General features: G+C 38.4%; 8 protein-coding genes across 11 annotated transcripts; 3 read left to right on the top strand and 5 right to left on the bottom strand.

Moving 5' to 3' along the window:
* Positions 1-178: 178 nt before the first annotated feature.
* Positions 179-3,780, bottom strand: LOC126800004 (FT-interacting protein 3). The gene is made up of 3 exons (XM_050527272.1): positions 3,625-3,780; positions 3,251-3,303; positions 179-2,956 (listed from the first exon to the last, which is right to left on the bottom strand). The coding sequence occupies exon 3, from the start codon at positions 2,867-2,869 to the stop codon at positions 545-547; it is 2,325 nt and encodes a 774-aa protein (XP_050383229.1). The 5' UTR covers positions 2,870-2,956; positions 3,251-3,303; positions 3,625-3,780; the 3' UTR covers positions 179-544.
* A 17,405-nt stretch (positions 3,781-21,185) lies between these two features.
* On the top strand, positions 21,186-27,846 carry LOC126800011 (uncharacterized). 2 transcript variants are annotated; one of them, XM_050527283.1, is made up of 9 exons: positions 21,186-21,853; positions 22,551-22,691; positions 23,404-23,784; positions 24,499-24,603; positions 25,630-25,770; positions 25,979-26,182; positions 26,492-26,584; positions 26,703-26,811; positions 27,323-27,846. In XM_050527283.1, exons 1-9 carry the CDS (start codon positions 21,344-21,346, stop codon positions 27,364-27,366), a joined length of 1,728 nt encoding a protein of 575 aa, XP_050383240.1. In that variant the 5' UTR covers positions 21,186-21,343; the 3' UTR covers positions 27,367-27,846. The 2 variants fall into 2 exon arrangements, with proteins under 2 accessions (XP_050383240.1, XP_050383239.1); XM_050527282.1 differs by having other exon boundaries at positions 21,187-21,853; positions 26,700-26,811.
* Positions 27,847-29,835: 1,989 nt separating this feature from the next.
* Positions 29,836-31,675, bottom strand: LOC126800031 (rhodanese-like domain-containing protein 9, chloroplastic). Of its 2 annotated transcripts, XM_050527318.1 has the most exons (7): positions 31,549-31,620; positions 31,155-31,168; positions 30,915-31,124; positions 30,660-30,810; positions 30,374-30,459; positions 30,182-30,286; positions 29,836-30,098 (listed from the first exon to the last, which is right to left on the bottom strand). In XM_050527318.1, exons 1-7 carry the CDS (start codon positions 31,596-31,598, stop codon positions 30,028-30,030), a joined length of 687 nt encoding a protein of 228 aa, XP_050383275.1. In that variant the 5' UTR covers positions 31,599-31,620; the 3' UTR covers positions 29,836-30,027. The 2 variants fall into 2 exon arrangements, with proteins under 2 accessions (XP_050383275.1, XP_050383274.1); XM_050527317.1 differs by having other exon boundaries at positions 30,915-31,168; positions 31,549-31,675.
* A 281-nt stretch (positions 31,676-31,956) lies between these two features.
* On the bottom strand, positions 31,957-34,289 carry LOC126800038 (outer envelope pore protein 16-3, chloroplastic/mitochondrial). The gene is made up of 3 exons (XM_050527325.1): positions 34,243-34,289; positions 33,671-34,016; positions 31,957-32,380 (listed from the first exon to the last, which is right to left on the bottom strand). The coding sequence occupies exons 2-3, from the start codon at positions 34,008-34,010 to the stop codon at positions 32,232-32,234; spliced, it is 489 nt and encodes a 162-aa protein (XP_050383282.1). The 5' UTR covers positions 34,011-34,016; positions 34,243-34,289; the 3' UTR covers positions 31,957-32,231.
* A 141-nt stretch (positions 34,290-34,430) lies between these two features.
* LOC126800012 (CDK5RAP3-like protein) lies at positions 34,431-37,871 on the top strand. Its single transcript, XM_050527284.1, has 10 exons — positions 34,431-34,556; positions 34,655-34,789; positions 34,915-35,009; positions 35,105-35,199; positions 35,292-35,427; positions 35,522-35,671; positions 35,777-36,292; positions 36,400-36,608; positions 37,006-37,138; positions 37,472-37,871. The coding sequence occupies exons 1-10, from the start codon at positions 34,496-34,498 to the stop codon at positions 37,601-37,603; spliced, it is 1,662 nt and encodes a 553-aa protein (XP_050383241.1). The 5' UTR covers positions 34,431-34,495; the 3' UTR covers positions 37,604-37,871.
* A 329-nt stretch (positions 37,872-38,200) lies between these two features.
* Positions 38,201-42,696, bottom strand: LOC126800005 (protein STRUBBELIG-RECEPTOR FAMILY 2). 2 transcript variants are annotated; one of them, XM_050527275.1, is made up of 16 exons: positions 42,621-42,696; positions 42,324-42,456; positions 42,155-42,226; positions 41,999-42,064; positions 41,847-41,918; positions 41,643-41,714; positions 41,369-41,440; positions 41,216-41,281; positions 41,065-41,130; positions 40,639-40,982; positions 39,941-40,209; positions 39,568-39,833; positions 39,326-39,473; positions 39,040-39,179; positions 38,793-38,949; positions 38,201-38,666 (listed from the first exon to the last, which is right to left on the bottom strand). In XM_050527275.1, exons 1-16 carry the CDS (start codon positions 42,625-42,627, stop codon positions 38,481-38,483), a joined length of 2,136 nt encoding a protein of 711 aa, XP_050383232.1. In that variant the 5' UTR covers positions 42,628-42,696; the 3' UTR covers positions 38,201-38,480. The 2 variants fall into 2 exon arrangements, with proteins under 2 accessions (XP_050383232.1, XP_050383231.1); XM_050527274.1 differs by lacking the exon at positions 42,621-42,696 and having other exon boundaries at positions 42,324-42,574.
* Positions 42,697-43,940: 1,244 nt separating this feature from the next.
* Positions 43,941-46,245, top strand: LOC126800030 (uncharacterized). Its single transcript, XM_050527315.1, has 4 exons — positions 43,941-44,037; positions 44,200-44,727; positions 45,226-45,291; positions 45,437-46,245. The coding sequence occupies exons 1-4, from the start codon at positions 43,951-43,953 to the stop codon at positions 45,494-45,496; spliced, it is 741 nt and encodes a 246-aa protein (XP_050383272.1). The 5' UTR covers positions 43,941-43,950; the 3' UTR covers positions 45,497-46,245.
* A 67-nt stretch (positions 46,246-46,312) lies between these two features.
* LOC126800017 (squamosa promoter-binding-like protein 9) lies at positions 46,313-51,225 on the bottom strand. The gene is made up of 3 exons (XM_050527294.1): positions 50,452-51,225; positions 47,192-47,331; positions 46,313-47,084 (listed from the first exon to the last, which is right to left on the bottom strand). Exons 1-3 carry the CDS (start codon positions 50,922-50,924, stop codon positions 46,468-46,470), a joined length of 1,230 nt encoding a protein of 409 aa, XP_050383251.1. The 5' UTR covers positions 50,925-51,225; the 3' UTR covers positions 46,313-46,467.
* Positions 51,226-69,692: the final 18,467 nt, after the last annotated feature.

Here is a 69,692-nt window from a genome sequence, read left to right as displayed (position 1 = left end):
CATAACATGTCAGTAATTGGAAAAAAAAAAGACATAACATATCACAGTCTGACAACAAGCATGTAACAATTATTCAAGCAGCAAACTTAAGACTATGAAAACAAGCATCTACCTAACTATTTGATAATGGCTAAGAAAAGGAGATGCAATTCAACCGATGAACTTCACAAACAGTAAATAGAGAAAGAGCTTAATATACTAAAAATATGAAGGATGTACTTAGCCATATAATGGTTCCGCATTCCAATCACAGCCTACAGGATTATAAATGACAACTAGCAACCTTCAAAAGAAGGTTCTTTAAACACAAGTCCTAGATCAAACATAATTAACAAACGAAATTTTTTTAAAGACTGCCTTCAAGACAAGGCCATAAATACATCGTACCAGATCCCTGCTGCAGAACACTGCAAGAAGAGAAGACCCTCACCTTCATGTTCATGGCTGCAAGGCTTTCAAAACAAATAGCTAGCTCTACTCTGCATTCCATCATCGATTTTCATTAACTTAACACAAAGGCAATTGGCAATACAACAGTAGTTCCTCACAGCATGCAGTCAGTCCTAGCTGGCAACCTCCTGAAAAAGTTCAGTGGCACTGATGGAAGCTTATGGCGAAATCTTGGGTGCCTCAACACATAGAATCCAGCAAGAAGAGCAACAATCTGGAATGGGGTAACATACAGAACGATAGCAGCTATCAGACAGAAAAGCACAAACAGAGCTGTAGCTCTAGGGTCTCGCCAGCTCAACAATGATTGCAGCCTCTCCCCTTGAGTAGCCAAGTCACCCACCACTGTCTGGATTCTCCCAGCAATACTCCTCAGTCTGTCGTATCTCATCCTCACTATGTCAGAAGGACGTGAAGTGGGGAAAGTATCAAATTCTTCATCAAGTTCATCAGGATGTGCAGAATCTGCATGTGAGAGACGAGTGTCCATATGAGGAGGATGCCTCGGCCTCCATCTGTAGTACCAGACTCCAATCAGAAAGAGGTAGAGAAAAATAGTAGGTAAGATCAGCTCTGGGTACATGACCAGAATTATGAACAGGATATGAATAAGAACAGTAGTGATGGGGTTTTTCCAATTACAGATCTGATCAAACCATTTTCCAACAGCAATTAATCCACCCAGAACATTCATAATTCTGAAGAAATTAGCTTTGCTTCTTCTCATACTCCACATGTGCGATCCCACATCCAGCATGTACTCGACCACCTCCTTTCTCAAGGGGGGTTCAGCACGACTCAGCCTTACTGATACAATATGAGTGGCCTGGTGCCTCAAGCTGTCAAGCTGGCTTACAGTTAATGGATGAAGATAATGCATTTTGGGTAACAGCGGTTGCGAGTACATATGCATCATGTTCAGCAAAGAAGAGCAGGTGAACCTCACAGCCATATGTATTTCACCCATCTTCTTAACACCATTTGCATGCAGAACCAAAAGAGGGTAAGAGTGTGTGTACACCCGATCAGTCTCAAGGGTAGACAGACGAATCCTGACCTTCCCAATTCGTGAATCCTTTGCCCCCGCAGCCTTATCTCCTCCATGCAAATGACAATTATCAAACACACCAATTGTAATGACAGTGCAAGGATCAAAAACCTCCCAAGTGTATTGCTCATTCCACCGAGGAGCCAAGCTATCAATAATGGTTCTTGTCCTAACCCACTTCTGCCCATATTTTGCAACGCAGTAAGCATCAGTTGTTCCTCTCCCATCTTTTGTCTTCATTGGCATCAATCCCTGAGCATTCAAAATTCCCACTTCCAGAACCCCAATGCTGGACTTCCATAACGGTTTGGCTGTTGGTCTAAGATCACTACTATAGTGTGTTGACTCATCAAGCACATGGTAACCACCCTCTAGACAGACCCTCATATGAATCCTACTTGCAAACTTAATATCCTTCTTCTTTTCCCCTTCTACCATAATATGCTTCTCAAGATTGTGCCAGCTAGTATTCACTGGTTTATGATCATACCTTCGGGCCACATACTGCAACGGGATTGCACACCTCCCCAAAACTTCATCCTTGTTTGGTGCAACTCTATCTTCCACACTTAAAATCAGTGGCTCCTCAAATGGCTCTGACACTACAAACATTAGATCTTCATTCCACATGGGATTTATACTCCTGCTTTGTGAAATGCGGGTTCTCAAAGCCTGATTTCCGAGGATAGCCTTCACATAAACTTCCGGGTACCTGCCTTTATCACTCGGCATCAAATCCTGAGCCTCAATCACATTAACCCTCAGATACCAAAGCTTGGGAGAGAGATACACTTTTGAGCGAATATTTGACAGACTGTCAGCTCCACTGACTGTGGCAGCATCCGAATGCCATGCTTCAGGAAATGCTTCATCAGCTTGAGTCCCCATCCACACTGCCAACATCAGCTCACCCCTAGCCTTGTCCCCCTTCCTATCCTCCAATCTATACCATTGAGGTGCCAGGGGACTATCGGGAGGAACCCTCTTTGGAACCTCATTCAGGTCAAAAATAACATGGCCAATGAAATCATCTTTCATGAGATCCTTGTCCTTCACAATCACTTCAAGAGCTGAAGCCTGGATCCGGTCTTTCGAGAAAGCAAACACCTGGTTCCACTCGGGATTGGACTTCTTCTCAAAATGCCGAGTTGCACCCTTGTAGTTTCCCAGCTTAACTTCCACATAAGGGTCACAGCTTCCAGTAACATCCTTGGAAGGCAAGTCCTTGGCCTTTACAACCCGGACATAGAGATACTGCATCTGCTCAACGAGGTCATAGGTGCTGGTGTGCTTGTCGCCAGAGATCCTCCCCCCACCGAGATGGGGTTTGGTCTCCTTCAAAGCATAGTCTTCAGGTGGAGGCCTCTGCATCTTTTGGGTCAAAAACTAGAGACCCAGACGGCCTAAATTGAAGCCAACAGTTTCACTGACTTGAATTAATTCAAAGATTCCTGACACCTAAAAAATCGGATAAACACAGTCAAGTAGCGTTAACAAAAAGAGAAGATTGAAAGCCAAAGGTACCAAAATACCCGGATATTCATAAATCTAAACTGATTAACATGAACCAGGCTGTTATTACTGTATCGTCTACCATATCATACTAAGAAATGCAGATTCATAAGACATCCGGAACTTGATGTAAACAAATCAAATAAAATAATCCTAAAACAGGAATAACATAGATCCTGGAATATTTCTTATTTGATACATTAACACAAAAGATATAAAGGTTCAAACTTTAGAGAGTACCTATCTTCGTAACTGCGGAGAAACCCAAGCTTCAGATCTGAATGTTTGTAAACCTAAAAACACAGAAACAACAATTCCAAACGTTAAAAACACAAGACTCGAGATGTTTCATCAACTGCGCTTGACTAACCGATAATAAGAAGGGAAACTACAACAGCTTGTTCCTCTATAATCTCCATAACTAAATCCAAAGCACTGTTTTCTTATTCCGAACTCAAAATTTCCAAATAAATAAACTTCCATTTTTATGAGTTTGGGAAAAAATAATGGAAAACAGAGGAAGAACATGAGAAAAGAGAGAAACAGACAAAAAGGGTGGCCGACTAAGGGGAACCCTAACAATGTCGGTGCGGCAGAGGAGAGAGAAAGATTACCTGTTAATGGAAGAAGAAGAAGATTCAAAAGCAGAGTTTGAATGGAAGCCAGAGAAGTCTCATTGTAGAATAATAAAAGAGGGAAATGAAACAGAGGAAAACGCTCCTCAGAGAGAAGCGGTGGAAGAGGGTTTCATTGGGGTTGGTGATAGTGAGAGTGAGAGTGAGAGTGAGGTGATGAGGATGAAGGAGAAGGAAACAAACCCTCTAGGCCATTCTAGAGAGAGAAAATGAGAGAGGAATAGAAGAGAGAGAGAGAGCTTTTGCTTTTGGGGGGTGTGGGGGATCAGATGAATATGTGAGGAGATATACAGAGGTTTTTGTTTGTTTTGTAATTCCTTTTGGTTTGAATAAAGTGGAATGTGGGTCCTGTGCTCTGTTGGTGTGGAGCGTGGTGGGGTTTGGGAATATGAACGGGATAGTCAAGCATGTGTGGAGGACTGTTGTCGGACCTCGCACGTGTGTATCTGGCCATTTGGAATGACAAAAGGGTGTGTTCGGTGCGCACACTTCATTGACATCAATATTCACTATATTATCATAGAAACTTATTTTATTTTATTAAGCATTTAGTGTAGTGTGTGTTTCGGGTGCATGTGTAAATACACGACAGATGATTAAAATTTAGTATACATATATACGTCGTGCATACAAAAAGTTGTACATTTCTTGAACTACAGCGAAATTTTGAGGTTATGAGGTTGGTTGTGGAACCATTAAGTTGTATGATAAGGGCACATCTCTAGGTGCAAACAATATGAATCATTAGTTTTCAACTTTTCTTTAAATAAAAAAACAAGCACAATATATAAAAATAAGAAGTGGTTTATATCTATGATCCGCATAATTTGTTCGTCTACATGGAAAGCTAGATGCATCTATTGTAAATTAAATTACATGATATGAGTACAAAACTAAAGATTATATGCATAACAACTAATTATTAATTTAGTGAATGAGATTAACTTACCATCTTCATGAATGACGACACCGTGATTCATTGTGCCTTAATCCGAAGTCATAAGGTGCTAGGCAAGGTCTTCTGTTAGTCACTACTCTCTGCTTTCTCAATAGACATAAACTTACACAAATAACTCGTAGTGATAATAGGGACGTTTACCATCTATATATAGAGAATCTTTAACCCTTAAGAGTCATTCCATTAAAGACATCTTGTAAGTTAAGTCATCTTATTTAGATTCCTGATTCAATACTGATTTGTAGTCTTGCTTCTAGACTTAAATTAGGATTCCTTACCATAATGATATAATACATGAAATTATTAGGAACTAGATTTGATACTATCTTTGTTTCCATGTAGAAATAGATTATGACATTAAACATGATAATCATATAATATGTGATATGTCCAAAATTGATCTAACAATCTCCCATTTGGACAATCACTTCCGGTTTATGAAAATCAAGTTCTTGTAATGTCAGAAACTATACTACCTACTGTAGTGCGCGCCAGAAACAATTGAATCAAAAATCTCATCACAACATAGTCACCTTGCAGTTACTTATGCAGAACAAGAAACGAGTTACACTTTAACAAAAATGCAGAGTTTTTTTGCTACAACATAAGCTCCTGCAAAATACATATGTCCAAAACCTCAGTATTGAGATATATATATATATAATGTGTATTAAAAAGTATAGAATATATATATATATATATATACATCAAGTCCTACCGTATGTTATAAATCCAGAACTTCAAGCAATAACCTGGACACCAATGACTTTATAACTTGCTTGAACCATATCATCATGCTAGACATGATTAAAGTCATCTGATATGCAAGTATATATACAACTGTAACTTATTTATGTAAGTTTTTCAGAAACTAATGTAAAACTGCAGCATGCCATAACAATTCTGAAATACCTCAAGACTTTTATTTAAAACAAAGAAAACTGTTATTACAAAGATAATTAAAACAAGAACTCAAAACTTGTACATTTTAGTTTGCTCCTACTGGACTTAGCTCCCACTGACCTCAAGCATCTAAGTTAGGCAAAATATTTATGCTCTCTATGTGTTTCTTGAACACTTTAACTGGTAATACTTTTGTGAAAGGATCAGCTAGTTGTGAGTTTGTATCTATGCTTAGAACCACTAACTCACCCCTTTTAACCCTCTCCCTAACACTGTAATACTTTAAATATATATGTTTGGAATTGATAGATCTCTTATTGTTCTTGCAGAAGTACACAACTGCCTCATTGTCACAAAAAACTTCCAATTCGTCTTCTACAATGTGACTGAGTACTTGAGTCTGCTGTAGAAAATTCCTTATCCATACCCCTTCACACACTGCTTCATATACTGTTATGTACTCAGCTTGCATGGTTGTGGTTGTGATCAATGCCTGCTTCATGGTTTTCCAAGTAATAGCTCCTCCTGCTAGCATGTACACGTATCCACAAGTGGATTTCTTTGAATCAGGGTAATTCCCTGCAAAATCAGAATCTGAAATCCAATAACCTTCAAATCCTTGACTTGTCTGTAAACTAGCATGTGATTCTTTGTCTTTTGTAGATACCTCAACACCTTTTTTCCTACAACCCAGTGTTCATAACCTGGATTAGATTGAAACCTTGATAACATCCCAACTGCAAAAGCTAAGTCAGGTCTTGTGAAAACTTGAGCATACATAAGGCTTCCAACTAATCTTGCATAAGGCTTTGACTTCATGTTCTCCTTCTCAGTTTCTGTTTGTGGCTGTTGATCTTTTATGAGCTTGTCACCTTTAGACATTGGAACTTCTCCTCCAGAGCACTGTTCCATACTAAATCTCTTCAGAACTTTAGAAATGTAATTTTCTTGGGACAATCCCAACAGTTTCTGTGCTCTATCTCTTTTAATCTCAATCCCTAGTACATACGATGCTTCACCTAGATCTTTCATGTCAAAATTCTTTGACAGAAATCTTTCGGTATCTTTTAGCAGTTTTAGATTGCTGCTAGCCAAAAGTATATCATCAACATATAGTACTAATAAAATAAATTAATCTCCAATTGTTTTTAAATAAACACACTCATCAACTAGATTTTCAGTGAATCCAAAAGAGGAAATCACTGAGTCAAATTTCATGTACCACTGCCTGGAAGCTTGCTTGAGTCCATAAATTGATTTCTTCAGCTTGCAGACCAAATTCTCATTCCCTGCTTCAATAAATCCTTCTGGTTGTTTCATGTAGATCACTTCATCAAGCTCTCCATTTAAGAAGGTTGTCTTGACATCCATTTGATGTAGCTCCATATCATAGTGTGCAACTAACGCCATAATAATCCTAAAAGAATCTTTACAAGAAACTGGAGAAAAAGTCTCAGTGTAGTCTATGCCTTCTTTCTGCGTAAATCCTTTTGCAACTAACCTTGCCTTGTGTCTTTCAGTGTTTCCTGTTACATCTTTCTTGGTTTTGTAAACCCACTTGCAGCCAATTTTTTTTTGTCTTGGATCAGCTTCAACTAATTCCCAAACTCCATTGACTTAATTTCAGATTGCATAGCTTCTTGCCACTTCTCTGACTCAACACATTCTGTAGCTTGAACAAAATTTGTTGGATCATTGTCTTCTGCACAATCTTCTACTACGTCTATCTCAGTTAGATAACTGACAATATAAGAACAATTCCCCCCCCCCAAATTTTGCTTTTCTAGCTCTTTCGGATCTTTTAAGCATAGGATTTTGAGGAAGAGCTGGAATTGGATTATTTTGAGGTTGTGGAGGTTGTGTAATTAGATTAGGTTCTGCTACAGATGCCACCGCCGCAATGGGAGGATTCTGAACAACTACATTGTTTTCTGGATTGTCAATTTGCATTCTTTGATCAATTTCATGATCATCTGCATCTTGATTTTCTCTAATGATGTCATCTGCTAATTCATTATCATTATTTAAAGGTAATGTATTTGCTAAATCCTCATCCATCACAAGTTCTTCAAAGTCTAAGGATAAATCCTCATAAATTGTATTGTGAATTTTCTCATTTATGAATTTTACTTGATGAGTTTCAAAATTTTTGGGTGAGTGTTTAGCATAATATAGCTTGTAACCTTTAGATTTATCTGGATAACCTATGAAATAGCAGCTAACAGACTTTTCATCAAGCTTGCTTATTTTTGGATTATAAATCTGAGCTTCTGCTTGACAACCCCATACATGACAATGAAAAAGACTTGGTTTTCTACCACACCATAATTCAAAAGAAGTTTTCTCTATGGTTTTACTTGGTGTTTTGTTGCAAATATAATTTGCAGTTTTTAAAGCCTATCCCCATAAGAATTTTGGCAACCCAGTAGTACACATCATACATCTAACCATATTTAGAAGGGTTCTATTCTTTCTCTCTGCAACACCATTTTGTTGGGGATTATAGGGTGTTGTATATTGAGCTTTAATTCCATGCTCTTGCAGATACAAGGCAAAAGGACCCTTTTGTTGACCTTTTTCTGTATATTTTCTATAAAATTCCCCACCTCTATCTGATCTTACTGTTTTGATCTTTCTCTCTAGTTGATTCTCTACCTCAGCCTTATAGATTTGAAAGGCTTTAAGTGCTTGTGATTTTTCTAAGAGTAGAGAAACATAACCGTATCTAGAGAAATCATCAATGAATGTAATGAAATACACGTTTCCACAGATAGTTTGGTGTTTAAATGGACCACAGATATCAGTGTGTATGAGTTCCAACAACTCTTTACTTCTTACTGCAGTCTTTTTCCGTTTGTTTGTCATCTTACCCTTAAAACATTCAATACAATCATGAAGATCTGAAAAGTCTAACTCGTTTAAAATGTTGTTCCTTACTAATAGTTTCAGTCTCTCTTTGGATACATGGCCTAATCTTCTATGCCATAAATATGCAGATTTTTCATTGTTCCTGGTTCTCTTAACACCAGTTAAGGTGCTAGTACTTTTAGTGTTATTTATTTCAACAAAAGAAATATCTTGTTGAGATATTGAACAATTTAACTTTATATGATCATCCAATATCACACCAGAACCAATTTGCTCTTTATTTCGAAAAATAAGAATTCATTTATTTTCAATCAAGAAACTACATCCAGCTTTAACCAATTGAAAAACTGAAACTAAATTCTTTCTCATGGAAGGTACATAATAAACGTTATTCAAAACTAGAAATTTTCCAGATCCTAAATCAAGCCTAAGACATCCTGCAGCTTTTACTGCCACCTTCATCCCGTTTCCAACACGCAAGCTAACATCCTTACTTCTTGGAGTCCTGGTCTTTTGAAACCCCTATAAGGAATTAGTTATGTGAATAGGTAATCCGGAATCAATCCACCAAGATTGTGGATTGACATTAACAAGATTAACTTCTAAAGAAAAAACTGTATTAGAAATAATCTTACCATTTTTAGCTGGCCAAGCCTTATAGCTAGTACAATCCTTTTTCATGTGACCTACTTTCTTACAAAAGTAGCACTTGAATATGAATAGTTTGTTATCATTTGGCCATGTGGTTGTTGATGTCTTAGAGATGATCTTGTTAGGCTTAAGCTGGTTCTATGGATGTGACTTCCTTTTCTTAGGCTTTTCAAGCAGGTAAATAGTTGGGGTTTGCTTCTTAATCCTCTCCTCCTCATCAGAACATATGGCTATTAGTTCATCCAGAGTCTAATTTTCCTTTTGAGCATTATAGCTAGTCCTGAGATGGTCAAAACTGCTTGGGAGTGTGTCCAGTGAATGATGCACCAACAAGGTGTCTTGTACTCCCACCATCATCTCAGCCTATTGTTGATATTAATCAACTTTAATAAATGCTCCCTGACTCCTCCAGTTCCTGAGTATTGCAGGCTATGATATTCCTTGTTTAGCCTAACTATCTCAGCTTTCTCACTCTCCTTGAACTTAGCTGACACGGCTTCCAGAAAATCAGTAGCAAATTCCGGCTCAGCCACGCATCCTCTAATGCTTTTAGACATAGACTGCTTAATAACATTCTTAGCCATCATGTTTGAATGCATCCACTTCTTATAGTTAGCTTTGACTGTGGTTTTATCATCTTCTGTTGTGGTTTCAAGTCTATCCTCGTGAAAACAATAGCCTATCTTGTCATTCATGGTGATATAGGTTTCTACATAATCCTTTCAAGCTCTAAAGTTTGACCCAGTAAGCATTAAAACACTGTTGAATGTGAGGTAGGTGCTACCTAAAGAGCAAAAGAAAATTTTGTGAGTTCTTAGCTTTCAGTGTTTTCTGTTTTGTCATACAATACCAATCAAGACAAGCATAAAACAAAAACAAAAATACCATAAAACAACACAGTCATATACTTACATGTAATTCAATCCATAACTTTAATCAACATTAAGCAATACTTTTGAGCAATTACTTAACATCCTGTAATTCTTTTCAATAAGCCACACAAGATAAAAATATGTTATCCAAAGAATCAAATCAACATCTTTAGACAGAAGATCTAATTCCAAGTATCCGAATTTATTTTCATCAAATATGCTTATTGTTGTCTGTATGATAAAATCATATTTTAACCACTTCTTTGGAAGAATAAAATATGAATTTAAAAACACAGAACACAACTTTTCAGTTTGTTATCTTGAAAATTCCCTGCAGATATCAAAGAAGAATGCTTTGTGCAATATGTTCAATTATACCAACAAGAAACCACAAACCAATTTTGAGATTATAACTTTGTTTTCTACCCAGATAATCTTTATAAGAAAACTAAGCTATGTGCCATGTAAACCTTTTACAATGTATAAAATTGGGAGATTTTAAACTTCTGCATACATTGTCCATCAATTACAGCACACACATAGAATGCAATCATTCAATTCATTCAATTCAACCATAGAATATATATTTGCATAGAAAATTAAATTTCACAGCCATACAGGAACCACACATCAACCACAATTCAAGTCTCTAAGCTACTCTTATATGCACGCTGGGTGTGCTCTAGGGTTCTTATGTATATATATATATATATATATATATATATATATATATATACTTCATATAATCTGCTTAAATTGAAAACGGAAAACATTTAAGGAAAACTTGTTTTGCTTTTTCCCCAAATTTGCTGCAGTTTTTGAGCGGAATCTTAGAATTTTTTTTTTTGAATCAGCAGCAATTCCCTTTGGGTTATGAATTCAGTAAGAGACGTAAAGGTCTCAATCGCTTCCGATCCAGTCTCCTTCCCAAGACCAGAAACTCAACGTTGTGAAAAACACAACGGCTAAAAAATTTCTGGGTTGTTGTTCTTGAGTTCGGATTTGGTTGAGACCGGATCCGCGTGTTTGCAACCGGTTCGACCCGTAAAGCAAAAATTCGTCAGTAATAACGCTCGCGACTAGCAGTAACGCTTGCGACCCTTTGTGACACTCGCGATCCTTAGTGACGCTCGCAATCCTCAGTGACGCTCGCGACCATCAAGTACATCCTTTTTTTTGTTTTGTTAAAATCTAAAACCGATTTTTAGTTATGAAAAACTGAAAATTTTTGTGCTCATAAGTACTCTGATAACATATGTAAATTAAATTACATGATATGAGTACAAAATCAAAGATCATATGCATAACAACTAATCGTTAACTTAGTGAATGAGATTAACTTACCATCTTCATGAACGACGACACCGTGATCCATTGTGCCTTAATTCGAAGTCACAAGGTGCTAGGCAAGGTATTCTGTTAGTCACTACTCTCTGCTTTCTCAATGGACAGAAACTTACGCAAATAACTCGTAGTGATAACATGGACGTTTACCATCTATATATAGAGAATGTTTAACCCTTAAGAGTCCTTCGATTAAAGACATCTTGTAAGTTAAGTCATCTTATTTAGATTCATGATTCAATACTGATTTGTAGTCTTGCTTCTAGACTTAAATTAGGATTCCTTACCATAATGATATAATACACGAAATCATTAGGAACTAGATTTGATACTATCTTTGTTTCCATGTAGAAATAGATTATGACATTAAACATGATAATCATATAATATGTGATATGTCCAAAATTGATCTAACATCTATGTTTACCAACATAAATCACAACCTAGTCTTCACACTATCAACTCTGCAATCTGCCTAGCCAATGATTTTGTTGTTGCTGCTACTGTTATTGGGAAGAGAAGTCATCTGATGCGATCCGATCCATGATCTGAAGCTACTACTGTGAATGTTGATGCAGCCTGGAGGCATCCACATTTTTCCGGTGCCGGAATTGTCATTCGCGTGATGTATCTGGTGCTTATGTTCCAATGCATCAGCAGCTGTTGCTGGCATTGATCTTGCAGCTTCCCTTCATCTTCCAGAGATCATCGTGGAAATCAAAAATAACAACATGAGTGTCCACTGGTGAACTCAACTCTTAATTCACAGCCAATGTCCTTCGAAACGGCTGTCTTCCTTGCTCTCATGCAAATGAGTTATGAGATCGACCTCTTCTGCTTGAGTGATTTTCCGGTGAAGCGGCATTTGCGCTCAGGAATGATTTTCTGATGAATGAAATGTTGTTTGCGGAAGAATACTCTATCACTCGGAATCACATTCTAATTCTATTTCAAAATGAGTAAAACTTATTAAACACTTATATATATAGTATTAATTTCTTGAATGGTTCGTGTATGCGCATGTATTAATGTAATTTTAGTGCATTTCTTGTTAGCGTGCTAAGCTGCTTTTAATTAATGTGGGTCCAACTTCATTTATTTTGTACGGATTTCAAGTCATTCTATTTCACCGTGACAAAATTATTTGCCCTAACTATTGTTAACATGTTATTACTAACTAATTAATTACATTCTACAAGATAGAATTAGCTTTATAGGTTGTATTCTCTAACATAACGACTCCTAATATAAACCTTATCTCATATATGTAAATGATCAGATCAATCTAAACAATGAGGATAAAGTAGATGACAATCGAAATTGGTAGTCACAGTCAATAATGATCAAGAGAGAGCAAAGCAGTATAATCAAGTATAAAGCATATACGTACGTTGGAAGAGAATGACTAAGAAACCATGAAAGGACGACCATAATTTCTCACTCTTAATTTTCCTTCCTCAAGTTGATTTGACAAACCTATTAAAATATGTAATTTAATAGGTTCTTAATCACGTAGCTTACACAATCTAATGCATTAACATCTATAAAAGTTTGTTATTCTAAGCCACAAATACATGCAACTCATAATTAATCTAACTATGCAACTCGGAAAATCTGCTAGCAGATAAGCTCTGCATTTTTGATAACGAACGTCAAGCAAGTAGTCATGACATGGATTTAATCATATATAAATCCTAAATGTTTCAGACCATCTAGGATGTACATATGAAAGATGCTAACTTGTTGATACACAAGTTAGGATGCAACACGAAATTAACAACCCAAAATCTAACTACATAATAAGATCGATTTAGAAAGCAAACTCTTGCTCATGATTTATGATTATGAAACTCAACCAACATGAAGAATTAGAAAAATAACCATTAGAACACAAAGATGATATGATTCCCATGCATATTAAGACGTATGGTAGAGTCAAAAAATCTAAATCAAAAAAAAAAAAACCAAAAGACATAGATGAGGGGTGGAATAATTATAATATTGAAAGATTGTCAAATGTTCAACAATGATGAAGGAATTTTCGATGGATGTGTGGAAGGGTGAGTATCATGTTCGTGAACTTCAAGAAGAAGAGGGAGATGATGTAGTGGTGTTATGATCTAGGTTGATCAATACTTTGAGAAGTCACGACTCCGCTCTATATATAAAGTACGGCTAGGGAAGATTATGGTAGTCTTTGGATTACCAAAAATACCCTAAACCAATGAGAAATACTCCCTTGGTGTGGAGAACTAGCTAGTTGCGGAAAAACCCTGTATGCACATGCAGTCTTCTTTATTCCTTCACGCGTTTCCTCTTATTATAATATTCGATCTAGTTATTATCACTTTATTTTCCTTCCTTTTAATATATATTTCAAAGATACGAACTCAAGAATATCTCAACGATCTTATATTGTACACAAAGTGCTTCTCCTTTCGTTTCTCTAAAATCAGCAGAATTGACATATATATGTGCATTTTTATGTCATATTTCCCTCTATTAACATAAATATTTACGTAATTCTAATTGATTTTGAAATTATAGTCACATAACTTTCTATCTATATATAGGGCTCTTGTTATGGTCCCCATAGAACAATGAAAAGATTTTGTAGGTTGGGAAAAAAGAAATCGGTATATGATATGACTTTGGTCCTTGCTAGTGTTATTGGTGCTTCCAGTGCAGTTTCGTCATAAGGGGGGGGGGGGGGGGGGGGCGTGATCCATGTTGCGTGAGGTGCTTCTGATGTTTATGCCATTAATTAAATTTAGTTTTGTAACTAATAGTTTATGGTTCTAGCTTGTTCATCTTATGGATTTCAGCATAGAAGAAACTGTGTTTTAGTTCATTTTGCATGCTATTTTGTCAAATTCTGTGAGGGCGTTCCATGTTAATGTTGTTCACCTACATTTGCGATCAATATAAGCTTGCCACATTTTCATTAAAAATTTAGCGTTTATGTAATTTATGTAGTTATCACCAATTTTAGAGGTTTTTTTGGATTACAATTGATAGACACTTACAATCGAGTCTTGGTTTTCTCTCAACTCTAAGATAATAACGTATGAGTATGTTGAAATAAAAATTGGTCCAAGTAAAATAGTAATCTTATCTTCCACCGATATAAAAACTTTTGCTTCTGCTAGCAAACCAACCAACCCAAGTTTCTTCTTCCTCATTTCCTCTCACCAATTGATCTCGATCTTTGATCGAGATCCTTACCTGGGGGAGGGGGGTGTTTTCCTTCCATTTTTATTTCTATTTGCCTTTTGTTTTTTTTTCTCGGTGTGTTGTTTATGTGTTAGGTTTTCAAGCATCTCCATGTAGCGGTTGCTAGTGTGCCCTCTCAGAGCCCGTCTATGCCCCTATCTGGTTAGGGCTTAGTGGCGCTCAATCTCCTTCCTTTCGAAGTTACCCCCCCCCCCCCCCCCCCCCCCTCTTTGGCTTAGTAACGTGGTGTTGATTGCTTGCTTCTCCCTTGGTTCAGATTTGTCCCGATCAACTTATCGTTGGCCTTTTCAAGGCGTGGTGGCGTCGTTATTGACATCGTGGTCGTTGGTGGTGGTGTGAGAGTTTCTTGGATTCCATGATGCTTGGTTCGGTGTTCTGTGGTTTGTCTACTGCTTGCTTTACCAGTGACACCAATGTTGTCATGTTGTGTCTTCTGCTGAGTGGCATGGGATCTCTTATTTGGCTCCATCTCTACCTTTAGGGCTTGGTTTGTGCACCCTGGAGATGTTGTGCATTTATTTATTATGGGTAGTGAAACCCGTCATCAGGATGGTCAGGCAAGTATTGAATTTGTATCTTGATTATCTGCCCTCAAATGGCGAGTCCTTGGACACATCTTATGGTTGCAGCCTCCTCGGGGTAGATTAAAACTCCATGCCACAAGCTTGTTCCTTGGTAGCATCTTCGGAAGGCCACGTTATACTTAATTGTACAACATAGTTGTTGCATTGTGTCATATTGTAATCTTTCCAAGACGTCACCCTCTTTGTAAAGCAAATGAAATCGCATAGTTGCACTATTTTTGCTAAATTGTCCGCGTTAGAATGCAGAAGTTTTGCAGATTGTCCATAAATTATTTTCGTAAAGTTTTTTTAAACAAGGATGAAATTATATTAATTAATTAAAGAGTACATAGCATGATGCAAAAGCATCGTAAAACAATAAAACATAACCAGATGCACAATCGCGTCCAAGGTAATTGAGAGAGCAACAACTCATAACTAGATGCACAAACGCATCAAGAAGGAAAATTATACGCGTAACCGTGTGACTTGATGCACTAACACATCGCTGCAATGCACATGTCACAAAAGTAGTGTAAAAAATAGAGTAATTGTAACTGTAACCGTAACGAAGGAGATTGAGAAAACCAAAAGTGACAACTCAAGAACCAGAATCAATTCCGGAACAATATGAGTGTTGTTTCGGACACAAGATCTGATGACAAATGCGTCCCGGGTCCTAAGTACAGATCCAAATCTGACCTAAAAATAAGTGAAGCACAATACGGGCCTAAGCCCAAGCAGCCCCGAACCACAAACTCAAGAAATTTGGCCTCCCAAAGGAAAAGGCCTAGGAACATGTCCTTATCATACCCACCTAGTTGGGCACCTAAACACCGCCGCCTCCTGGAGCATGTTTCACCACTGCACGGTGCCTCTCTACACCCCTCCAGTCACCACCATACAGCAGAGAAATCCGCATGACCGAATATGAAAACCACCACCGGTATCTCAATACCCCCAGCCCCACTAGATTTGTGAGATGCCGCCAATCAACACCAATGGCAGTGCAATGTCGACGACCTAGATCCCAATACGGGTCAAAGCCCGCCGAAACTAGAGTACTTATGATCCAGGAGTTTGACGCCGCCGCCCAACGCTTGCCGTGCTCCGCCGATTGCCCAGCCACAAGTTGTGCCCTCACCCATTGTGACTCTATATATTTGAGCAGTGAGGCTAACCCGGACCGCTCCTAACACATATTGATGCGCAACTAACCTAGATCAGAACATTTATACTGATACATAACAAACTTGGAGAGAGCAGAAGGAAAGGCCAACCAAGGGAGGGCTGATAAGAGCACTTTGTGTGACGTTCTTAACATGTTTTTACCTCAATTTGTGCTTTGCTTAGCTCTTATTGTTGTACTATTGAGTCATTGAGTCGTAGTAAAAGTCTTGAGTGGTATTAGATGTATTTTTGTGCTTACATGAGTTAAAAACGCATAATTGGTCTAGAGTCCTAGTTTGAGTAGGAATCCTTGTAGGACTACGAAACCTAGTTGGATTATGAGTCTTCTTCTTTCTACGTTTTGGTCGCATTGGCGATATTTTGAGAGTCATTCTTGCACTAGGAATCCTTGTTAGGTTTCGAAACTAATTATCTCTTACTTATGATTTTATTTTCTTATTTTTAGATTGGATTTAAGAGATAATACTAGAGGAAAACAAGAAGAAGCCATGCACATGAAGTCCTATCATCAACAAGTCATGCAACAATTAAATAGAAAATGATCATTAAAGGAATAAAACATGCCATGATTTAGGGAATAAAACATGACATGATTTAGAAATAAAAACATGACATGATTTAGGGAATAAAACAGGGCATGTTTAGAGAATAAAGCATGACATGATTTAGGGAATAAAGCATGACATTATTATAGGAAGAAAGAGGCAAGTTCAAACCCTCCCTCTTTCCTATATATATATACATAGCTTCACCTCTCAAATAATATCACTTCTCCTTTACATTCAAGAGCCAAACCTTTGCCAAAATACTACCTCAAACATCATTCACCAAAACAGCAAGCCGTTCTCTCCCATATACCAATTCCATCTCCACCGAAATCACCATTGAAGACACACCTCCAAGGTTCCTACAACGTGTGATTCCCGCAACTCATCTCTATGGCTTTGTTAGTTTTTGATTTTCTACTATACTTTGTCTATAAAGATTGTAGTATGATGTTTGTGTGTGATTATTATTTTGTATTAAGAATCGAAATTTTCAGATTGTTTTATTGGATTTTTGGTTCTTTGCCGAATTGATGGTTCCATATAATTATTGAGCTTTTTATTTCTATTGTCGTGTTCTAATCATTTTTCTCATACTTTTAGATAATTTTCAAATATGTGCATATGAATTTAGTGCTTGGATTCAGTCTCTAAGATTGTATTTGAGTGCTAGATTCATCAACCATATTGACACAAATCTAATCATGCCCTAAGTAGGTTCGGTTTGTGTTATTAAAAGTGGTAAAAATTCTGGAAATTTGCATGTGAAACCATGATGGGTGACGTCACACATGAAACATGTCTCCAACAAAGATTTAATGCTTAAATATAATCTTGTTTGATTTCTACTCTAAGTGTTATTGAATTAGATTGCATGCAAATTTAGATTAGGCCTTAAGTCAATCTAAATGTTAAATGAAATCTTGCATGATTAGATGATCCCCTAAGGCTCTAATTGTATTGGTGTATAAAAAAAAGTATGTAATTGGTCAAATTAGAATGCATGATAGGTTTAAACTTGTAATTATGTGGTGTAATAGTAAATTTGATTTAAGTTTGTTAAAGAGAAGTCGATCATGTAAATAGTAATTTATGATTTATTTTAGTAGTTAAAAATCAATCTCAAACCCCCAATTATTTATTAACACTAAAAGTTTAGAGTTCCCTTCAATTCCCCAGACTGAAAGATCTCTGCTTATTATATACTAACAATGACATTTTACAGGTTTATTATAAACATTTTAATTAACGCTCTATCAAGGGCCGAAGGAGAGACCTCTCGTAGAGGATCAAAGATCTGGTGCCGCGTCGAACATAGCTCTCCCACTAGGGTTTGAAGCCGCCGAGCGAGAGAGAATGCTCTCGCCATTCAAGCCTAATGATATTTTCAAGAGTGTGTTGTTCATTTAGTGGGGTTGTTATAAATTGTATTTTACGGTTTTATTAATAACAACGGTGTGAGTGCTGCCATTTAGGGTTTGTCAATGGTCGGACTCGGGCCTTAGTAAATTTAGATAAGTGACGGGCTGGGCTGGGCCAGGCCAGATATTTTCACAAATATGAAGATCCAAGCATGCCCATCTAAAGCGGGTTTTGCAGGCTTTTACAGGTTGGACCTGGCAGCCTTGTATTAGAAGAAAAAAACATAATACTCTTATTTAAATGTTTGGAGCAATAAAAGAATTTTCAGAAAACATTCCCAAAAAAGTCACAAATAAATTCTAGTTTCGAAATATTGTCGATCGACACAGCAGATTTGATCGATATATATATTTACGAACCCTCTAAAAATTTCATCTGTTTTGGACATGTTGGACCGTCTGTACCTACGATCAACAAAAAAAATGAGTTTTGACATATAAAACCCTATTGACCGGGGCTTTGCCAAATGGGTTTCCTCGGTGCGACCGCGCACAATCGGTGACAAAAACTAGGTGATTTTAAATATGCAAACAACTTTCGGCATTCATATCTTGGTAATGGGTCATCCCTTAGAGCATATTAGTAGTGTTTTTGATTTACCGGAAATTCCGACTGTCAAACTAGGTCCGAATTGGATGAAATTTTTATAAGGTCACTAAATTTATATACCAATCACATCGGCTGGTGTCGATTGATCCCGATAAGTTTCTTTCATTTCGATTCATAATGCGATAGTTTTATTCCTGACCTAATATAAAGGTTATGATATATTACTGGATACTTCGGTGATCAACAACTTCAGTTTGATATATGGTCGATCGATACCACTAAATGTGATTGATATATATATATATATATATATATATATATTTAGGAACTTCGTAAAAATTCCGTCCATTTTGGATATGATTTGACCGTCCGTACATACGGTCAACAAAAAACGAGGCATTTTAACATATTAAAACTCCATTGACCGGGGCTTTGCCAAATGAGTTTCCTCAGTACGACCGCGCACGATTAGTGACAAAAATTAGGTGATTTCAAATATGCACGCGGCTTTCGGTGTTCACATCTTGGTAATGGGTCTTCCTTTAGGGCATATGAATGATGTTTCAGTTTATCGAAAATTCTAACGGTCAAATAAGGTCAAATGAGGTCCGAATTGGATGAAATTTTTATAGGGTCACTAAATATACATACTGATCACATCAGCTGTGTCGATCGATCCTGATAAGTTTTCTTCATATAGTCTCTTCATAATGCGATAATTTTATTCTAAATCTAATATAAAAAGTTATGATACATTAGTAGACACTTCGGTAATCGACAACTCCAGTTCGAAATATGGTCGATCAACACCAGTAGATGTGATCGGTATATATATTTAGGAATCCCGTAAAAATTTCGTTTGTTTTGGACATGGTTTGACCGTTTGTACTTACGGTTAACCAAAACCTATGGTCAATAAAAAAAGAGACATTTTGACATATTAAAACCCCATTGAACGGGGCTTTGCCAAATGAGTTTCTTAGGTGCGACCTCGTACGATTGGTGATAAAAATTAGGTGATTTTAGATATGTAAACAGTTTTTAGTGTTCGTATTTTTGTAATATGTCATATTTTAGGACATATTAGTGGTGTTTTTGGTTTACCTGAAATTTCGACTGTTAGACGAGGTCTGAATTAGATGAAAATTTTACAAGGTCATTAAATATATATACCGATCACATTGGGTGGTGTTGATCGATCCCGAGAAGTTTCATTCATATAGTCGTTTATGCAATAGTTTTATTTTAAATATAATAGAATATGTATGTATAATATTTTATTACTTGGTGGGCTTTTACGGGCAAGGCCTCACGGGCTTTTATAGGCTGGGCCGGGCGGAGTTTCACACCTCTAAACTAAGTCCGGCCCTCTACCCACGGAAGTGAGCTTTGGCGGACTTTTTCGCAGGCCGAGCCGGGTAAAAGCCTATCGGATTTGTGGACCTCCGTGGACTTATTGGATCCGCGGACTAAATGATGAAACATACTTCTATTACTAGCAATTCTATTTTTTTTTAAAAAAAATTAGCCCAAGTAAGTCACAATAATTAATCGAATTAAGTCACGATGATGTAGGGCTGGATTCGGTTCAAAACCGAGGACTTTTTACCAATACTGCAGCTAAGCCGAAAGCTCAATTGTACTGATCGTCGACACACTTCGGTTTCAGTTGGTGTCGATCAGCAACCGAGAGTGCTTTTGAAATCTAATGGGATGTTTTGATTGGTGTTCTTCGTACCCTTTTATAAAAGATTCAGATTTGAATCATCTGATTTTGGATATTTGGAGTTGAGGATGATTTGATGATGGAATTCAGGTGAAGATAATCTAGTGGGGATTGGGGGAAAGGAAAAAGAAGAGAAGTACAGGAGATGTAGATCAAACTCACCATGAATCAGCTGAAAATGCAGAAAGAAGAAGAAGAAGAAGAAAAGAGAAGTTCAGAAAACGAAAAGGACGAGAGAGAAACTGAGAAAGAGAAAATGTGGTTGGTGGCAGACAACGATAATTAATAAGTTGATTATCTATTACAGCTATCAGATGAGTTAAATATAGTATACATATAAACTACGACTTGCTTCAGTGGTGAGGAGCAGAACTGGGGAGTTCGACTCTCACCTCATACATAACTCGAGTATTTTGCGTATTCAGTCGGTATTCGATACACTAATATATTAAATTCTTATACCACAATCAAACCGAAACTGATACTCGGTACGGCCGAACCGGGCTGAACCGGGTCGAGCCGAACACTCAACAAACCGAAATCTCGGCACAAGATCAGCTCGCATCGGCTGGCTCGGTAGAATCGGCTCAAAATGCCCGCACTAATGGATGGTGATCGTAGCAGTTGTCCTAAATATATTCACGGGGACCTTTATTTATTTTTACCACTGAACGGACACACTGCAGTACACTACTGGTCACCGCAGTAGCAGTACACCACCACCCAATCAAACACCTCCACGAAGCCCAACGTAGAAGCATCCAGCCGCAGAAAATCGTCTCCCTCACTCTTCCCCCTACCTCTCTCTCATTATTCATTTCTGGAAGATCTGCAACTCCACAAATCTGAGTCTATAGAAAACACCAAAAGCCATGAGCGACCCAATTGAGCCCTCAACGTCGTCGTCTCCGGCCGCCTCCGTCACAGCGGCGACCACGGACGCCGCCAAAGAACCGGCCTCTCTGATTCACCCTCGCCGCGAGCCCTTCGAGCATGGGCTGCTCTCCATCCCCAAGCTCATCTTCACCGACCCAACGCAAACCCTAATTCCCCTCAAGCACAAGCTCATCGAGCAATCGCCGAGTCTCCGCGTCAACGCCGCCGCGATCTCCGAGTCCCTCCAGATCTCCATTGATCTCGCGAGGCTCGTCCTGGATACCCTAGCGTCAGTTCTTCACTTGGAGGCCGAGCCGCTCGTCCTCGCCGAGCCGGACGCGATCGATGAGGTCGGAGCCGATGTGCATGATCTGGTTTTGTTCCTCTACATTCAGTCCTACAAGAAATTGCTGCCTAGAACGCACAAGGATTCCGCCGCCGTCGCCGATGTTTGGCCCTCCACGTCGGCCTTCGACGGATATCTATCAGCGCTGTCGCCGTTGCAGGTGATTGATTTGTCGCCGGAATTTGATTGTTTTTGTGTGCTTCTTTGGGGTGGTGGATAGTGCAATGTTGGTGTGCTTAATTAGAGTGGTGAATTTCGGAAGATAGGATTGAATTGGAAGATGAATACTTGTGATGTTTTCGGAGGTTGGTTTGGAATGTAGGGTGTAAATTATGTTAATTAGGGCCCAAAGGTAACACTTTGGAAGGCATTTAAAGTGGGCTTCTTTTGATTATTGTGGTTAGTAGTTGTGGCATAATACAATGTGGAGTGTTGAAGTTGAATCTGGTGTGATCTCTTTGTATATCTGACTATCGCTTTTGTTCTGGTTGGAGTTTATGAGGGTCTTAAAATAGAAGTACTGGTGTGAGCTATACGAAAATTCATTGCCTTATTTGCAATCATCATAGTATTCGCCTGTGCTTTAAGTTAATGTTACCAGCTGTGCATGGACCTTGTTTAATTACGTTGAATGCATATTAGAGGGTTTCCATGTGGATTTATGAGTTTTCTGTGCTTCCATTGTTGCAAACTTGGACTTATAAGGTTATTTTGATTGTTGGGAGGAGGTTTTGTTTATTTGGTACTGGAGATTTTGGATTGGCAAGACTTCTGTTTTGTTCTTAGTTGCTTGAAACTTTGAGTTGACATTTTAGTTTTGTTGAGATAAACTTACATCAATCCAACACACATTGCAGCTTGTCCGTAGCAACAGCCGCCGGTTTGTGCCATCACAGGCTGATGAAGAGGCCCATCAGTTATCATATCTGCAAAAGCATTTAGGTAACCTGGTCTCACTGTTAGCAGAACCCGTGGAGGGAGAAGGCGACGAATCTCTGGTTTGTGAACCATGACTTACACTTTTTTTTTCTTTGCTGTGTTTTGTAATAGCTATCACTTTCGCCTTCTCCAATTTGGTAGTAGAAAGTTTATCATTGTTTAACTGTGAACCACAAGCACATACTCATTAGTTAGTTCTTGTTTTGGTCATGTCATGGGAGTCTCCGTAATTACGATCACTTATGAGTTTTATGTTAGAAAGTGCTCTCTATGTAATATTTGGGGCTCGAATCTCCCACTTAGACTCTTATTCCTTGTTATGCAGTGAAAATCACTTAACAATTGTCTAACAAAAAGGCATGACAAATTTTATTGGGAATGGAATATAATTATTCTAGACCAATACTCAGTTAACACATTGCTTCTTCATTTCTTCTTTTTTCCTTTGGTTGAGTTGTTAGTCTCAAACAGTTAACTGTGGTAGAATAATTAGGCCCTTAAGCAACACTAATATCACACACAACTGCTGTGAGCTCATAATGTTCGAATTAGTTAATATTTCTTGACAGGCCAATTGTTTGTCTGTGTCATGAGTCCTGACAGAACAACTTTTGTATCGATTGACCAAGTATTGCTAGTATATCTGTTAGAATAAGAAAACCTTTGGAAGGGCTTACCTCACTGATGAGTTACTGGCTGTTGTATTGACCATTTGTAATATTTCATTTTTGTCCGTGTCCGTAATTGCCTAATTATATGATATTGTTTTAGGTTTTAACCATGGAAAGGTTAGACCACCTTGGGTTTCTGATTCAATTTGGCGATAAAGGATCTGAAAGTGGTCACCTGAGCCAGTATGCTCCCTTCTTTGCAAACTCAGATCCTGATATGCCTGCCGTTCCTGTTCCTGCATCACAAGTTCACGAATGGATTTTAAATAACATTGCTTCTGCGCTGGAAAATATTTCAGAAAGAATTTCTCCTAAAGAAAATGGTCTGCCCAGTTCCTCAGATCAAGATGTTCCCATGGCTGATGCCTGCACAAGTTCTAATAAAGGCTCAACAAGTGTCAGAGGTTCCAGTTTTATTGAAGGGATCTCTAAATCTTCGTTTGTTAGGCATGCATCTGATATTAAAGGTCCTTCTGTAAAGGTTAGTTTGTAAAACCCTTTTACTTCTGCTTGTTTCCTATGTGAAAATTGTGTTCCATTTGTTTGTCTGGCTGACAATTTCATTCATTTCAATATTAACATTTTTAGGAGCTCAAAAGATTTACAGAACATTATCATGAAAATTTTAAGTGACTCGTAATATAATCAAATATTTTGTTGACTTCACTGAGTAATATATTAATTTCATCATATAGACACCAAAGGATTACCAAGCTGGCTTGTTTGTCTTGAAGCAAGCCGCCATGGTTGAATGCTGTGTAATTGCATATGTTGTGAGTGATGAGGGATATAGAAGTTTGAAGGGCGTTGCGAATATTTGCACACTCACTAACTTCTTTTATTCATAGTTTAGATGTGTTTCTGCTTTTATTTCATTCATTCAATTATGTGGAGTCTTTCAGCAAGTCTTTTGTGCTGGATGAGCAAGTCTTCTGTTTCAAGTTGATATAAATGTTAGTTTTATAGCTCCCGTAAATGATTTTGAGTCTTAACCAAAAAAAAAAAAAGATTTTGAGTCTATTAAGTTCTTTCAGCTGACAGATAGTGCATCTCTCAATGTTCTGGATATAATATCATCATTCTTGCTGTAATTTCTCAATTGCTCACATTAATGCTTTATGCGTAGACACTCGAGTGAAATTGGATTGTACTGTCCCAGAGGTATATAAGATTGCTCTTTTGTTTGCAATTTCAGGTTTTAAACTGCCACGATTCTGTGATCTATATATTAGCACCTCTGAGATATGCCACAGTCTATGGATGCTCTGATGCTACAATTGTCCTTGGAGCTGTTGGAAAGGTAATAGTGAAGGAATTTCTGATGTGGTTTGGATTAGAGTGCTAAATGGTAGCTTAGTATGCTTTATTCTGTACCTGGTAAACAAATGGATAGTAAAATATAGGAGTTACTGAAGTAGATGAATTGGAAAATAAATTCTATGGAAGTTGTAGACATCGTTTCAGTTTGGCTTATCGTTTAAATTTGAAGATTTTGAATATCTAACGCATAAAGAAGTCATGATTTTTAGTTTAGATTGGCTTCCTATTCGTAATCTATCATTACGTCCAGTAACATTGTCGCCTGTGATAAAATAGTCATTTTGGACCCTAAACCTTATTCAATCGGCTCAATTGAGTTTATTGTAAGAGAAAAGCTACTGCTGTGTTTCGTTGCCTTTAGATAAAAGCTATGACATAATTATTGGAAAAATGCACATCTTGTGTCACCAGAATTAAGACGAATTGCTCCTACATTTAAGAAAAAAAAAAGGATTGACTAGGCTTGTTGACTTCGTATCTCAAACCTTAAGTGCTATTGACATGTTGTTTATTTGTTCCCCTTTCCCCAAAAGCTTATGGCATTTGATCTACTGAGCTTTGGTATGCTTTTACTTATATTAAGGATACAGCGTTTAGCTGCAACTTTCTTATCTTTAATTAACTGTAAATTGTAGTAGTATGTCAAGATGTCCTGCTGGCCTATGTACAGAGGTATTGAAGGGGTTATTATGCAAATGTAAAGGTGAAGATCCTTCAATATGGCTGTCGTTAGGTGGCTTGTAGCCTAATTAAGAACCATGCAGTCTATCTATCCCAAAAGGCTTCCAGTCTCCCTATTTATCTTTGAATATTCTCTTGTTCTCTTTGATCATGTTAAAAAATAATAGCAATTCTATATGCACTTATCTGATGAACCTGGTAATTATTGTCTTATTTTTTAATACAACATAGGTGGGTCTTTGTTGACTTAATGCATCTTACATTCTTGTCTCTGAGATGGATGAATTTATTTATTTTCTGGTTGATCATCCAATCTCTTCTTCAGGCTGTAAGAATTGAGCACTGTGAGCGAGTTCATGTGATCACAGCAGCAAATCGAATCTGCATCGCTAACTGCCGTGAATGCATGTTCTTTCTCGGGGTTAACCAACGACCACTTATCGTTGGGGATAACCATAAGCTGCAAGTGAGTTCAACTCTATAGCTAATTACATCATCCTATTGTGTGTCGTCTTTTATGCCTTTTGGTCCCTTAAAAAGTGTCTGCATGCATGATTTGCTTATGAGAAGATGCGCAGTTTTTACTGAAATGTAGCAGTAATAAGTTTTCTGCTATTCACATTTAATTTCCTAATCATGATAAAAACTTACCTTTACTTTTCAAACTTTTTCAGGTGGCACCGTACAATACCTTTTACAGTCAGTTGGAGGAGCACTTGCGTGAGGTTGGGATTGATGCTACTATCAATAGATGGGGTGAAGCCCTGCCACTTGGAATGGTAGATCCACATGATTCACTATCTCATCCAGCAGGTGTCTCTGATGCTCAGGCTGAGTCTGCTACTCGCTTAGACCCTGACCAGTTCACAAATTTTTTGGTAATTTCTTGCAGTTATCTTATACTCGTAATGTTTGAATTCAAAATGTTGACCTTTATTTTGGGGACTTTCAAGAGGCTCTAATTGGTAAGCTAATTAGGAAGTAGCTCTAATTATGGTGCTAATTAGGAAGTGCCTCTGGCAGGCTACCAATAAGTCTTTTAACAAAGCTATTTTTTGTTCGGTAGACATGGTTTTGATCTCTATATATCATACTTGGGTTTTGTGAAGGAGGGAGGTTTTAGATGGTCTTCAAGTTTTCATGTTTCTTTTTTGAAGTATTAATCCAGTCATTTTTGTTAATGACAGATTCCAAACTGGTGCGAAGTTGAACCTCATGGTTCCACAAAAGACAACCCATTTCCATTACCAGAAGGTTATGTGGAATCTCAAGAACGGAATGTATGTCGATCACCAGTGAAATTTATTCTAATTTGTTTTTATGTGCAGCCAAAATCAATTATTTATTTATTTATTTTGATCATTGATGATGTGAAGTCTTTATTATTTTCTCCAGCAGAAGAATTTAGGGGAGGTAAAGCAATTATTGAGAGAAGCACCTCTTGAGGACAACAGAAAACGGGAATTATCAACTGCTCTTCATGTATATTTTAAAGACTGGTTGTATGGTAATGTTTCTTACTACATAATAGTTTCTTGTCATATTTATTTGGAGCATCTTGGACACACTATTTTGGATGAGATAGTCAGTAAGTCTCTGTACTTGAGATATTATCTCATATTTAATATCTTTGCTCATATTCTATGTTCTCAAATGCCCTGATTTGTTTGTGTGAGTTTTACCAAGTGAAATTATCTTTTCTGGACAAATCTGCTTTATTTACTATATGCCTGGAAACATGATAATGCAAATTGAGAGGGATGTGGAAGATTTATGAAAAACATGTTATGAATTATAGAAGCTATGGACTTTGAGATTCTCTGTCGTTAGATTCATTTGCAAAAGAAGCGAGCTATAGACTCTCCTTCACACATAATAGTCACATCACAATCACCTTTGTAGAATTATAAATCTGTGATTCTGTGAATGCTGTCTGTTCTACCGTAATTCCATGAGCTTTCTTGTTATAAAGTTATGAATAGTTTGGTTTAACAAGTGTTTGTTCATACATGTGACAGCTTCTGGAAACATACGACAGCTTTATTGCCTACAAGGCGAGTGATTTTTGGTTTGTATGCTGTGGAACAACTAAGATCCCTTGTCATACTCACTCGTGCCAGTTCAAATGGTGCTACAGGCAGATCAGAATCAAACCTTTGTACTTCGGAGCGATACATGGCGGAATTATGCATTGATACGGTGCACAGGATGGAATTAGAATTACATTTGCTAATCTCATTGTAATATTTTTTTGGGGGCAAATAATCTTACTGTAATATTTTGTTAACCTAGGTTCACAGCCTTGTGAATTTTCCTTCCTATTTTCTTGTGGGTCTAGAATACTGGATCTCTAACCGTTTTGAGTTTTTGTTTTTCACTTCCAGGAATTCGTAGCTTGTCTTTAGAGTGATTTAGTTATTTTATTAAGTTGTTTTATTGAAATTTACTTGGAAAATGTCCTTCCTGTATCTGGAAATGGCCCTTTCCTACTCTGGCAGGTTGAATAATTAATAAACTTTATGCCATTGGAGTTCCATCAGAATACCATTGGCTTCTCCCAGAGTATCTCAAATTACATAATTTCTGTTGACATTGAACTAATTGTATGCGAGTATGCAACTATAAAGTATCAAATTGTGGTGGTATTTCGTCGATCAAAAACTTCTGACTGAGTTGGAAGATGCTATAATGTAATATAAAGAAACACAAATCTTGTAAGTCGAGTGGCATTCACCAAATGATGACTTTAATAAGTCGAGTATCCCTTTGATGGAAAGTTGAAGGAAGAACTAAAGATGATTCTGATAATCCTTGGTAGTTGATAGCGTAACAAGTTAACTGAGATGCTTCATTCTCACACAATAGTGGAGGAAGCATAAAACATCATGACTGATATTAGGCTACTATAAGTGAACCCCCAACAATGCCAACATGAAACCAAAACGGAAGAACTGTAACTTTTGCATCAAACATAGACTAAACAATAGAAGTTCCCGTAACAAAGCCTCAAAATCCACTTGTTTAGAAATAGGATTTGGTCATTAAACACCACGAATGCTCGCCTTTTTTCCAGAATAACAAGTCTGACACTGGGGGTATGGTTGGGTCTCCGTAGTTCGGGTAATAAACTCAAGAATCAAGGAGAGGAAACTCGCTTGGTAAGTGATCGACTGCTAGGTTTAGTGTGGCTGGTCACAATAAAAGCATTCAACCAATGAACACACAAAAGGATGTTCAATCTTCCGAACGCTGCTTGGCCAACAATACACACTGGGTATTAGAAATAATCAAGTTCTACCAAATCCATACTACTCACTGTATCATTCAATCACCCAAATAATAATAGAAGTACACAATTCAACAATCAATATGCTCAAAATGACAGACCAAACATATCGTGTAGGGATCAAACAAATCAAATGAGGAGATTAGAGAGAGAAAAGTGGAGGAACCTTCTTGGCCTTGTAGCCGAGACGGCGAACCTTATCAGGGCGAGTGGGTTTGACGTGAGGAGAGACTTAGACAGAGACGAAAACGAAGAGAACGACTGAACAAAGAGAGAAAGAGATATATTATCTGTTTTCTTTTTTTTGCTTGGGCTATGTGATATACAAGAAATTTTTTAGACCCAAAAATTCCGCATGGGCTGGATCCGCCCCTGTTCCCCAAAATGCTGATGATTCAACATATTACCATGCCATTTCAGATGCTTCAGATTTGGAGCCAAAATATGTAAAATACTTTCATTGTCATGCTCGGTTGTATCATACTCCCAATATATATCCATGTTTTCAATTTTATCACCAGATATTGCAAGACGGTCAATGTCGAAATAATAGGGAAACCGGAACGAGAATGACTCCAAAGACGAACTCTCAATGGTGATGTCTGCCAACCCATCAACCTCTTCCAACCCCAGTTCCTTGATAAACCTACAACAGTAGGAGATCCATTTGCAAAAGCATTCATCATCTTCTATGGTTACATGTCCCAATTTCAAGGATACGAGGTTAGAGGTAAGAGAAGTACTAAAGGAGGGTGTTTTAAAAGTTGTACGCTTCATGTCTAGGTTTAAGTACCTCAAAGACTCGCAAAGAAAGATACAAGAAGGGAAATCTACATTATCATCCTTAAGATGATGTTCCAGGGTAGGCATCACAGTTTGAAAGAATACACTGAGCTCTTCAACATTACAATGTACTGCATGTCGAATCCAGCCCAGAATACGTGATTTCTCAATACCAGAGTGACTGTTTATCTCGGTTTCCCCAAAATGGTATTTAGTGTAATTTTGGCCCCATTTCAGTTAGAACTTAAGATTAATATGCCCTGTATAAGGCGTAAGCCTTACGCCAGATTGAGTACACATCCCAGGCCCTATTTCAGTTAGAACAGTGAAGAGGGCACCGCTCTCATTGTTTGGTTGCAAGAAGCATGATTCAGTGTAATTTTTGCTGTCTTCTGAGCATGTAATTTGCTCATCATGCCTGTGGTTATAAAAAAGATTCAAACTGCAATAACACACGTCCCATTCAGATCTGCATTTTACACTTAAAAATGTACAGCTCCATACAGGTTATACAAACTAGCGTTCCTTTCTCTTTTGCCGTTGATGTCACGTAGCAGATGCCAGAAAAACCTCAATTTACCCAAATCGCTTGGGGGTTTTGGATAGAGGTGCAAAACTGTAGTATAAGATTTAGATTTTTATGAAGCTAGCTATCTAGCCTGTAGGCGCCAGTTGGAGTAGCTTCTCTGCTTGATCAGGAAAGAAGGTGATGAACAAATATGCACCTGTAATTTGGTCAAGCGGTTAAGTAAACAGATATAGAAACTCCCAGAATTCGTGATTTATAAGGGTGGACAAAAGGACTTACAGACTAGTACAGTTCCAAGTACAGCGGAGATCTTTCCTTGTACTGTGACTAAACCAGCTTTGCCAGCATCTTGCAACTCAGTGGATCCAACAGCATCAAATGTGCCTGGAGTAGGAATATTATCAATGGTATCTACTACAAGATGATCGAGAGAAAGCTGAAAAACAACAAGCATGTATGTGATTTTCTAACCTGGTTTCACCTTTTGCAGCCCTGATGATATACATGCTATGTCTTGGAAACCAGCCTGCTCCAACTTACTAGCAGCCGCAGCAGACCTTAAAATTGTAAGGAAGTGTAATGATGTCAAAATCTAATCATCTGGATTGACCAGAACCTGTGTCTCTCATTGAGAAAATTTTGGATCAACGGATCATATACTATACTACGTTCCTTTTACAACAAGTTAATGTGGTGTTTAGGATTGTTTGGTAAAAATAAAATAAAATAGCAGCAGTGCAGCAAAGCAAAACCGAACCTCATTCCCTCCTGGCACACCAGTAACAGTTTGCTCTGAGGTGAAAACTGGCCGTTAACAGATTGAACAAATTCAGGGTTTGGTTTAGTGAAAGGTAAGCCAAAGAACAGACCCGAGAAATTGTTGTGGACAGTCCTCTTTATAATTGTGCCTGCAGATCATTAATCGTTACCAAAAACAAAAGTCTTATCGCCTAAGTTGCTTAATTTGGATATCAAAGTCAGTAGTCCATTTGATGTAAAGAAATGAACTTACTGATGTCATTGTCTTCGTTTTTGATGAAAAGAGGTACATGATAACACGATTTGATATGAGCTCGATCATATTGTGAAATGTCCCGAACATCAATAACGTTATATCCCTCTGCAACTAGTTCTTTAGCTTCGTCTGCATTCACAAAATTCACTTCTGCTCTAATTGCCAATGTTCTAACACTGTTTGCTCTCCCTAAGACGGTTCCTCCACGATGAGTACGAGTCTCAAGTTTCAACCAAGAATTGCGGAAATTGCTGTAAACAAATTCCTACCCCGGATTACTTCCATTCATGAAACAGCAGAATATACCGAGATAAAACATAGCATGCACAAACAGTGTCACTACCAATATCCAACGTAAATGACTAAATGCATATTACCATACATGAAGAAAACAGAGTCGAGTTCAAATGGGCTCTATACTAAAAATAAACGAAGCTGCTAAGCTGAAGAAGTGGGCATCGTTGGCTCTACAATTAGAGCTCTAATTCATTTTCCACATTGTAAGCATAACTCGGCAATCTAACAAGAAAACCCAGTATAGGTATATTGAGCCAGATGAAGATTCACGAAGTCTTACTGGAAATGTTGACGAGTTAAAGAATTTAGCCAAGTAAAACCACGCAGTAGTTACCTGGTGGAAGAGATAGTTGAACAGCAAGTGCCAAACGCAATCCCGGCCATCTTTGTAGTTAGTTTCTAATTTCTATAAGCTACAGACCTACAAACTTTGAGGATCTCTCTCTCCTTGTTCATCGCTTCATGGTCCATACTCTGAAGTCTCAGAAACAACATCAACAAAGTAATGGCCCAGAAATTTGGGAAGGGCAATGGGCTACTGCCACGTGTAATACTGCATGATATATCTTTTTATGCAGCATCTGCTATTTCGAAGGGATAGGATTGGATTTATCATTCATTAAAAAATAAAGAATTATGGCTGGTTAACCATACTTATGGTTAAAAGCAGCCAAACCCATCTATTTGGCCAAATTAACTTATGGTGAAAGCCGTGAAATAGTACCCTGCATAATTCCAACTCTCAACAACGAAAATAGGAATTACTGTAATTATTGCAGTACTCCTTGTACAGATCAATTTATACTTCCACCAACATATTATGTTAACATTTCAATGCTAGGGTGAAATAACAGATTTATTCAAAACATCCATTCAAGGTCAAAAACTTCAATTCTAAACAGCGGAGGAAGACAGCTAAGAGTATGATAACATCTCCACAAACCAGCCAAATCAAGAAAAAGTTCTGGTTTCATTTGCTCGCCAATATCTTCCTCTGAAAGCGTCACATTGGTGAGTTTATGAATCAGCAGTGGATCTTTTCTTGGTGGTATAGGGATAGTACTCCTTGCCGTTATCAATTCTTGTTGTCTGGCCTCCAGCATCAATGAGTGCAGAAGTGACTGCCAAGGCGGCTCCAGCAGAAATTGCAGTTGGAATGCTTTTTCCTATGAAATGGGCAGCACTATCATTAGTATAATTGAACATGTGCCCTTTACGTGTAAAAATAATAATTTGAATAATTATCCGGTTTATGAGTGCAAGTTCCTTCTAACACAATGAATGTCAATTAGAAACTACAATCTGAAGTCTTGAATCACCAGGCTATATACTAGTAAACTCTGAATACTATACAATCCAATTGAATAGCAACTAATATATCAAAACTTCTCATTCACTGGAAACAATACTTGGGTATGAAGTACAAATTCCTCACATGCAAGGGAGATGTACAGGGTATTTCTGCATGGGCTGAAAGTAAGTTGGAAACCTATTTAGTGTAATTCTCAGACACAAGGATGTTTATATTCTTAAAAACTAATCCCTCTTGACTGTTATTAAAGACAAATTGATCCATCTTAAATGATACTAGGCTAATAGATGAGAAGCAGACAAGTGAAAACTCAATATATGCTCTTCATATTCAGGTAGAAAAGGACATAATCAGCAGCACTCGGACCTTTAGCTGAAAGTATTTTCTTTTTGTGAGATACTGGTTGAAAAGTACATCAAAGGCTCATGTCAGCTCTAGAATACTTGGTAAGCAGTGTGGAAACTATTGATAAAGGAGTTCAACCATCAGTGTGCTTCCAATTACTACAATATGCACAATTTTAGGAGCGGCCTCAAGTGTAAATACTATGACATACATGGCTCAAGAGTTGATGCCAGAACAATATTAGGAAAAAAAATCACAATGCTTCTATCAAAGTTCAAACCATAAGCAAATAAGCTTCTTTCCCTAGAAGATGCTGTAGCCTCTGGCGATTTAATTACTGAGAGACAGACGCTACTAAGATTCTCTAAGTAGCATTAATTCCTGCATCCATGTATTATAGTAATCCTAGCACCATGTGACAGTTCTACAACTTAAAAGTACAACCAAGGGCTTCAAGAGATGAATTGCTTCCACCAGACAGAAGTAGATAGCTCTTATGCTTTGCAGACATTTGTATGACAAACAAATTAATACCTAGATTGTTCACGTAGTTATGGAAAGGCCTGACATGAAATCTGTTTAAAACTATACCATTTGTACTATTGTGCCAAAGTGACACCTTGATTTTCGTGTTGTCAGGTTAAAACTATACCATTTGTAAAGGTTTTGTTACATGAAATCTGTTTAAGTTGTTCAAACCCTGCTATTTAAAGAGTATCTATGAAGAAGCATTTAGTCATGAATGTGTACTGACAAAACCACTCATAGCAACAAAATAGGCATAAGACAGGATCTTCACCTTTGTAACCTAGAATAGTTGATCCAGCAAGAAAACCACCGACAGCTCCATTGACAAAGTCCCTCTTGGACCTATAATGCTGCACAAGCTGCTCCACACCAATGTAAACTCCCCCAATTGCGGCAAACGTCACCCCATAGTTCCCCATCATCTTCAGGGTCCTCAACAGCCCCGGCAGGGCTACACTTCTCTCAACACGAGGCACATCATACCAGGTCGCAACCACGGTCCCAAATATAGTTCCGGCAACCAATCCAGTGGTCGCGCCCTTAACTGTCTTCATGGTAGGACTATCCTCATCCTCCAAATACCTACGCTCTGCCGGGTCCAAGCCCTCCATATCTATCTACTATTTATCAACACAAACATCAGAACATTTGAGAGTTATCATTCAATCCAACAAAACCCCTAATTTCCTCAACTCATCAAACCCCGAAACTGCAAGCGCACAAAAATGCAGATCCAAATGCAACAAAACTCTAAACTGATTCATGAATCAAAACCCTCAAGTAAGCAAATGAATATAATCGATGAACATGAAAGCCCAGATCGAAACTAAAGCCCAGAATTACCTTCGAGGCGGAGGGGGGAGAGAGAGAGAGAGAGCTGCTACACTTCCGAGACTTCCAGCTTCTACAAACTGAAAATGATTAAACTACTTCCCGCACTGACCGTTTTGCCCCTTCTCTAGTTAGGGCCTGATATTTAATTGGGCCACCCGGCTCGACCGACCCGGCTCTTTCCACAGTTTCAACTCTCTCTCTCTCTCTCTCTCACTTGACAAATCAAACAGAGAAGAGACGAGAAGAGAGGAGCTTGGTTTCAATGCCGACGGCCGACGACCTTGGGAGCCTCCCAATCGACATCACCTTTTCTCGGCTCGGAGGTACGTAAGCCATCCCATTTCAATTTTTCCTTTTTTTCCTTTTTTCTGTTTTTGATATTGGAGTTTTGATTTGTTCTGGTTTCGGGATTGAATTGAAGAGTGGCTTGTTGACCGGAAAAGGATACCGGGAGATTGGAGGAAACGGCTAGCGGCGGTGAGAGCTCGGATTTCCAAGGAGTTTGCTTCGCTTCCCAAAGATATCAATCCCTATTTCCACACCCTAGAGCCTGATGGTTTGTTCTTCTTCTTTTTAACTTTGTCAATATGTGAATTTCTTATTGTCTGTTGAATTGGGTGCTTGAGATTTTTGTGGTTTTGTGTTTCAAATGGGTTTAATTGATTAGAATGATATTTTCAGGAATTGGGTACTTGGAGGCCAAGCAGATATATGATATTCTGATCAAGTCTACTTCTGAAAGCCGAAATATATTCGGCCGGCTCTCCGGTGCTGCTGTGAGACATTGAGCTCTTTCTTTTCTATGCTATGTTTTGTGGGATTTGTAATGGTGATGTTGTTTAGCCCTTTGTTTTTGTGTTTTAATGGCCAGGGTGCTTGGGAAGCGATTGTGCGTGCTTTCGAGAAGGATTATATTTATCTCGGTGAAGCTGCTCAGATAATGGTTCAAAATGTGAACTATGAGATGTAAGTTTGTGTCTGTGATTGGTTTGAAATGAGATGAGTTAAGGAATCTGTGTTTGGTTTGGTAGGAATGATCTTTGTTTCGTTGTGTGAAGTCCGTATCAGAAAAAGCAGGTGCAGAAGATACAGCAACAGCTAACTGAGCTAGAGCATAAGGAAGCTGATATTAAGAGAACTGCAGCTCTATCAGCAGCCAAGTATGTGGAGGCATGTCAGGAGCTTGGATTGAAGGTTTGATTTCAGATTCTCCACTTGTGGCATCCTAACTGGTTTGATAGACTGCGTTTCAAAATTAATATTTAACGATAATTTGTTTATTGTACAGGGAATTAATGTAAGGGCTGAACTGTTAGAGACTGCAAAATCACTTCCTGCCACATTTAGCAGGATATTGGAAGTGATAAATGGTGATTCTGTATCGAGGGCTCTGGAGTATTATTCTAACTTTGTTAGAGATGCCCACACTGAAAAAGATGTAATCAAACAATGATCGCTTGTTTATGATTAGCTATTTAAGCTAATAGAAAGTTCAGATAATTGTTAAATTTTTTATAATCTGCCTATTTCGATTTGATTGCAGAAATCTTTTGCTGTGTTAACAAACTTGAAAGATTTGCGCGAACATCCCCCATCGTTGGATGTTTCTATGGAATTGGAAATTGTTGATTTTGGCAATGTTCAAGCAAGCCATAATGAGTCAAACAATGTGACAGCAGATGCAGACAGTATAGACTGGGTTTTTTCTGTGGACAGTTCTCAGATTGATTGGGATATTGGTACTGTGGAAGAAACAGAAGATGCTGGTAATGGTTTGGGTCCTTACGAAATGGTCAATGCCGCTGAGATCTTGCAGAGTTCTACAAATGAAGCTGCAAGATCTGATGAGGTTCGAGAGGTTTCTGTGTCAGAGATATCTTGGGATATCAGTGTTGAAACTCCTCAAGTCGATGCAATTGATGATGTCAATTTGTCGAATGTTGTTAACAATCAGTCATCTGTTCTTCATACTTCAACTCAACTAACAGCAACCAAGGAAGGTAGGAGCCAACTCTTGGAAACAGAGTATAGGAACAAGATTCTGGATGATCTGAATGAGGTATATGACATTTCGTTATGTCCCTTTCTCTTTCTTTTTTTTGTTTGACTTTCTTTTTTATGGCTCTCGAAATTCAGTCTGATGAATGTTGATAATTCTGCTTTCAGATCAAAGCATTTCTAAATCAACGGTTAGTTGAATTGAAAAATGAAGAAACTTTGTCATTGCAACATCAAGTTCAGGCAGTTGCTCCCTTTGTGCTGCAGCAATATGCTCATGATGCCATTGAGACAATGCTGTCTGATGTTTCATTGGCAATTTCTTTGCTGACGAATAGGAAAACACGAGACTTGATCATGATTCTCAACTCCAAGAGGTACTACCAAATTCTTCGACCAGATTTGCGTACTTGCAGTTATTTTATTTTTGTAAAAATATTTCTTCTCAGATATTTACCTTTCTTGTTTCTCAGAAGAAAAGTTAGCTTTGTACTTAAAAGATAAAAAAATGTACTAAAATTAAAGTAGGTGAAATTTCTTAACTTGGTCAATTCTACTTATACTCTCTTTTGAATTTTAGTTTACTGCAGTTCAATGAATATATCATGTAAAATTTTTATCTGTTCAAAAGCTGTATAGCATGGTCTGATGGTCATGTATATATAAGTAAACTTGGTTCTATCAAGTAATTAAATGATCTACGGTACTATTGATTTCTGTTTTTGTTTCTTTTAATAAAATAGAATACTCAAACATACTTCAACCTTAATCCAGATTTCTAGACAGACTAGTGAGTTCATTGGAAGAAAAGAAGCATCATGAAGTGAAGTTGAAAGAGAGTTTGAAGGGCTTAGATACCAAACGCATGGAGCTGCACAATTCGTTGTCTTCTTCATGGCCAAAGCAGGTGAGTTTTTTCTTGACATGTTCTCCAGTGGTTAGATAAAAAGTTACCCTAGTATATTACTAGGGGAAGTGGAATGTTTCCTCATCTGTTAATTTCTGTCCTTCCCTCTGGCCCTCCAACTTTTGACTGCTGCAATAGAGGTTTCATATACTAGTTATTTCACATAAAAAAAAAAACTTTGAAGATTGTTTTGCCTCTCATCTCTTGCCCCCTCCTTATATATGGTGTTCTTTGCGTTTCAAACAAATATTTGGAAAGACAGAAATACTAGCTTTCTCTTGTTATTGGCAATTCAACTTTTGGCACAAATATTGACTCCTGTTTCAATTCCAGGAAGCGGCTCTTTCAAAAACGCGTGAGCTTAAGAAGCTTTGTGAGAGCACCCTTTCCTCCATGTTTGATGGAAGGCCTGTTCATATAATTGGAGAGATCAATGCCCTATTGAGTAGTGGTGTCGCTGCATAGGAAAATGTTTGTCCCTGGGCGGAAGAAGCTGTGCTAAGTCATCCTCTCATACATGTTTCTAGGTGGAAGAGACTTATCAATATAAATGACAGTAGATACCCTTCCGAGTAGTGGTGTTGATGCACAATGCGATGCTTGATTCTGCTGATGGTAAAATTTTCTATAATTTGACAAATTACAGTTGTAAAATGACAGCGTTAACAGTTTGAAAAATTCACAGGATTTGTACCGTGTTGAAAACAAAATAGGGTTTAGATCTTGGTGGCTGCACCTCAGTGTAATTTTAGTCTAATTTTTAGATGAACTTTGCACTAGAACATAGCTGTGTCAACCGTCAATATCCTTTTCCTTGGAGTAGTCACACTTATAAGGAATATATGCTCATAGAACCTCAGTATATTGTCAGGCAGGAAAATGGTCATGAACCTAAAACTTACCTTGCCAAAGATAAAAGAATCTCTCATTAAAGTGCAGTTGCTCCCAAGTTTGAGCAACAGAAACATTGCCTATACTGATACTAATGAACACGATCAAAATCCAAAGAAAGCTAGTGTTGTTTCCCTATCGAGCTTAACTGTTTCATTTCTGTATCAAAATCTTCCCATCTTTTTAAGAAAGACTGGCAAACTAGTATATACGGTCCACAACTTTCTGGAAATTTGTCATGTAGAATATACAGAATGACAAGAACTGTCTAGTTGAGATTGGTATTTGAATTGAATACCACACCTCCTAAGGCTAAGACAGTATGGAATGAAAGGGCATAATGTCACACAAACCAAGCCTCTAACAATCGAGCTGATTTTAGAGTGCATCTCTAATCAAGCATACAATACAGTGGATTAAGCTGTGCCTGTACTGATCACTAGTGGCTAATTCAAACGGAAAAATAGGTCAATGTAGGTGAGGCCATGAAGCGAGAGTTGGTTGAACGGAAGGATCTGTCGAAGGGGTCAACTTGGTTACCATCTGCTCCACATTGTATGTCCTTTATGAGCTTCAGTATCAGCTGTGAGAGAGATCCCACAACTTCAGACATTGGTGGACGGAATTCCTTCACTGGCTGTTCAAGTTTCAGTGACGCAGAGAACAGTTTAGTTTTGTCAAACAAGTAAGAAATATTCATTGACGAATTTACATATTGCTACACAGAAGTTAAGTTGTGTCATAGAATCCAATGTGCTTTTACCTGTATGCAGAGGGAGATAATATCAGCAAAATTTGACAGAGCCTTGGAGGAACATGTTCTTTTAACGCCTGGATCAATCATCTCTTCCAGACTCTCAAAGTCATGAAGCCGCAATGAAGCCCATTTCACCAGCGATTGCTCTTCCCTTGGTTTTGAACTATGTCATAAACAAAGGAACACTGTTTAGAACCGAAAAACATGGTAATAGTATTTTTAAACAGAAGAAAGGCTCATGAAAAATGAATACCTATCAAAAGGTTTCCTTCCTGTCAAGAGCTCCAAAAGCAGCACTCCAAAGGCATATATGTCACTCTTTATGTTATCAAATCCTGGTAGGCCATGCTCAGGTGCGATGTAGCCCGTGTCGCCAATAGCATCTTCTGAAGCCTGTGTTTTAAGAAGCAATGACCGTTTAGTTTTAAGAAGTTCAATGGAAAATGTTTGCATCAAAGTTGTATAAGCAAAGGGAGTAGAAAATCATCACATTTACGTTCCAATTCAATATTAAAACTGGAATTATTGAACGTGTATACCTTTAGTTTAAGACTATTGCTTGTAAGTGGCCTCAAAATAGCAAGCCCACAGTCACAGATATGAGGAGCAAGGTCTTCAGCAAGCAAGATATTGGCACTCTTCAAGTTGCCATGACCAACTGGAGGCGACAATGTAGAATGCAAATAGCTGAGAAGTGAAATGTCATTAGCAAAGACACTCATTCAAATCTATACGAGTATGCAGTATATGAACTTATCTGAGAACAATATAGGGAGCTTACTCCAAAGCTTGAGCAACACCAAGAGCAATCTGGAGACGAAGGCCCCAGGACAAGGGTTTGTATGCATCGCTGTGCAGTGCCTCATCAAGGGTTAAATTTCTGACATATTCATACACAAGAAGATGTTGTCCATGCTCCACACAATAGCCAAGAAGTGGTACAATATTTGGGTGCTTCAAACGTGAAAGAGTCCAAACAAGATCCAGGAATTTTTCTTCTTCATGGAAAGAGAGTCCAGACATCTTGATGTTCTTTACGACCGAAATCTAAAACAAAGGAATTGCAGTCAGATATTTCTCATAATATTCAAAATGTTGAATGTTACTCTAAGTGTGTACAATAAATCTAAAGGAAAAAAAAATCAGGTTTGTACTTGGCCATCAGGAAATTCGGCTTTGTAGACAGAACCAAGAGATCCTTGGCCCAGAAAGTTTTCTTCCATAAAGCTGTTCGTAGCTGACTGAAGCTCTGCCACAGTATATAGTTTGATTCTCACTGGGAATCTGTATTTATCAGAGAAGCTTTTTCTTCTACTTTTCTCAATTCTGCTATGATAAACTGGAGGTAGGCGCCTTGGAAGCAGAATGGGTGACGTGAAAGTCAGTACAGGTGGGCTTTCTTCTCGTGCACTCATAGGACTACCTGAGAACCAGATAAAGGGATCAAGTTAAAAGACATTAAGTAATAATGCAGTGCAAAACGTTACTAAATAATTCATCAAAAATCTATCATTTGTGTCATTTATCATATATTATAATAAGATTTTTGCAGTTGGTTTAAATATGTCCTTAAAATCAATGTCTCGAAAATTCAGTGTGTCAAAAATCATGCAGCTATAATACTATCACCTTTCTATCACAGCTGAAATCATTGTGATACCTGAGATGATACTAGATGCAATTATAATTTTGGTTTCTGATAAAATCGTGTTCGCCAGGGTGGCTCATTACAAAAAATAAGAAGTCACAAAAGTCAGGTACATATTTAGTATCAGCACAATACTATGCACTTTCAATCATTGAAATAATAATGTAGTTGACATATTATGTATCTAAGTGAATAAAATTTCACCTTTAGCCGGATTTATGACTGAGAAAGAGTGGCTTGAACTACTATTGCGCACCAAGGTTATAAGCCTCTGTGCACGTGATTTCTTGACATGGAGTGCAACATAAAGTGCCACACATGATGCGACAAGAGTTCCTCCACCAAGAATAAAAGCTATTCCTCCAGGGCCAAGCCTCTTCTTCTTGTGTCCACCTATTTTGGTAGAGGGTTTGCTCTTCTCCATGGCACTTGACTGAGTTGCTGGAGGGGGGTGGATGTTCTGTTCAGTTACAGTTCCCTGTGTCCCTAGAGAGAAATTCCAGGGTGGATAGTTGTCCCCTGGCAGATCAAAACTATTTCCCCCAATCCTGAAAGGAAATCAACATTTGATGTGTACTTCTTTAATTGAATTACAGACAGAGAAGAGATAACCATTAGTTGATCACTTACCATAAATTTGGTATGGACTGAAAATGACGGGGGATAATACCACTGAAATAGTTATCTTTGATATTCCTGACCAAAGAAAGTGTCAAGAAATCAAAACAAAATACCAATGAAAATATAAAACGCTACAAAGAGAATGCAAGTAGAGATATACAGATCGATTAGTGGAAGTTCAGCGAGGTAAGCAACTGAACCAGTAAACTTGTTATCCTGCAAGAACCTGCAGATACACCGAATGAACAATTAAATGTGATATGCCCATACGCAAAAGTATAGGAACTTGACTAAAAGAAAAACGAAAACTCACAGTCCAGTGAGATTTTTAAGGGACCCAAATGAACTTGGCAGATCTCCAGTGAAGTTATTGTATGACAGATCCCTGAAAAATCATAAGAAAGACATTCATATTACTTTTTTCTGAGCATCTTCCAAACTTGTAATCAGGTATCTCAACAAATAGAATATCAGCAAAGCTATTCAAAGCAACATTTTAGTGAGTGATGAGGAGATCATTCCCCACCAACTAGCTTATTGCATGTCACTCAAGTAAAATATTAAATAACTATGTGAAGTAAGCATACATTTCTCTTAGATTCTGTAGGCCAGTAAAAACATTGCCAATAGGTCCAGACAACCGATTGTGACTTAGGTTCCTGCATTAAAAAGGAAATATAAGATGAAAGCACATTAAAAAATAAATTTAGATTATGAATTTACAAGTGTCGGAGACTTGTAAATAAGTAATGAAAACCAGAATATTAGCTGTGAGTGAATAAGTAACTCACAAGTGTCGGAGACTTTTCATGCCAGGTAAGGATGGGGGAATGTTCTGGATTAAATGGTTGTATGCCATATTTCTGCAGACACGAGGTACCAAAGTTATCACACCTCTAAATAAGTAAATTAAACAATTATATGAACGAGGCATATCACTCACATATGAGTCGCATTAGGAGGCAAGACATATGGAATTTCACCATCAATGCTATTGGAACTAATATCCCTTGAAGAAGAAATATGAAAAGATTCAGCAGAAGGTAGCTTTCATTACAATGGTAAGTTGAGAAGAAAGACAAACAGTAAAACCACTTACAGTTGCTTCAAACTGTAGAGATTGTAGATCTCAGGAGTAACATACCCAGATAGGTTTAGACCATTTAGTTTACTACATAAGATCAAAGTGGAAGTTAGCTCTTCGTGATACAGCACTATAGTAAAAGGATACAGAATCACTATTAATGGCTAAAGGTCTTGTGCATTACAGGTATATTACTGAAGAGCCAGAACACAGCACTCCATGCCATGATTCATCGCAAGGATCCCCACCATCCAATCTCCAACCAGCCAGCTGTGGCGGTTGGTTGAGCGTCTTGTAAAGATCTCTCAAAGCTATGACTGATAAGGGAGCAAATGTATCAAAATGTATGATGTAATTGATAAGATAGTCAATAGTATATACTGGATGACTACAGTGAACTTTCATCAAACAGGTTGTGTGCATGTAAGGCCTGAACATGCAACAGTAGTAGAAACTAAATTACCAATAACTCAATTTGCACCTGACATCAAACGCTGAATCGACCAATAACTCACATTCACCTCACATTTCAAAGAATTCCTATCAAAATTCGGAATCTGACAACAAATATTGGAAACCAAAATGCACGAATAAATGATAATAAAAACCATGTCTCTGGAAAATGAAAAGGAGCATCTCATTGTCTCTTTAATCTTTAAACAATATAATCGAATACATGAATAAATCAACTTAAAATTAAAGAGAGTGAAGGACTGAATCGCATTTCAAGTTTCAACTTTCAACACTCTTTCGAATCTATACTACAAAATACGACATGTCGTTTCTTCCTAACAACTTTTGTCGTGAACCTAACTGTTCTAACTCGGGGTCAGAGGCCATCTCTGAGTCAACACAAGTCGACTCGATCACCGATTCGGTTGTTTTCCCGCCAAATTGTTCTTCCCCGAAATCACAGAGATTCCGTGACCTTTCTGTTTCGCTACTCAGATAACTAAACCTCAAATTACCTAAATCAAAACTCCAATTTCGCGCATGACTAAGAAAGACTCTGTTTCTGTCTTAAAAAAGAAAGACTCTGTTTCTCTCTAATTTCCGGCACCGGAATTTTAAGGTCCGATCTACCTTATTTCTCAGTTCCATTATACTTTTCCACTAATTTAACGATTAACTAGAGAAATAAGAACACTAAAAGGATCATTTTCACCAAAATTACAAAAAAATCAACAAATCTCATCAAGAAAATCAAGAACACCTGAAAGTCGAAAAGTTACCGTCAAGAGGATCAGTGGAAGCCCCAGCGGGCGCCGCCACCAGAGCCACGCCGATGGAAACCACTACGAACAACACACACCAGTACTGCTTCTCCATTCTCAAAGCTCCGGCTAGTCTCGCCTGAGAACGATGAAAGGAATCGGTCAGCGAAACAGAGCTCCGAGTCAAAGCTTAGAACGTAGATCGGTGAAGAGGACTGTAGAAACTTACGAATCGAAATGAAGAAATCAGAGCTAAAACGACGGTGAAATTTCTAGGGTTTCCGATTGAAACCTTTTGGAGAGAGAGAGAGAGAGAGAGAGAGTCGAGGTGGTAAAGAAGCGTGAGAGGGTTTGGGATTGTGTGTTGTGGGGGTTGCAGAAAATACAGAGAGACTATCGCAGCTTTTGCTAGCTGGGCGCCACGTCACCACCCGAAACCGTTTTCTCCCTCCCCATACGCACGTGCCTCTCTTCTCCAAGTCGTTACAACCCGAAACGGGAGATGGGCCTGACCAGAACCCGACCCGGCCTGGCCCGCTTCAATGCGCTTAAAATTGAACAATTTCCAGGCGCGGTGAGAATCAAAAGCTCTCAGCTATGGCGGAACCGGAGGAAGACGATGACTACATGGCGGACCTCTCTCGGTTTCTCCCTCCAGAAGCTTCCGGTCCTCTCCCGAAAAAGGTAATCCACTGTTTGGATCCGTTAAGTATTCAGCATAAGAATCAGAAACCCTAATTTCGATTGTGTAACTATGAATATCGTGTTTTTAAACTAAGCTAAAAATTGATTCGTTGTGAGAAAAAGCTGTAAATGTAAGTCTGTGATGGTGTGCAACTGTGATAGGTTTCGAATAGTAAAGCCTCAAGTGTTGCGCAACCCTATAAGAAAAAACCGAGAGCGCCAAATTGGCAGGAGCAGCGTAAGATTGATAGGGAGAGAAAGCAGCAGGAGGAGGATGAGAAAACCTTGGCGAATATTGAGGCGCCGATTCCGCAGTCCAACGTAGGGTTCAAGCTTTTGAAGCAAATGGGATATACACCGGGTACTGCACTAGGGAAGGAGGGGTCAGGCCGGGCCGAGCCGGTGAAGGTTGATATTCGGCGGTCGAGAGCTGGGATTGGGAGGGAGGATCCGAGTAAGGAGAAGAGGAAGAGAGAGGAGAGGAGGTGGGAGGAGGAAAAGAGGAATGAGGAGAGCTTGATGGAGGAGTTTGGGTCCAGGAAGAAGTCGCAGTGGCAGATTCGGAGAGTTGTGGTTAATTATAACAAGGCCAAGGCGGTTTTGGAGCAGCTGGAGAATAAGGAGGTTGTGTTGCCGGATAAGAGTGAGGAGGAGGGAGAGGATGGGGAAGAGGAGCTGATTACGGAAGAGGTATGGTACTCGAATTACTGTGTACTCGAAGAATTTAGATACAGTTGTTGCCAGCTTGTCATTGCTGTACTTGGTGGTATTCCAAGTTTTGATGTTCTTACATATTTAGTGATCAAGTGAAAAACTGGAGACTTAAAATCAGATTTGGAAATGCTTGAAGGAAATGGTGTTAAAATTAGTATAATGACTAAAATTGAGCTTGGACTTACTTCAGAAGGTCAAGAAATTCAGCTTTGTGCTTGAAACAAACTTGTCCTGGTTTTTGCAGCTCTGATGTTCCATATTTCCTTATACTAGGATTTGAGTCGTTCTCTGCGTATGGATATTAGTCTGTGCTCGTTCAGTCAGTCTGTTGTGCATGTGCAGTGTTGCCTCCGGTCTACTTAACTCCGCTTCTCATTATTGCCATTTGATTATTACTTGATATAACTAAGTAGACTTAAAAATATTTTCTGATCGAAATAACCTGTCCTTGACATTTGTTTGTCCTCGTTGCAGGATTTACAAGAAATATTGATGAAACTGAGAGATGAACATCAATACTGCCTCTTCTGTGGATGCCAGGTAAGCATAGTATGTGGCTGTGCATAGGCTTGATGTTTACTTCCAAAGGAGGTTGAGCTGACAATGCATGTGTGCATTGTGCATTGTAGAAATACAATTCCAGTGTTTCCGATTGTCTAATTACAAATTTTTCTTTTCATTTCAGTATGAATCAATGGAGGAACTATTATCCAGTTGTCCTGGAATTGATGAAGACGATCACTGAAGTTAAATCCTGATGTGTGGACATGTCCAGAATTTATTCTGTGTTTGACAGAGAATACTAAGGAAGGGGTTATGCAGCTCGATTTAGACATGGGGTGTACTTGCTTGGAATGAAGGAATTTTTGTGCTTGATATGCAACTGTGCGGGGCAAAAGCCAGTAGGAAGGCAGTGAAGTTGCTCACAGAGAACTTCCTTGATTTTCTGCAGGCCTGAAGCTAGCCCCAACCTCAGAGGAAGCTGCTGGCAGTAACGGTCAAGTGTTTCTTCTCTACTTCTCCAATTCTCCCATGAGGGATAGTGTACGCGATGTGGAATTCGTATTGCATATACACCAGAGGGCAGTACCACGACACTGTCTACACCTATCAAATAGAGTAGTTAGTTGAGAGGCTGAAGCCGAATGTAACTTATGAAGTTGACTTCTGGCTCTGGCATAGCCCTTATTTCTTTTTCTTTTTTCTTTGGCAGTTTTAACATTGAACTGCAATATAGTTTGAAATGAATTCAGAATCTTTACTGTAAAGAGCTTTTTAGGTTACAAAGCTTAGATGCTTTAAAATCTGCAAGGACTAGGGTTTTCCCACTTTGCCCATCACTTAGTGTAGGTCGGCGATTTCAACTTTGTTATTAATGGCCGTAATGCAATTTCTGAAGTTCAGCTCTTTTTCTTTGCCTTCGCTTCTTAGCATCTGTGGAGCACCGATGGGTTATTTATCAGCTCCTAAATGAAGCTCTTGTTTTACGTCAAACTATTTCACAGTTGAGGGTAAGCAACATTCATGCAAGCACAGCACCTTAGTGAACCAGTGTTTCAAAGTAAAGCAGTTCATGCTTACAAGGCTAAAACCCTGATCAATCATGTTCTTAAGTCTTAAAAAAAATAAAAGCGGAGCCAGTTTGGGTTCCACCCAACAATAAGCTATATAGTTAAGCAGACAGTTTCCGAACAAATTGACACTGAAAGGCTACTTTTAAAGAGACCAATGAATCTGCTGACCGGAGGAGTCATAAGCCCTGGAGTACACCCTGGAGTTTCCATGTTCCATATTTTGCTGCCTCCTACCTTGTTGGGACAATGCGAGCTCACCAGAGTAATGACTGTTAAGAGGCTGCGAGATTTGACCAAGACCCAGATCAGGAAGCATCCCATGGGAACTGCTACCAGCCTCATTTCCCTTGAAACCCCAGGAAGTGGTTGGAAATGGATTTATGGTGCCAACGTTAGCTATTGATTGAGCCATGGGTGTCCCTTGGGTGTTTAAGAAGGTGTTTGTGCCAACACCTCGGTTTCTAGAGTTCCACGGTTGATTTGACAGAAGAGAGAGAGCACAGCTCGAGTCAGTAACTCCTGTGACGCGTTCTCCCGGAGGAATTCCAGGACCAGGATAACTGGTACCACCTGCTGACCCTTGCAGGTAAAGATTAAATCGAGTATTCTCAGGGTTGCTCTGCCAGGGATGTTGAAGAAACTTTCCAGTAGCAGTGACAGTTTGATTTCCAGGTGGCCGCTCTGAAGCTCTTGCATCTCTCTCAGCCCGTGGGTATGCAGTGAAGTCCATTAGAAAGCTTCCAACCCGGCTGCTGTTTTCTATAGTTCCAAGTAAAGTAACAGTGAGATAAAAGAAAATTAAATGATGCACAATTTACAGATGTTATATAGTGCACAACTTAACTGATGATGTGGTAATGGCTTACCATAAATAGATGAAGAGAGATGGCCAAAACGTGAAGACATCATGGATCCAGGTTGTGGCTTTCTCCTACGCTCATTATGACCAGCCAGGCGTCTACGGCAACTACGTTTACCTTGGTCGAATTCAGGAAGCTGATGAAACCTGTACAAAAGACATCAGATTATTAATTAAATTTGTTATACGAGAAATTCATTTCTAATCTTACTAGCTTTCAACCAAATACGGAGCACTTTGTGAACTAAACAAAACACATATTGGAGTACATAACCCTGATAGAAGTCAGTACACAATTCTAAGTGCAGTTTGGCTAAGTGGAGGGCCGGGAGGTTAATTTTTAAGTGCATGTTGATGCAACTGATCAGACCTTGAATTCGTCGGATATCACCATTGAAATGTTGTTTCACAAACCATGGCAGGAAGAGCAAGACTTATTTTGCAATCAAATATCCTAATAAACATATATTCAGGGATAGTCGCTCTACCAACAGGAACAAAAACAGATACCAAATTGCCAACCTCCACAATCAAACACACTGTTATGAATGTACAAATTACAGAGCATCTGACTAACTTAATAATCAAATTCTGCTAGATTGAATAGATAATGTTAGAGTTCATTGTACAAGAGACTGGTGTGTACATCTTCTCTGTCAGACTTGCCATATCGAAAATTTACTATCGAAGTTTTGTAGCTCTCAAGTAACACCTATGCCTTTATATACAGACTGGTGTTCTACAGTTGACATTTCACTGTAACTAGGCAACTAACTTTAAATTGATGAACTACCATCGCATATATCCAATTTGAACGTCTGATGCAAAAAGAAATGTCATAACTTTACGGTTTATTCTAGGCGATCTGTAAAGAAAATTACAATAAGGAAAATATTAAAACCATCACACATTAAGTTGTATACTTGATTATTCGGAAAATCATCCAGAAACAGCATGTAAAAAATGCATAGCTCCCACATATGTGATTTCAGAACAACCATAAACTATAGGTTTCTGAGTCAAGTATATATGACATCACAGCTACAAGCAATTCTCAAGTAGGAATGAAAACTGCTTTTGATGGTGTTCAGTGTTGATGCAGCATGTGAACTCCACCATAACTTTACATGAGGGGTGCCAGGATTCTAATTCAGCACCTATTGGACCTTAACTAAATGGAATACATATTTCATTATCAGATTATTGAGGCAGAATTCAGTATTGGACATCAATGCAGGTTCTATTTCCTACGATTCCAGGATGTTCATTTCCTACTCATTCAAAAGGATTTATAATCTCTTGAATAGCAAACTAGTTGTGCTGTTCTCTTCCTATGAAGAGGAAATCTCTAGAATAGTATATCAGGATTTAAACATAGATAAGGTAGTTGTGCTGATCTACTATCTTTGACATCAGCTGATATGTTAGAAGATCTACCTGTGTAGCTGTGGCGGTAAACTCAAAGCTTCTGTGATAGGGTGCTATTCTAACAAAGATTTTGTTTTTCACTTGATCTTAAATACACACCCATAAACTCTTGATACACACCCTATCATTCAATAATTCAAATAACATTTTGCATGTATGTTGAATGACCAAAATAGGGACATGTAATAATTCAGAAAATTAAAAACAAATTAAATTATCAAAACTAAGAATTTATTTTTAGAAACAATTAAAATAATAAAATTTACAGGAAAATTTAAATTAGTTTATATTTTGATGGAAAATTAAGTGGGAGATTCAAACAATCAATTCATTCCTTAATTTTCACCGAAAAAGATCATTTCTATTTTTAGAGTCCAAAACAAGGTAATTCATGAAAAAGAATTATAATTTTTCATCATTTATTAAATTCCATCTTCATACATTCTTTAAACAAAGAAATGTTCATCTTCTTCAAACAATCAATTCATCCATTTCTCTTATATAATATATATATATATATATATATATATTCTTCATGTTGTTTATCATTTTTATGGTTAAAGAATTTGAAAAAAACAATTGCAATCTATAATGATTCGTAAGAACAAACAATAATCGATATGGACATCTATAGGATGTTAATGTATATATATATATATATTAATATACTAATCACTGTAAAAAGTAGCCTTATATATCCAAATAATGACGTATTTTGTGATTTTTTTAATTCAATGGTATTTTAGGTTTTTTATGTGGTGTATTTAGTAAAAATATTGGAATGAGAATTGAAATAGGTGGTGTATTAAGTATGAGTGTGTATTAAGAGATTTGGAGTGTGTATTTAAAATCTCTCTAACATCAAATACTTGTATGTATTTAACATTTTTTGTACAAACAGAGAGCTGGTAACTGGTAGCTAGATTTAGTTCACCCACAAACACTAGTGACTAAAAGTGCAGATTGCCAACTACCTAGATGTATAATATAAGAAATAAATGTTTCCACACATTAATAGAAATGTAGGAATGAAGTCATATTGTGGAGTATTGATGAGACTTTATCAAACTCGAGTCTGTTTCCAAAACAAAGTAACGCAGACAGAAAAAAAAAAGATAGCTTTGGAAACCTCCAAAGGTAAAAATGGGTCCGATATAGCATGCCTGAAATTGGTTAATTCAGATGACCCCAAAATTTCCATGAACAGTAAAAGGGTCTGAATTTCCAAAACAAATGGGCCTGATATTCTGTGGCATGATAATAAGAAAATCATTGAATATCTGCCCTTAAGTAGAAGGAGTGCAAAAGACAAATCCAAGAAGTTATATATGGTGTCTAAATTCATCATACTTGCATCATATGTTTTGGAAAGGGAGATGCTCTTTCACAACCAAAAAGAAACCAAGTAATTATTTTTGTCAATAAACCAAAAGAAAAAGGGCCTGAACTAGAAAACTTGTACAATACAGCCTCTCAAGAACTCAATCTGGGAAAAATCCCAGAACAAGCCATCAAGCAAGAATCAATGCAGGTGGCAAAACCTTCACAAATCAACGAAAAAAAAAAGAACTAAACTACACTCAGCCAATCAGAAAGCAAACAAACCCAATCCCCCCCCCCCACCAAGTTCCAAAAACAATTGCACACACATGAACAATCTCCAAGCACAACAAAATGTGGAGCTAAATATAGTATTTTGAAACTAGAATTGGCATGTTAAAATTTGAAAAGTATACGCACAACTGGCAAAACATAAAAAGTGAAACAGAGAGAAAAAAAAAGAACAAAGATTTGAAACACGAAACAAGCAAAAGGGGTAAGTAGAAGTGGGTTGCTGACCTGCTACACTGCTGGCAGAACCTCTGTTCAAGTCCGGCAACAATAACAGTAGGAGTCTTGGAGTGCATGGCACACACTTTATGCCTAGAATAGTAAGCCTTAACATCACTCAGATCTACGTTGCACCCTTCCACCTGGCACCTCGGAGGCTGGCTCTGATGAACAAACCCACCACCACCGCTGCGCTGCTTCTTGGGCGGCGTGGCCCCGGAGGAGGAAGACCCGGATTTGGGGGGAGCAGCTCCGTCCTCGAAGTAGATTTTGCGGCCGAATTTGAGGCCGTTGAGTGGGGAGGTGGAGTTGTTGTTGTTGGGGTTGGTGTTGGTGTTGATGTTGGGTGGGGAGGAGGAGCTGCCTCCTGAGTCAGTAGTAGTGAAAGAGGACGAGCCCATTTCCGTAGAGATTAAGAAAGTAGAGAAAGAGACGTTCTTTACTCTCCGCCTGCCTTCTCTCTCTATCTCTCTAGAGCCCATTCATCATCAATATCATAATTGCTTGAAGAAGAGAAGGGGGGGGGGGGGTGGTCTAAGTCCTAGTGTAAAGGAGTGGTAGTGAGAGGCTGATAAAGTTGCAGGGTGAGTAGTGTGGAGGAGGGAGAGGGTGGTGGGCAGTGGAAAGCAGACACCTGACAGTGGCCCATGCCAGCTCTTTCTCTCTTCTCTACCCCTTGACACGCAGAAAGAGTTTGTTTTGTTTCTGAAATGGTGTGGGTGCACTTTGTCTGTGAGACTCTCTGAGACTGTGTACAAAAATAATGGAGCAAAAGAAGGGGCAGAGGGGCGAAGGAGGTGGGTGGCTTTACTAGAAGCTCCTTTCAAGAGCTTGATAATTACAGTTGCTCAATTCTTTCTCCAAGAAGAGCACTTTTGCCTCGGGGATATTACCATGTTATTCCTCTATGGGAAGGAGATACATTACATGTCTCCCAAGACACAAGGGTGCATAATAGGAGTGCTACCCTTTCAAAAAATAATTATAATAATAGGAGTGCTACTTGCTAGAAAAGCAATACAAAATATCAATCTCGGCCTATGCACAATGCACTGTTTTGATAAAAGAAAAGGAGGTAGATGTAGGACCCTAGATGTATGCATATATACACACACTTGTGAAAAAAAAATAACTCGATTGGGAATAAATCACGATTGAGATGTTGTCAATCCAGTGTCGAGTAGTTGCTAGAGAATCAAGATTGAGTAATGATGAAGGAAATTTGCGATACATGACGAGTTGCCCATATTATTGTGTGTCTATCTACACACACAAAAAAAGAAGAAGTTAAAAGCACTAGTCTTGACAGATTTCCCTAATGAACAGTGTCAATAATTTTCTGTCTACTAAAAATGACTTGAGTCAAACATAAGAACATCTTTGTGTTCTAGATCTATTACATGCCAATTAAGAACAAGAATAACTATGAGGACAATGAGACACTTTATCGAATCTTAACCAAATAGATGACATTATTTCGAATCATATTGAACAAATAATTTCGCTTACATTCATGGTGTATAAAGTATTGTGTATGTCTTAGAGGAAGGTTGAATATAACAAATACACTATTTTCATGTTAAAATTGATCTCAAGGATACCAACCAAGTGACTATCATGAGACAAATTGTACAAATTATGAAATGCAAGTTTCATTAAAGAAAAACAACATATAAATAGTTTATACTCGCATAAAAGAAAAAAATTGTGTGTTGCTAATTCTTGAATGACAAAACTTTCCACTATCTACGTACTAATACACTACTTAGAAGCTTCACATTGGCTTGGGATGTCAATAACTTCACTTGGGTTTTGACAAATCTTACTTTGGTTGTGTTTTGTTCCATAAGAAAACCGTCAACAACCACTATGCCTACATCCTAGAAAAATGTAAAATTTTTGCCACACATAAAACAACAACAGGTCACACCAGTAAAACACAAGTCGATAGTTGGGTAGCCCATCTTCGGCGAGAAACCCAAAATTTCACGTTTTACCGCCCTAGATTCAAGGTTGATTGGGCCATCTATGTTACATTTTGGGCAAGTTGGGTTGAACCATGTTGTTGGGTATGAACCGTATGATAAGGGCAAGAATGTAACATAGTTGTCATGTCTTCCTACATGAATAATGAAATGTAGTCGTTTGTGCTTCATCTTAGTTTGAATATGCTAGGTATGGTCAATTAAGGCATCTGTCAGCTTGTTTTCTCGCAAAAAAAATATTCACATTTCGCTTTGTTGTTTAAGATTTCAGTTTTGAATTTATTTATTAGCGGTGAGAGTTTTATCTTAATAATTGTCTACTTCTCTCATTTTATTAATAAAGATTCAATATTTTGATGTAAGGTACATTCTAGCCATTATTGAGCAATAAATTTCTTAATTAAAAAAAATACCCACCTAGCTAGCCAATACCAATTACCCAATTAGAAAAGTAATACTGACGCACGAGTTTGAGCACAGACCAATAATATTCGTTTAGTGAGAGGGTCTTTTCTCTTCTTTGTAATAATTATTTAATCGTCAGTTTAGGTATAAGTACAAGAGGCCGGATTGCTAATTGGCTGTTACAAGTTAGTTGGTCAGTTCGTTAAAAATGGAAGAAGGGTGTGTTTGTACTTCCATAAGAATAAGATACACATCTTCAGATCTTCTGCTTCTGATTAGATTTATACGACAGTCGCACGTAATCGTTTTCTTAAAAGGGTCGCAGTTGATAGCTTATAGTAAAGCTCGACTGTACTTCATGTAGGAACTCGATTAGTTCTATTTATGTTGTTTCCCTAGCAAAATGTACCAGTAGTTCGTTACTTTTCTAATTATGGGATTATGGTACGTTCAAGTCCTCACATGTTAGAATCATTGGATCACTTTGGTCAAAATGAGGATGTGCTTGTATCTAAAAATCCTGGTTATAAATAACTAAAAATGAAGGTTTTCTTTAAGGAGAGCCATGACCTCATCGGCATGTAGATTTACATGGCAGACATGGCTTCTCAAGGGCCCTCCTCCGCTTCTCCACCAAAATTATTGTTTCCTCAGAGACAACAAGCATGTCCAAGCCCTCTTGTTAATTGTGTGGCCGATTCATGAGTTCGGTGTTCGCCTATTAATCTTTAGTTTCTTTACAGCCTTGCAGAAACTCATTACATTACACACTTCATAATTTATTTCGGAAAGAGTTAGTCACGTACTTAGTCGACCTAAGAATTTTAAAATGTACGTGTTGACGTATTGGTAGATATTCCATGTAGCTTGTTTACGTACACGTGAATTTTGTACGTGTTTTACGTACATAATTAAGCGACTCCAATGATTCTATTTCATACTCATGTTAGAGTACTTGTATCATGTTTCACAAAGTTGTTAACTACTGCACAAAAAGTGAAAAAAAAAAAAATAATACAAGCGTATGAAATGGGCACAATAACTTCAAACCAGCTCTTGGACACTCGAGCGCAGAATCCACCACAACTAGCAGGCAACGACTTCATGCATGAGTCTAAAATATTGCCTTACGGTACTCAATTGGAATAGGACACTATTGCTGCTACGTTTGTTACTGATGTTGGTTTATCAGTTGAGACCTTCATCGTTACAATTAGTACGTTACGGTTTTCCGATTTGATTGAGTTGTTATTGAGATGTTCCGATAAGGAGTTCTAGTAATCGAGTTGAGCTCATATCGGCTAATAATATATGTAATTGTTGGTTATACGTTTACATTAAAATATGAATATATCATTTTCTTAAATTGGTGCAGTTCGTGATAACAAGAAAAAATTAACAAAAAAGCTTCATCAAACGTGTACAACAGAACTTAATCAACTTATGATATTGAGTTTTTTTTTTTAGCAGGACTTATGATCTTGAGTTGAGTGCATGTCTTGTCCAAAAAAAAAGAGAGAGGAGTTGAGTGCATGTAGAGCGACACGGCTAATTTTCTCCATTACGGATCTGCAAGTTTACAGGTGACCTACACAAGTGTCTCTCGAGTAATAATGTTACCTTGACATTTATTGGAATTTGAAGATCGAGATAGAGCTGTCACTGCTGGAGTCGAGAAGGAAGGATGTGACCTTCTTCATGGTAATGTGAGACACACACAGTAGTTTTGATTCTGTTTATGATCTCACAATATTCTGGAGACGTAGATAGCAGTACTCTCCTGTTTCTTTTGCATATTTCCATGGCAAGAATTAGAATCTTATTCTGCACGATCAGTCGATCACCATCATACTGTTGTAAAAGATATATGGGTCTCTGACTTGTTTGGTTTCCTTTTGGAGTGAAAACTTACTTGAAACAAGAGTAAGCCAAAATTTTAAAATATTTCTATTATTTTTGATATCATTCGATTTTTTTAAATACTGATACATTATAACTGTTTAAAAGGCGTTGTCAAAAAATTATAACAACAATAAAAACTCATTTTAAACTCTTAAGAACATATATTGTAATTTAATACTTATATGTGAAGATCAATACTCATCAATAATAGTGTGTGAGGTTGCATAACAGATGAAATTAACATTTATTTATCATTTTATTTGAAAATTTAATAAAAATAAAAAATATTTTTTAAAAAGTTAAAAATTTCTTCTCTCGTATCTCTAATATATTTCTATTTAAAAAAAAATATATCTATCGATTCCGATATTTTAAACTTTGAGTAAGTCTTATGAGTAACTTGATGGGAAAAAGAGGCCACTCTTGTTGCAACTGTAACAGTTCTGGTTAGAATCTATTAGTTGGATTTCAATTTGAGCATCCAGTCATCATCAGAAAATGGCCCACCTCAGGTAAAGTTTCACCTTCTGGTTCATCTGTGCCAGTTACTGTACCTTGTTTAAATTGTTTCACCTAAATAGTGAAAGCTTAGGTGTTATCTGGTGACTTTTGGTTTTGCATTACTGGTGTGTAATTTTCACCGTAACAGACTTCAGTCGACTCATCAGTAATGACTGTCCTTGCATGCAGGTCATGGACTTCGATTCAGTCTGTTAGGTTAATCTATATGACGGCAGCAGTGAAGTTGAGTAGTCAATTATTAGTCACTTTTATTTACAGTGCAATTCATCAGTACGTAGGCTTCCATTATATAACTTTTTCTTCTAGCTTCTTTATTTACATAGTTTTTCTATTATTAAATATTAACACATTAGGGTTAGTCCGACTGAGGATGGGAGCTAGGGTTGATATCCCTCAGAAGAGTACACACAAATTGGTATTAATTAGTTTGTAACATGAGGTTAAATAAAACAAAACAGAGGAAGAAGAAGAGTTGTGAATTTAAGATTGGTGGCTTATCAGAGAGGCCACGCGAAACACAAGACTCAACTAAACGAAGATATAGGTAAGTAGTGCATTCCTGACTCATGCATGAGACAGAGAGCTATGTAGTTATCATCATCTATATAGTAAAGATGAAAGCTACGTACGCATTATCGCATCTAGCTATCTCCAGTTTCTTTGTAATGGCAAATCTCCCAATTTCGTTCATGCTTACTCTCCAAATCTCATTTATTCTTATCACTTCCATTACTGGATTTCATCTTGTGATTATTGTTACGAGTGCTAAATCCAGGGGACCTTACCTCTCATAGTCTTGTATTCTGATGTGTCAGCTTAGTGAGACCTGTACACAACACGTGTCAAGTTAAAGAGTCAGCGGTGCGCCAGCCTTCGACCCTTCGAAACTTAAGTTAGTATCCGAAACAGAATTTAAGTTCGAGAGTTAAAGACTTAGGAATACGTTACCATTTTTAGGTGATCTATGTGAGATTTTTATAGGCGCATTGGTAGAAGTGCTGGGTTCTCATTTCAATGTGGGAATGTGGACCAGTACAAGATGCATTTACTGTTCAGACAAGCCACCTTGGGCGGCGTCAATGGCGAAGATTCAATTGGAGATGTAGTTACCTTGCTAGTTGTCATGGCACCTGGCGTTACTAGGTTGCCAGTCATCGGTCTGGTAACCGGAATCAGAGGAGATTTAACTAAGAATTATCTCATTCAGGGAGAGGTGTTAACAAGTCCCCAGTCGAGGAGATAACTTAGGTGAGGAGTTTCATATTATTATATTCGGCGCAAATCTCTTAGTTCAAATTGCTCGGGACCCGGGCCGGCCAGTTGTGTGGCGCCGAAGCTCGATGTTCGGCTCATAAGTTAACTAACACTCAGAGCATCTATGTCCGGAGAGCGACCTAGGATCTCGGGGCTAGGTTCGGGAGTTAACTAGCCTCCAGAGCGTCCATGGAACCGAAGTGTGATCTAGGATGTCGGGGCTAGGCACGAGGGTTAATTATCCCCTGAAACATCCATGCATCGAGTGGTCGAGGATCTCCGTATCAGTCACATAGGTTATCTGAATGCTTGAGCATCCTCGCACCTGGAATGTGGCTTAGGACGTGAAGAGTGGCCTAGGGTCTCAGTGTTAGACACATTGGTTAACTAACAGTCAGAGTTAGGCACGCAGATTAATGTAATAACCCTAATTTTCAAAACAATATTTGGTTTGATTTGAATTCTATAAAGTTGTGAAATTCAATTAAAACGAATGTGATTGTTTGCGATGTTATGAAATGAAAAACGGAAACGTTCTCGGAACGTTTAATTAGAAAAACGTTACGTTTCCACGATGTATATATCGACTTTTATTCCGTTGCTCGGCGGAGAAAACTTCATTCACGAAAGTTGTAGGGCTCGTCGATACGAGTTCGTGGATATGTGACGCGTTCTAATCGGACGGTGTATGTAAAAGTTATTAACGATAGAAGTTAGTTTCCGATTTAGAAAGGGGTATAAAAGGAAATTAATCAGAATAGGGTTTCCATTTTCAGAAACCCTATTCTCTCTCTCCCTCACCCCCGCGCCTCCCTCGAGCTCTCTCTCCTCTTTCGAGCTCTCTCTCCCTCCGAACTACCTCGTCGGCGATCGTGCCCTCCAGCCCTCCGTGGGCCGCACCGCCATGCCCAGAAGGATCGCGCGACCATCCTCCCCAACCTCCGAGCTTGCGATGTGCTAGCTCGCCACCGAGACCTCCTTCCCTCTCCCCGAGCCTCCCTCTGCTTCGCACGACGATCTCCGCCTCCAAGCCGCCGTTTCCCTCACCGCTGGTCCCTGGAGCACCGCGCGGCCCTCCTTAGTCGACCCCGAGGTCGACACGCCCAAGCACGCAACGCCGGAGCTCCACCAACGACGCCAAGATCCTGTGATTCCACCGACGACTTCTTGAGCTCTCCGGCGACGATCCGACAATCCAAGGGTCTGATTGAGGTGAGGGTTAGTGTAGGTTGATTGTGTAATTGGATTGTTGTTGTTTTTGGTTCGATTTGTGGCGATCGGAGGAGGGAGTGGATGTGTTGAACACCGCCGCTTTAAGCGGCGCGTGTAGGAGCGTGAGGCAGTGTGGAGGTGGCCTTGGGCCGTGCAGGGTGGAGGAGGAAGAGAAAGGAGAGGAATAGGGCTGCGGTGGCGTGCTACGCGCCGGCTTTAGGCTCGGCGCGTGTGCCGCACGCGCTGCCACAGTGAGTGCCGCGTGAGCGCCACGCGCGGCCTGCCGGAGGTGGCGCGTGTACCCCACGCGCCGCCACGTGCGGCGGCGCGTGAACAGTGTATCCGGAAGGGTAATTTTGTAATTTGTTTACGTATGGTAAATGTAAATTTTATTTACGTACGGTAAATGTAAATTTTAATTACATACGGTAATTGTCAATATAAATTACTTTTAGTAAAGGTAAAAAGTAAATTCAGAAGGGTAAATCAGTAATTATTATTTACCGAGACAGTACGTACATTTGAATAGTATTTATACGTACAGAAATACGTAAACAGTATGTACTCGTACAGAGATACGTATTGGATTTGTATTTGCACAGTAATACACAAATAGTAAATACGTGAACCTGAACAATGAATAGTAACAGTGAGCAGTAAATTCGTAAAACCGAAAATTGCTGAACAGTAACCGATTATTACTGTTTCGGCATTTAAAGGTTTACGAAACGTTACTAAATTCTTTTCTTATCTTTTCAAGGTGATCGATAAACCAAGGAAAGAAATTATCTTCGGAGATTGTGAAATTACGCTCGAGTCGATAAGGTGAGTAAAATCTCACATATTTATGAATCCACCCTTGCGGTGATTTCAAGATTTTTGCAAGAGATTAAATATTGAAATACGACATGTATACGATATAGTGGATTACATATATATTGTATAAATGGTAATAAGTACATATATATATATAGTTTGCTATATTATATACTGTTATGAATTCATTTGAAATTAGTCATTTCGATGACGAGCATGTGAATTAGTTTGTACATGACTTTAATATGAAGTTTGTTAAACGTTTTGTCTTCGGACGTGTTTATAAATTATGACGTGTATATGATATAGTGGAGTATATATGTATTGTAATAATGGTAAATAAATACATATATATATAGTTTGCTATATAATATACTGTTATAATTTTATCGTGATGATGTCATATTGATGACAAGATTTTATCGAGCATGTGATTTTGATTTGTACAATATGATGTGAGATTATTGTATGTGATTTAACATGGAGATTGTTAAAATGTGATTTGTCTTCGGACCTGATGTTTGGTACAATATGATGTGAGATTATTGTACGTGTTTGGCAAGTCGGAACCTAGCCTTTGGCCGGGCAAAAATTACGATACAGTTAGAGCTCTAGTCTGTCTGCCAGAGTCCTGCATGTGAGGTAACGGGTGGTTATCTGCTCATGAGTACTCATATTTTTGGATATTGGGTAGCGGGTGGTTGCCCAATATCGGCGGTGTATTACGAGAGGGGTAACAGATGTGTACCAGCGTTCTTGGTACCCGTATTATAGATGCATTTGGGTAACCAGAAGGGTTACTTAATTTCTCATGAGCGTTACATTTCATATTTCTTTGGGACAACCAGATGGGCCGTCCCTGACTCATGAGTGCATTTATATTTGTTTGATTTATGGATTTTCGTATATATTGATATGCGAGTTATATTTTCATTTTACTCATACGAGCTGTAAAGCTTACCGGGTTTGTGTTTACAATCCCGGTGCACCAATTCAATGGTGTACGAGATACTTCCGCAGGTGTTGATTAGTAGAGATTGAGAGACGACTCCGGAGACTCGAAGTTGTTCGTTACCCTGCTTGTGGTGAGATTTCTAGAGTGAATTTGTGAGTGAGAATTTGTGAGCATTTATTTGTGAGTTTTGTGAGAGATTGTGAGGATTATTACATTTCCATTTTATGTATGGATTAAAAATTTGGTTTGTAATAATTGGTTTGTCTAAGTTGTATTGAGAACTCAGTAATGATCCGCTGTGACATTTTAAATGATTTCGATTTCATTGAGATTATTTTGTGTTTAACGACTTTAAAATTTTGAGTTTTTAACCTCGAAATTTTGGGGTCGTTACAATTAACTAGCCTCCGGAGCACCCATGGACCTAGAGCGACCTAGGATCTCAGGACTAGGCACGCGGGTTAACTAGCCTCCGGAGCATTCATGGACCTGGAGCGACTTAGAATCTCAAGACTAGGCACGCGGGTTAACTAGCCTCCGGAGCATCCATGGCTAGAGATTGGCCCAGATTGGTGATTAATTCAATCCGAAGTATCATGGTGAGCCCCTAAAATCCCCAGTCAAACTCCCCAGTCAAGGGATGTCCCAAGTAAAACATACCTAAACCGCTCGTAGCAAGTGTGTAATAACCCGAATTTTTAGAAACTAAATGTCGAGTATTTTTTTAAGTGTTAAACTTGTGAAATTAATTCAAGACGACAATTGGAGGTTTGCGACATTTCAAAACAAAAACGGAAACGTTCTCGGATCGTTTAATTAGAAAACGTAACGTTACCGCAACGTATAGATCGACTTTTATTCCGTCGCTCGGTTGCAAAAACTTCCTTCACGAAAGTCGTAGAGCTCATCGATACGAATTCGTGGACACATCATGCGTTTGAATCGGACGTCGGATGCAAAAGTTATTAACGTCGGAAGTTCGTTTCCGATTTTGGAAATAGTATAAAAGGAAGGAAAGGAGATTAAAAATCAGATTTTTATAAAAATCAGCTCGGGTTACTGTTCACCCGAGCTCGGGTTACTGTTCACCCGAGCTCGGGTTACTGTTCACCCGAGCTCGGGTACTGTTCACCCGACCCAAAAAAACTTCTCCGGCCGATTTCTCCACCATCCGACGTCGCCTCGTGTCGTGCCACCTATCAAACTGACGGGCTCGACGAGCTCCATCTTTTGGGCTATGCCTTGCACTCCTGCGACAACCACACACGGTGTAGCAACCGCCGGAAGTTACTGCTGTGGCGGCGCCGCCTCCTCCGGCCACCATGGCTCGAGATTCTTGGGGGGTTTTGCTTGTCTCAGTCCCAGCAACATTCCCACAAAAGGAATCGAGCCAAATCGAAGTGTAAGTACCCGAATCAAAATTTCAATTTCTAGGGTTTGTGAATAGTGCCGAATATATGTTCTTCGGTGTTTGGACTGTTTAGGCTCGGATTTAGAACTTTGTGTCAACTAGGAAGTTGTTGGAAATGTTGTTTAGGTTGTGGTGATGAAATTTGGTGATGATTGGTGGCGGTCGGTGAACAGTAACGCCGCATGAATAGTGACTGTGAATAGTACCGGTGAATAGTACCATGGCATGAATAGTGGTATGTAACAGTAATTTGAACAGTGACATGGTAAACAGTAACTGTGAACAGTGTTTTGGTAAAAACAGTAACTGTGAACAGTGTTTTGGTAAAACAGTAACTGTGAACAGTGGTTTAGTAAAAACAGTGATTAGTAAACATGAACAGTGTTCCGTGAACAATGTTTTATGAACAACATTTAGCTGTGCTGAACTCGTCACCTGATATTTTAAGTATCATTTTCTAAGCATTTATCGTGCTATTAGGTGACTGACGAAACGAGTGAGGAAATTACTTTCAGGGTCGTGGAAGTTGCACGCAGGAAAGAAGGTGAGTAAAATCTCACTTATTTACGAATCTACCCTTGTGGTGATTCAAGATTTTGCAAGAGTTTTTAATATTGAATTACGACACGTATACAATATAGTGGATCACGTATATATCGTATAAATGGTAATAAGTACATATATATATAGTTTGCTATATTATATACTGTTATGAATTCATTGGAATTGGTCATTTCGAATGACGAGAATTAAATGTTGAGCATGTGATGTGATTTTTGTACAATATGAGGTGTGATTATTGTACGTGGTTTTAACATGAGTTTGTTAAAATGTTTTGTCTTCGGACGAGTTTTTGTCTTCGGACGTGTTTATGAAATATGACATGTATACGATATAATGGATTATATATATATTGTATAAATGGTAAATATGTACATATATATATAGTTTGCTATATAATATACTGTTATGATTTTATCGTGATTTATGTCATTTCGATGACGAGATTTAAATATCGAGCATGTGATTTTGATTTGTACAATATGATGTGAGATTATTGTACGTGATTTTAACATTGAGTTTGTTAAAATGTTGATTTGTCTTCGGACATGATTTTTGGTACAATATGATGTGAGATTATTGTACGTGATTTTAACATTGAGATTGTTAAAATGTTGATTTGTCTTCGGACATGATTTTTGGTACAATATGATGTGAGATTATTGTACGTGATTTTTAACATTGAGATTGTTAAAATGTTGATTTGTCTTCGGACGTGATTGGTACAATATGATGTGAGATTATTGTACGTGTTTGGCAAGTCGGAACCTAGCCTTTGGCCGGGCGAAAGTTACGATACAGTTAGAGCTCTAGTCTGTCTGCCTTAGTACTGCATGTGAGGTAACGGGTGGTTATCTGCTCATAGGTACTCAGATTGTTTTAGATGTTGGGTAGCGGGTGGCTATCCAATATCGACGGTGTATTACGAGAGGGGTAACAGATGTGTACCAGCGTTCTTGGTACCCGTATTATAAATGCATTTGGGTAACCAGAAGGGTTACTTAATTTCTCATGAGCGCTTCTTTTCATATTTCTTTGGGACAACCAGATGGGCCGTCCATTGACTCATGAGTGCATTTATATTTGTTTGATTTGTGGATTTTCGTATATATATATATTAATATGCGAGTTATATTTTCATTTTACTCATACGAGCTGTAAAGCTTACCGGGTTTGTGTTTACAATCCCGGTGCACCAATTCGATGGTGTAGTGGATAACTCCGCAGGTGTGGATTAGCGGGAATTGACGGACCGCTCAGAGGACTTGAAGTTATTTATCTCCAGCTTGTGTGAGGATTTTGTGTGACTATCTTGTGAGTTTGTTGTGAGAATTACGCAATTCCATTTGTTATAATATTGCATTATAATTTGGGTTGTAATAATTGGTTCTTCTGAGTTGTATTGAGAACTCAGTAATGATCCGCTGGGCATTTTAAATGATTTCGTTTTCAGTGAAATTGTTTAGTGTTTAACGACTTTGGAATTTTGAGTTTTTAGGCTCAGAATTTTGGGGTCGTTACAGCTGGTATCAGAGTCTAAGTGCGTATTTGGTGATTATCAATATCATCCGGGAGCGATGATCCGACTGCAGGCGGGCACCCATCACATGCTCCTCGGTATTGATATGTCGCCGGGTACGCGAGAGTGTTAGGAGCCATACCTTATGGTTTGGTCCTGTAGAGAGTATTGTGACGATACTCCGATGATTCACCTTCTTCTGAGATTTCATGATTGATATTAGTTGGATCTATTTTGTCGAATCCGAGACTTCACATGTATGACTGAGTGTTAATTGTTGAATGATGATGAATTTGGAAAAAGGGCCGTGAACAGGGCCGAGGACGGACGATAGGTCGCGGCCGAGGTAGGGTTGCAGGCCGAGTCCGCAATGTGGAGAACCTTTACGAGGAGGCTGCTCCACGGGTAGAACATGTTGACCGTGCTACTGTCGTTAGAGACGACGATAGTCGTGTGTTAAGTTGATCAAGGACTTTAATCGTCTGTCAACGTCTTATTTCATAGAGGCCTGGATCATATGGTAGTGGACCACTGGATCGAGGGCATCATAATCTACTTTGAGATGATTGAGTACCCTGAGAAAGAGAAGAAGATGATATCGACACTTATTAGTGATAGTTCGGTAGAGGAGATGGTAGGATTGACTCCTACATCTATGAGAAACTCTTTATGTGTCACTTCGCATTTGGAGTGTTCCTCGAATTGGAGACACTGAAAGGCTTGTCCTATTGTGAGTGGAAGTGGAGAGTTCTCTGTTTATTTGATCGTGATTCCGGATCACACCTATGATGTGATCATAGGAATTGATTGGTTGAGTACGCAGTACACGGTGATTGATTGTTTTGACATGGTGGGTTCATTCGTAGACCCAGGAAATCAGAGTTTCGTATCTTTGACTCGAGGCGGATAATGTCATGAGAGTTTGAGTCATGGCATATGTTGAGTATGTGGATCTGAAGTAGCTATCACATACATCGTTGTGATATCAGAGTAAAGTGAGACGTTTCAGGAGATACTGTGTTATAGCCCCTATAACGAAGACGACGTATGAATGAGACAAATGAATTCAAAGACTTAATGACTGGTGTGATCAGCTTAGAGAGGCTACAATACTCCATGAGTTTGACATGCGATCCAAATACTGGAATGCTAACAGGTTTGAGTATATAGTTTCCTATCAGGGCAGAGAACTATCAAGGAGTCTTGATAGAGAGCGTTGACCCTATATTGAGGGATGTTCAGTGTTTAAATGTTAAGGACTAGATTTTAATTATGCAACTAATCTAAGTTGAAGCCTAACAAGGTTGAGATATTACGTTCAGGTAAGAGATGTGTAGACCATAGGTTGGAGGTGGTTAACGAAAATTTTCGTGACTAGCATCTCTAACGCTATTGGTAACAGAGTGGTAGGGCGTATGATACGTCCATAAAGTGGTAATACAATTATTGAATTGAGATTCACATTTTGTCGATGTGACATTCCAAACTTGTTTTGGTTCGGCTATAGACAATTGATGTTACACATTGTTCTTGGCTGAGCAAGAAATATAAGGTGATGGAGAAATCTCAATGTGGCGATATGAATTAATTATTTGCTAGATGAGCATTTAAATGAGAACGCTGGTCTTTCAGGATTTATTTATTTTGGTGTTGGGGATTGGAACTTCACAATGCCACTGGTCCAAATGAGACGCAATGGCGGTGAAGTAACTCTATTGAAGGTAAGGTATGAGATGATCTTAGCTTAGTGGTGTTTTAACGAATTGGTCGTGACAAGTACCTTCTAACTGGTAAGAAAATGGTTGAGGACTAAATCTTCTTTTCAAGTGCAAGTGGTGTTAGTGTTGGAGACTTAGAGTTTTTTTTTCCCTCTATGCATCAGATTCTTTATTGTTGGATAAGGCGAAGTTGACTGAAGTGTTCAACAAGGGATAAATTTTACGATAAAGAGTAATCAATTATATTACTGCTTGCAGAGAAGTTATTTTGGCCGAATGCGTTGGCCATGAGGGTTCTTAATGAAAGTAAAGAAACAACTGTTTAGAGTGGTGGTATAGCGAACATTTTGGGTTAGTTTTGAGGAGATGGTAGACCTAATATTGGGTTCTGTTGAAGTAATTACTAAACTTATTAGTACTACAACGGTGGGAGGAACCAATATCTTAGATGATGCACTGGGGCATTTGTGTGGGACCGTATGTCATGCATTTGAGGCATGTATGAACCAGGAGTAAAGTATATCTCGGTTGTGGTCGTGTTGGATTTTGCGCTGTAAAGTTCACCTAATTTTTCATGTTCCACCGTTGGGAGATAAATACATTCTTTGTTTGAACCCCAAATTGTGGCATACCACTCATGGAAGCAGAAAGCTGTAATTAATTTTCGACGGTAAGTTTTGGTGAGTGTGTTGGGATGCGTAATGCGTCACTCTTGTGGTGGCGGTAGAGGTTCTCTACTGCCTTGTGCGTATATTAGTCGATTCTCTGGTGAATTTTTTTAGAGTAATTCTTAATCCAATGTGGTGTTCTGTGGTGGTTGTGAACTCAATGAGTTAAGATTTCTTTATCGTGTTGCCGATACAAATATGGTACTTGAGTGGGTATCATGCACGACAACTTTTTATGGTTATAATAAGATGATCATGAAAGGAGATTATTTTGTTGATTGGAAGGAATGGTAGGTTCGTTATTCTAGCGATGCATTGTGGTGAAGTCATGAAGGTATTGTCGTGATAAAGCACGTTTATTTGAAAACCACTATGTGTGATGAAAGTAGTAGGCATGTGTTAATCATTGATTTGACTCATGTTAGATGTTGAGAGTTTTGACCATGCTTAGTGGTAGGAGCTAACTCATGACGTGAGGATAGTCTGTCAAATCGCAAGAGAGTGGTGAACTAGACAAAAGAGGGCGTCGACGCCTCCATGCTGAAAACATCATTATGTTTCGGGAGGATGATTATATTTTGAGTAGCTCACATTCGACTATGATTGTTATGACATGTGACAGATTGTCTGATGGAGGAAGTTTGAGGTAACAAAAGATAGGTTGAGAGCTTGTATGCTGGATTTTAAGGTAGCTGTGAAATCATTTGAGATTGATTGAGTTCGCCTACAACGACAGTTACCCTTCCAGCATCGGCATGGTACCCTATGAGGCACTTAAGGTAGACCATGTCGATCACCTATCTGTTGGGCCAAAGTTGGGTGTAGTGAGATTTGACAAGAAAGAAAAGTTGGCCGAGGTATGTTGGGCCTTTGAGATTCTCGAGAAGGTGGGAAAACTAGCCTTGCCTACTAGCATGTCGGACGTTCACAACGTCTTCTACATTTCCATGTTGAGGAAGTATGATCCTGATGTGTCGCATATGTGATCGATCATAACACCATTGAAGTGAAGGAAAATACCACTTTTGTTTTGAGCCGGTTTGTATTTTGAATAGATCCACAAAGAAGCTTTGGAGGAAGGAAGTGGAGCTAGTCAAGGTATTGTAGAGCCATCATGATGAAGGTGATGCATCATGGAAGCTAGGGTCGGATATGAAGACGGGATACCCACAGTTGTTTATTGAGTGAACTTGAATTTCGGGACGAAATTCCTTTTAAGGGGGGTAGAATGTAATAACCCGAATTTTTAGAAACTAAATGTCGAGTATTTTTTTAAGTGTTAAACTTGTGAAATTAATTCAAGACGACAATTGGAGGTTTGCGACATTTCAAAACAAAAACGGAAACGTTCTCGGATCGTTTAATTAGAAAACGTAACGTTACCGCAACGTATAGATCGACTTTTATTCCGTCGCTCGGTTGCAAAAACTTCATTCACGAAAGTCGTAGAGCTCATCGATACGAATTCGTGGACACGTCATGCGTTCGAATCGGACGTCGGATGCAAAAGTTATTAACGTCGGAAGTTCGTTTCCGATTTTGGAAATAGTATAAAAGGAAGGAAAGGAGATTAAAAATCAGATTTTTCTAAAAATCAGCTCGGGTTACTGTTCACCCGAGCTCGGGTACTGTTCACCCGACCAAAAAAAACTTCTCCGGCCGATTTCTCCACCATCCGACGTCGCCTCGTGTTGTGCCACCTATCAAACTGACGGGCTCGACGAGCTCCATCTTTTGGGCTATGCCTTGCACTCCGGCGACAACCACACACGGTGTAGCAACCGCCGGAAGTTACTGCTGTGGCGGCGCCGCCTCCTCCGGCCACCATGGCTCGAGATTCTTGGGGGGTTTTGCTTGTCTCAGTCCCAGCAACATTCCCACAAAAGGAATCGAGCCAAATCGAAGTGTAAGTACCCGAATCAAAATTTCAATTTCTAGGGTTTGTGAATAGTGCCGAATATATGTTCTTCGGTGTTTGGACTGTTTAGGCTCGGATTTAGAACTTTGTGTCAACTAGGAAGTTGTTGGAAATGTTGTTTAGGTTGTGGTGATGAAATTTGGTGATGATTGGTGGCGGTCGGTGAACAGTAACACCGCATGAATAGTGACTGTGAATAGTACCGGTGAATAGTACCATGGCATGAATAGTGGTATGTAACAGTAATTTGAACAGTGACATGGTAAAACAGTAACTGTGAACAGTGTTTTGGTAAAAACAGTAACTGTGAACAGTGTTTTGGTAAAACAGTAACTGTGAACAGTGGTTTAGTAAAAACAGTGATTAGTAAACATGAACAGTGTTCCGTGAACAATGTTTTATGAACAACATTTAGCTGTGCTGAACTCGTCACCTGATATTTTAAGTATCATTTTCTAAGCATTTATCGTGCTATTAGGTGACTGACGAAACGAGTGAGGAAATTACTTTCAGGGTCGTGGAAGTTGCACGCAGGAAAGAAGGTGAGTAAAATCTCACTTATTTACGAATCTACCCTTGTGGTGATTCAAGATTTTGCAAGAGTTTTTAATATTGAATTACGACACGTATACAATATAGTGGATCACGTATATATCGTATAAATGGTAATAAGTACATATATATATAGTTTGCTATATTATATACTGTTATGAATTCATTGGAATTGGTCATTTCGAATGACGAGAATTAAATGTTGAGCATGTGATGTGATTTTTGTACAATATGAGGTGTGATTATTGTACGTGGTTTTAACATGAGTTTGTTAAAATGTTTTGTCTTCGGACGAGTTTTTGTCTTCGGACGTGTTTATGAAATATGACATGTATACGATATAATGGATTATATATATATTGTATAAATGGTAAATATGTACATATATATATAGTTTGCTATATAATATACTGTTATGATTTTATCGTGATTTATGTCATTTCGATGACGAGATTTAAATATCGAGCATGTGATTTTGATTTGTACAATATGATGTGAGATTATTGTACGTGATTTTAACATTGAGTTTGTTAAAATGTTGATTTGTCTTCGGACATGATTTTTGGTACAATATGATGTGAGATTATTGTACGTGATTTTAACATTGAGATTGTTAAAATGTTGATTTGTCTTCGGACATGATTTTTGGTACAATATGATGTGAGATTATTGTACGTGATTTTTAACATTGAGATTGTTAAAATGTTGATTTGTCTTCGGACGTGATTGGTACAATATGATGTGAGATTATTGTACGTGTTTGGCAAGTCGGAACCTAGCCTTTGGCCGGGCGAAAGTTACGATACAGTTAGAGCTCTAGTCTGTCTGCCTTAGTACTGCATGTGAGGTAACGGGTGGTTATCTGCTCATGGGTACTCAGATTGTTTTAGATGTTGGGTAGCGGGTGGCTATCCAATATCGACGGGGTATTATGAGAGGGGTAACAGATGTGTACCAGCGTTCTTGGTACCCGTATTATAAATGCATTTGGGTAACCAGAAGGGTTACTTAATTTCTCATGAGCGCTTCTTTTCATATTTCTTTGGGACAACCAGATGGGTTGTCCATTGACTCATGAGTGCATTTATATTTGTTTGATTTGTGGATTTTCGTATATATATATATATATATATATATATATATATATATTAATATGCGAGTTATATTTTCATTTTACTCATACGAGCTGTAAAGCTTACCGGGTTTGTGTTTACAATCCCGGTGCACCAATTCGATGATGTAGTGGATAACTCCGCAGGTGTGGATTAGCGGGAATTGACGGACCGCTCAGAGGACTTGAAGTTATTTATCTCCAGCTTGTGTGAGGATTTTGTGTGACTATCTTGTGAGTTTGTTGTGAGAATTACGCAATTCCATTTGTTATATTATTGCATTATAATTTGGGTTGTAATAATTGGTTCTTCTGAGTTGTATTGAGAACTCAGTAATGATCCGCTGGGCATTTTAAATGATTTCGTTTTCAGTGAAATTGTTTAGTGTTTAACGACTTTGAAATTTTGAGTTTTTAGGCTCAGAATTTTGGGGTCGTTACAAAGTGGCCAGTTCGCCTAGGGGGCCTGGCATGTAATGCAAGGGACATGAGTGTGAACCACACTGGGAACGAGGTGTCACTAACGTGGGCAGTCATAATGGCGTATGGGGAAGTGTAGTGAGTAAGGGTCAGTTAGGGTTGTATAGGAGTATGTGCGTGCGTGGGGCGCGTCGGTTTGGGAATCGAGGGGTTCTATGGTTAGTGGGGCACGTGTCAGTGATCCAATGGTTGGTGGTGTTTGGGTTCAACGGGCCAAATGAATTCGAGTGCTTATATATAGAGGGAGAGAAAACTGGATTT

The sequence above is a fragment of the Argentina anserina genome, chromosome 6 (assembly GCF_933775445.1).
Source record: "Argentina anserina chromosome 6, drPotAnse1.1, whole genome shotgun sequence".
Taxonomy (NCBI): domain Eukaryota; kingdom Viridiplantae; phylum Streptophyta; class Magnoliopsida; order Rosales; family Rosaceae; genus Argentina; species Argentina anserina.
This window is presented reverse-complemented; position numbering and strand designations above follow the sequence as displayed.

Bases quoted from the DNA above. Each gene is read 5' to 3' on its own strand.
- LOC126800031 (XM_050527317.1), bottom strand. From the start codon at position 31,598: ATGGCCGGGATTGCGTTTGGCACTTGCTGTTCAACTATCTCTTCCACC. The intron at 31,169-31,548 runs GTAACTACTGCG...ATTTGTTTACAG, and splicing joins TCAACTATCTCTTCCACCAG to CAATTTCCGCAATTCTTGGT. The intron at 30,099-30,181 runs GTAAGTCCTTTT...ACCAAATTACAG, and splicing joins ACTTGGAACTGTACTAGTCT to GTGCATATTTGTTCATCACC.
- LOC126800011 (XM_050527282.1), top strand. From the start codon at position 21,344: ATGAGCGACCCAATTGAGCCCTCAACGTCGTCGTCTCCGGCCGCCTCC. The intron at 22,692-23,403 runs GTTTGTGAACCA...ATATTGTTTTAG, and splicing joins GAGAAGGCGACGAATCTCTG to GTTTTAACCATGGAAAGGTT. The intron at 26,812-27,322 runs GTAATGTTTCTT...TACATGTGACAG, and splicing joins TTTTAAAGACTGGTTGTATG to CTTCTGGAAACATACGACAG.
- LOC126800005 (XM_050527274.1), bottom strand. From the start codon at position 42,562: ATGCACACAACCTGTTTGATGAAAGTTCACTGTAGTCATCCAGTATAT. The intron at 41,441-41,642 runs GTATGCTTACTT...ATGATTTTTCAG, and splicing joins CTACAGAATCTAAGAGAAAT to GGATCTGTCATACAATAACT. The intron at 41,131-41,215 runs GTATATCTCTAC...TTCTTTGGTCAG, and splicing joins GAACTTCCACTAATCGATCT to GAATATCAAAGATAACTATT.
- LOC126800004 (XM_050527272.1), bottom strand. From the start codon at position 2,869: ATGCAGAGGCCTCCACCTGAAGACTATGCTTTGAAGGAGACCAAACCC.
- LOC126800030 (XM_050527315.1), top strand. From the start codon at position 43,951: ATGGCGGAACCGGAGGAAGACGATGACTACATGGCGGACCTCTCTCGG. The intron at 44,038-44,199 runs GTAATCCACTGT...CAACTGTGATAG, and splicing joins CCGGTCCTCTCCCGAAAAAG to GTTTCGAATAGTAAAGCCTC. The intron at 44,728-45,225 runs GTATGGTACTCG...TCCTCGTTGCAG, and splicing joins AGGAGCTGATTACGGAAGAG to GATTTACAAGAAATATTGAT.
- LOC126800017 (XM_050527294.1), bottom strand. From the start codon at position 50,924: ATGGGCTCTAGAGAGATAGAGAGAGAAGGCAGGCGGAGAGTAAAGAAC. The intron at 47,332-50,451 runs GTCAGCAACCCA...TCTTTTGTACAG, and splicing joins TTCTGCCAGCAGTGTAGCAG to GTTTCATCAGCTTCCTGAAT. The intron at 47,085-47,191 runs GTAAGCCATTAC...TTGGAACTATAG, and splicing joins TCTCTCTTCATCTATTTATG to AAAACAGCAGCCGGGTTGGA.
- LOC126800038 (XM_050527325.1), bottom strand. From the start codon at position 34,010: ATGGAGGGCTTGGACCCGGCAGAGCGTAGGTATTTGGAGGATGAGGAT. The intron at 32,381-33,670 runs GTGAAGATCCTG...CCCATTTCATAG, and splicing joins AACTATTCTAGGTTACAAAG to GAAAAAGCATTCCAACTGCA.
- LOC126800012 (XM_050527284.1), top strand. From the start codon at position 34,496: ATGCCGACGGCCGACGACCTTGGGAGCCTCCCAATCGACATCACCTTT. The intron at 36,293-36,399 runs GTATATGACATT...TTCTGCTTTCAG, and splicing joins TTCTGGATGATCTGAATGAG to ATCAAAGCATTTCTAAATCA. The intron at 36,609-37,005 runs GTACTACCAAAT...ACCTTAATCCAG, and splicing joins ATGATTCTCAACTCCAAGAG to ATTTCTAGACAGACTAGTGA.